The sequence below is a fragment of the Homalodisca vitripennis genome, chromosome 1, assembly GCF_021130785.1.
Source record: "Homalodisca vitripennis isolate AUS2020 chromosome 1, UT_GWSS_2.1, whole genome shotgun sequence".
Classification (NCBI taxonomy): domain Eukaryota; kingdom Metazoa; phylum Arthropoda; class Insecta; order Hemiptera; family Cicadellidae; genus Homalodisca; species Homalodisca vitripennis.
This window is the reverse complement of record NC_060207.1, coordinates 94430001-94485674: the sequence shown is the minus strand read 5'-3', so window position 1 is coordinate 94485674 and position 55674 is coordinate 94430001. Positions and strand designations below refer to the sequence as shown.

The following is a 55674-nucleotide window of genomic DNA, read 5'->3' as shown; positions in this document are numbered from 1 at the left end:
ATTCACACAAGAAATTCAAGCAAAATTGTAAAGTTTACCAACTACATTTGAATACAATCTGATACACATTGACTTGAAAGTCAGGAAAAGTACTGATCAGAAAGCCCCCGACAATCAGGTGTGCACTTGTAAATATGTCAACTAACTTTGATTTGTATAATACACATGTATCATATAGACTAATAAAAAATAGTAGACAGGGACAGAGAAGCCTCCTTCTTGCTGACATCACTTTCTTTCGAGAGAGCAGAAAACACAGAACCGCTCCTCATAATTACATGTAATTTTCACATTAACTCAAAATCGTATGTTTTTTTCTAATATGTAAGAAACTGTTAAACACGTTAGTGCGTCTCCAAATAATACAAAAACACTCTTTAAACTAATCTCTATGCAGTGAGCCGATATTCTTTTCAGGAGGATCCCACTCTGTGGAATGTGTGACAAGCAGGAGGAAACTGATGTGAACACCTGCTCTTTGACTGCATTGCAATAGCAATGGAGCGGTTATGCCAAATTTGATTATAAGTTGGATTGCGAATTTCCCCAGGAGGACCTGATCGGTTGTTTTTCTGAGGTATGTTAGAACTGCAACTGCTAAAACTGTGGGATGGGTGTGCCTCATGGTGTGCTTCGGGGTCTGCAAAAGACCCTGGAGTCTTAAATTGCATGGTAATCAGGCCCGCCCCATAAAAGAAGCCCTAATTTAAAAAATTTCCTTATACTTATTCCTCTTACTTTTTTTAAATAACTAAAGGCGTGATATTGACTATTCTGATTAATCCCCTTCACACAGTGCCTACCCCTCCCCAACCAAAAACCCCAATTCCTCCTTCAGTTTCCTAGACTGATGCGAGTATTTGAAACAAAAAATTATTGTAAAATATATGCATTGTGTCCACCTAAAAAATGAACATTTTTTAAACTATATTTTAAAAAAAATCAAAAGAAAAAGATTTTATGGATTGTGTAGCTTCTTGTAAACATTAATATAAAAACTAAAAGGGGAAAAACATTACTACTTACAATATAATTTTATACTCAGTGTTTTAGGGTTTTTTTATCGCATGTGATCGCATTTTGTGAAACGAGCCGAGAAACTTCGATGTTGGTGAGAAAAAAAGTGTGACGAAAGCAAAAAAACAAAGAACAATTAACCACAAACAGAATAAATAATAATTTTTAAAATCAGGTTTACAGGGATACATTATATTGTGATATTTTCAATGATACTAAGATCATATATTTTGCTCCGTCACAGTTTAATTTCAAATAGATGTAAATGATATTAGATTAAATTATTACTGTGCCCAGCACAGCTGGTCGACAAACCAATATTTGGTTCGGAAATGGCCTGCCTACTTCTCTGATCAAAAAGAATAAATAACCCGAGTATGAAAGTAAAAAAATTACTTAAGCTTGTATTATTTCTGCGTTCCAGAAAGACGTATAAAGCAAATTATTGACAAACGAATTAACAAAGTTTTACTGTTTGTAGCAATGAAAGAAAGAAAGTACTGGTTTCGGTGTGTTGGAGTGTTTTACTACTAAAAAGCTCATTTGAAAAAGCTGATGGTAAATAGTCACACAACAATATATAATTTACTTCAGCTACGTCTTGCACTTAGGGCATGAGTGGTCCGTACACAATTATTGCAACATAGCCCTTGACGGTTTTAATGGTTCGCATCTTCCGAGCAGACGTCAGCCGTGGCAAATGAATCAAAATCTGTTTAATTAAGTTAAAGTGGTTAAAATACAACAGAGTTTTAATTTGAGTTTGCAATAAATACTATTGCATTTTTGAAACCAAAAATAACTGAACCACGGCTGAGAGTAAAAGTTGAAATCGTTTGTAAACAACCAGTTCAACAATAACTTTATATCCATATCATTCAAAAATTATAACATCTAAGTTGGTACTATATTGTACATATCTTGTAAAAAACTTGTCTTAATACGATTACAAGTTTTCCTACTACTTATGAATGTTCAAAATTGTACACTGGTTGAAAAGCGCCAAAACAGGTACCATTTTTTCGTTCTTAAGACCGACAAAAAACTTAAATTTAATGTTTGTAAACAGTTAGATACAAAAAATAAACACAAGCAACATTTTTATTTAATTTCCTGTGACTTTTGCTCGATTAGTTTACCCTTGTGGTGTCAACGTTTAAACAAGGTTATCTGTACTTTATTTTGGCAGAGGAGTACTATCAGAAGAGCAATTGAACGCATAAGTTGTTGCTATATAACAGCGGTTCCAATACTGATACTACAATATGCATGGCTGACATTTACGAACAAAAACGCACATTGTACACTTTCTAAACATCTTGTATGTTGGAGACTAATAAATAATGGCGATTTGAGGGTTATGTTATAAGTCAGATTTTATTTTTGAAATATCAGACATTCGTTGAAATGCTAAGCCTAACCAATTTAAGCAAAATGTTAATGATATCTATTGAAGTTTCCTAATAGAAAGATCCATCTTTTAAATTAAGATTAAGCATAAGCATTTACATAACACACATGGAACGGTTACAGATTCAATGTTCGTTGGTTAGAGGCCTAATTAGGTTTTTTAGTAAAGATTAAAATGATGTTAAAAGTAACTTGGTTTATAAAAATATAACCATGCCATTTATTATTTTCATTTTGTAAATTCTAAACTGAGAAGACTTTACTTTTTGTACATTTTAAAAATAAAATTAAAAATTTTTATTTTCTAAATATACTGCTTTTAATAAAACCTCTTCCACAAAAATCGTTTATTATTGAGGTTCTAAATATATATATATATAAATATATATATATATATTTATATATATTGTAAACATTGGTTTCTGGATGCTAAAATATAATAGAACTGCATACTGTTTATTCCTATAAGTATTATTGTAATCTTCAACTGAATACCAATACTATTAAACCCTCCAACTGTTAATTCGACAAAATGTTGTCGGTCATTTTGGCCGCTTTCTGTAATTTTGGTCAGTCAAACAATTCCCTTGTATAATTACTTTTTACAATATAACTCCGGCAACGTATCCTTTTAATTCATGCACCATTGGATTCAGGAAGAAAAATGCTAGGGGACAGGATAAGTTTTATTCCTCCTTTGTATTATGGTTAATGACCGTAGCAGGCTTGTTATTTTGAACGTAAAAGAAAACGCGACGCAGTTTATTGTGACCCCGCCATGGGGCCGCTGCCGTTCAGTATCACTTTCGTCGTGCTGTAGATCTGTAGGATATTTGTAAATTTTAATAGTTTTATGTGTGTTTGATCGCAGTGTTGTATGTTAATGTGTAGTGTGTTGTTGGATGTCGTAGGTAGTGTAAAAATATATATTTTTAGAGAATAAATCAATTTCTATTTACTGAAATATGTATTGAGAAATTATTGTGCTCTGTGTAGGCTATGGAAAAATAACTTGGCTAAAATTCATTTCACATAGTTTGTTATTGTTTTCCACTTACTAAACGTTATTTATACCACTCTTTTAGCTCTAAAGTAACTATTTAGTTTTTTGGTAAATAGATAGTTTTCACAATAAAATATATATTTATCCTGTAATTTCTTTGGTTATATATAATAACTGTTTGGGTTATTCTATATTTTTTTCTATATATTTAGTTAATATTTATAGTTTTCTAAAAACTACATATAATTTTTCTATTACTTATCAAACAAATAAATTTATAAATTTTGATATATAGTACAAAGCTTTAGAAACCATTTTATATTTTGCTAGGTAAATCTTAAGATCAGCAACTACAGCTCTGATCGCCATAAATTTTTTTTGCATACTAACACAGGTTAACGTAATTTCACCGAAAAAACTAAGTCCCGATTGTCGCTAAAATATAAAAAATCCGTTTTTCAGCAGTGCCTTTCAATTACAATTCAATTTATATTTCTGATCAGCCCCTCTAGAATTTGATATTTTACTGGATAGGTACTATCTCGAGGGATGGTTTTCTTTCCTTGACATCAGCGCAGGGCACCCAGCACCAAATGAAGCCCGTGCTGATAGGCCGGAGGCACTCGTCTCAACTCGATAACAACTAATTCAACTTCACTAATTATTTCTTGTCCATGTGGGTTTGGTTTGTTGACGTCTGGCAGTCAATCAAAAGCCGTCCTATAGGTCACATGATCCGCCCCAACCAATCGGAAACTTTCCTGTTTGTTACGTGACTACTGTCAACTCATCAAAACGACCATGGATCCGGCCATTGTTTTTTAGTTTAATTAATCGAAAATCTTGTTGTTATTGATGTGTTTTGTATTGCCAACATTGTACTGCCGAAAAACAGGTTTTAATATGTTAGCGACAATCGAGACTATTTTTTTTCGCGTTGAAACAATTTACGGTTTTAACCTAAGTTAGTATGCAACAAATTACGGCGATCGGAGCGGTAGTCGCTGATCTTAATATTTACCTTTTGCTGAATGAAAATTGTTCGCAAAAAGTTTTGGAATAATGGCAAAATGTAACTTTTTTTTACTTTTCAAAAAATAATTTTATGGAAAATTATTTTCATTAGTACTGTACATTCTATTTTATTCTAAGTAAGAAAATATGCAATATAACATGTATTCACAGATAAATGTATTAGCAAAACTTGTTTTATAATGTTTATGTTTTTTCTGAAACTAGATAAAATTTGACACAGAATGGCTATCTTCGCTTTTAAATGTATCTCACTATAATTTCATTTGCTAGGTATTGTCCCCCCCAAATTTAAGAAATATTTTTCGTAAATTTTATATTTGATTAAAAAAAGTGTTTATTAAAAAATTTTGTAATGGTTAATTTTACAATTATAGTGTAAATTGTACGTTTAAATCCTGAACACAAAAATAAATAGTTTTATTTATATTGCTTTATTTTTATATTTTTAATAGGCCTAATTTTTTTTTTAAACCTTGTGCGAAGCTCCAAAACACCCCGACACTACAGGATGAAATGACCCGCCAGTTCTAGGGTTTTAAGTGCTAATAAGACAAACATTGTAGTTAAGAAGTCGCAAGAGCTTGTAGCATTTTTGCAACACAAATTTTTTTTATCTCGTTTTAAACTTTGGTTATACTTAAAATAACTTTCTTAAAAAAACCTGTTTTTACTTTATATAAATGAGCAAAAGTTACATATCATATTAAAGTACGGGCATTATCTGAATCAATAAATAAAATATAGATTTTTAAATTTCATGTTTTTCAGGAATATGAAAATTTAATTGATGTTTTGTAAACATTTACAACCCACTGGACTAGAGTCCAGAATGTTCTGTCAAACTTAGCCCTAAATAAGAATTGTTAACTAGCCTATTCAGAAGTATACACCATCTTAGACTACATAAACCTAGGCCTCAAAAGTCGTTGTAAATTAAATCTAAATATGAGACTAATTCCATATTATTCTATATATCTTAAAATTAGGAAATTAAGCAATAAAAGTGCAATAATTTGTTACTCTCTATTTTGTTACCCTAATTCTAGAAAACTTGGCATATTCATCAGGTTATTTATTGTAACACAAGCAAGGAACACATAGTTATCCGTTTGCATCCAAGTTTGTAAACATTGATATAAAACATTTCTTTGAAATAAAAGTAACGCAAAGATAGTCCTACTTTGCCAATGAACCAATATATAGCATTAAATTTAATTAATTTAATACATGCGTAATTAAAATGCTTTACCTTGTCCAGCAGTTAACAGAAGGAAGGAGCACCAGCGTGTTCCATAAGATGTAAGAAGAAGAAAATTATACCTAGTAGGAAGATGAAAAGACTTTTCGGAAATAAAAGCCTCCAAACTATCGGTATAAAGGACGCAAAAATATCGAATGGTAACATTCTGCATTTAATTTTTATTTAAATATATTTCTGTAATATAAACTAACAATATCAATTTTACGTTTTGTGTGTTGGTGTTTATTGTAGATATTGTCTGTTTGAGTTCACAAAATGCAAATCCTACTTTTTTCACTACATTTGTTAATTTTTTTAAAAACATTACATAAGGCATTGCGGGATGAAGGTTTACAACAAATATTAGTTAATAATATAAAATAGACTTAACAAAGTTCAGTTTGAAGACATTTGTCTCCTATAGAAAGTCATAGAAAAAACTACTATCAACAGTTTCAACGGAAAATTACATGTAAATAATTGCAAGATAATATTAAAAACACAAAAGATTTTACTGTATACATGGATTAGTTCTGAACATTACAAGGTTACTGTTGATATCTTTAGTACTTACTACTCATGTATAGCAAAGTGGATTTGAAAAAATTTGTTTTGTTTTTTAGATGTGTTCTACAAGCCTTGGCCCACCATATAAGTCAGAAAAACTAAAATTTTGCTACATTACTAAGGGTCATGAACAGACTGTTCCATCATTTTGTGAACACTCTGATTATTAAGTACGGCAGAATGTAAGTTTAAGACACTCTTGATGAGAGATTTGTTAAATCAGTTTCTTTGGGGTTTGTATGGTTCTCAGGATGCAAGAACAGTTATTCAAGCGTATCCTGAATATGATATAAGTTACTACAACAATTTTTCTGATATTGTTAAAGACGCTTGTTTGATTTTAATGGCGTACTCTCAACGTAATCAAACTAAATTGTTAATAGCTGATCCTCACGATATCCGTACGAGGTGAATTGAATTCTCTCGTATATTATAATGTATTTATTAAATGGTAATATATCATTTTACAGATCTGGATAATAAGATGGTAATATAAATTGTAGAAAAAACAATACAAGATTGTCCAAAAAGGAAACAAAACAATAACGTGTTTACAAGCACGCCAACCAACATATGCAACAATAAGCCAAATCAATATACAAACAATAAATTAAAACAATTATTTAATAAATAGTGGTAATACGAGGAAAATCATATAAATAATAACAATAACAGTATTAACAATAATAGCAATAGCAAACATAACAGTAAAAATAAAACAACGTCAACGTACATAAACATAAAGCAACAAGTAAGCTCATGATTAATAGACATGGATAGACTATTATTAAAGGTAATCTAATCAAATAACAATAACAAAATATAGAAGATAAGGTTTACAACACACAATAAGCAATAATAATAAAACGACCTAGAAAGTAAATTGATCAGACACAAATGCAAACGAGAAGGCTTGCGCCCTAAAGGTCTAGTAGGAAAGTCCAAAGAACTCTAGCTCAGAGGCATTTCCCAAGCGCATAAGACGAGAGAATGTGCTGTGGTAGGCATTCGCAGCATGATGGTGATGTTCTGGTAAAAGTCTGTATCAGGCGAGTTCTCTGTGGAATGTGGATGCCGATCAGCTGAAAGAGCTTGGAGCAGTCAAGTAAGCCATTGACAACCTTGAATAGGAAAATCAGATCTAAGGCAATTATTCTGGAAGGGGGGAGGTGATACTAATACTGATTAAAATTTTCATGGACGTCGTCATCAGAGTAATTAAGACCACTCCTAACACCCATCATACGAAGAAAGCGTCTCTGAACATTATGAAGTGAAACAGCAATGTCCAACATGGATGACTTGCCCAAATCACAGACCGTATACATTGAGTATGAGGCGTGGCTTAAGCTAAGGGTAGAGGTAATCTAGACACCACATAGTTTTTAAATGTTAACTGTAGTAAATTTGACATTGTGAGCAGGTTTGTTTAAAAATCTAATCTTATCAACATCGTCTAGCCAAGTGAATAATAACCCCAACAATGACAAAAACATTTATGCCCGTTTTTTCCCTCTCTTATTCTAGAGTTAATGCGCCAGACTATGTCAGAATTCATTTCAGAAAATTCCGAATAGAGTTATGTATCTCCAAATGCTCTTTTAATGTTACAACAGAAGTTAATTGGGTCGTTGGCTCAACGATCGCTGGAGTAATCGAACCAGACCCGTTTCCATACGATACAATTTTATGCATGCCTTAGAACGTCTTTCTCGTCCTTCCCCCCTTATTTTTAAGTAGTGGCAGCATGGCGTAAAGCTTTGACCTTTGGCGATGCCCAAAGAACATGTAATTATTGACGTGACAACGTCTTAAATTAGGTTGCGGCTCGGAGTCCCTCATGAAAAAGTGTAACGCCCGGTAACGTTACGATGCCCGTCCAGTGGGTCCGCCGCACGGGATCCGCACGGGATTAAAGCAGATAACTGTGGGTCCGCCGCACGGGATAAAGCAGATAACTATGTTTATTCGTGAAAATGTTGGAGTGCTTAGATTCGTCATTTACAACAACTACAACAAATAAGGTAAATAATTGTACACTGATATTTCATTATCGTAAACTATGATTGATTGATTAATTGTTAGATTGACACAAAAGTTGAGAAACTGAGTTTATAGGTTATGTCATACTATTGACAAATGTTGATAGTGTTAAGTAAATTATTAGTTTAAATCACTCTGCAATCAATCGTAATTCAGTCGATTGAGAAGAAACAGCGCGTATTGCTAGTCAAACATTTAAAATAACAAATTATAACCTCTAACCTGTCATAACAGTGCGACCCAAACAAACGAACTAAACCGACCAATCACCACGCGCGGAGTTAGAATTTAACTGTGTTTAGCAAGAATTTCAAATTCCAATTTTAGTAAATGTTTTATTCAACTTTACCATTTACAATAACAAATTTTAATTAATTTCAAATTATGTACTATTTTAGTAAACAAAATGTATTTCTATAGTTAAAATTTGTGCAATTCTTATTTTCATTCAATTCCTTGTTCCTATTGTGCAATTTAATAATATTCATATCAATAAATATTCTACCGAGAAAAAGACGTTGTCACGTAAAATCTTCGCCCGTAAAACCGACTTTACAGGCAACCATAATTTTTTTAGAAATATAAAGATTGTTTCGTTTCACCAAAAAACTGTTAATAGTTGTTTACAGTAAATTGTAATTAAATGAGTTTCGTCAATGTATTACAATATTTCTTTATTACATATTTCCCAACCTTTATTTTTTAAACTCCGATAGGTTAGGTTGACGCCTCCTACCAACCGACGCCGGGACAAGCAGCCCACTGGCCTCTAGATTCACCCCTGCTCCACCACAGACATCCATTATATGTTAATATTTCGGTATATTATTTAGAGGTAATCATGTATTATCATATTTTTAACCTTCTGGATCCGTGGGATGATTTTACATTACACATAATGGAGGAGTCCTTCGTATACACATGCAAAATAATCACATAGAGGAGTAATTAGATATTAAAGGATAAATAACAGCTGTTTATTATAATCTGTGATAGCTTCACCGAGTTAACTTCTCTTTCTGTGTCTATTGGTTGGTGATATTCTTGGGCTTGGTGACCTCTGTCGGACATTTTATAAGTTTTCATTAATTCTTACAATAATGGCTTTAATCTGTGCGCGTTCAGTTGTGCAAAATTCGTTTAGAAAATTATATACTTCTAGTTCAAGTTTAGCTAAGGGTAAGTAAATCTTCTAAATTATAATATACATGGAATCATGCATATCGTCTGTATTACTAGGACTAGGTAGCCTATAGATTCGTCCTCAACGTTCCCGAGAATATTTCCTTCAAAATGGGTAAAAAAGTTAAAGCCAACCATAAGAATATTTTGTAACTAGGCGTACATAAAGTAACCATTATAAAAGAATCCAACAATCTAAACCTTTTACAATTTCAGTGGTCTATTTAAGATTTAAATATCCAAATCAGGTTAGACCAAATCTTATCCCTAAAAGTGGCATTCATCAGATTCTCGACTATTTTTTTATGTTTGTTAGGTGACAGCCCTTGGTTTTCCAACAGTCAAGTACCGTTCTCCTTTTAAAACTACATTTAATCCAAACATAGCATATATCAATGTAAAGAAGAGATTCTGAACTTTAATTTTCATACTTAAAACATACCTGTCCTTTTTTTATTTGTCTACGAATAGTATAAAAAAAACTACAATAATTAGTAAGTCACAATTTTTGGCAGCTAACCAGTTGCATCTGCGAAATTCAGTAACTTTGTAAAATTACGTGTGCTTTATTAATTTTTGTGGAAACTTCAAAGTTAGACCAATGAAAAGCTCCAGTTCTGGAGTAACTATGGTCAATTGTGTTTGTGTGCAGGAGTTTTAACTTCCATGGGGTAGAGTTCGTTAAGCAGACTTGGTTTTTTATATTGAAATTGTCACTTATAGCACAACAACTTTGGAACATCATTATCGGGTAGGGTACAATAAGCGGACCCGGTTTTTTATATCGAAGAATGTAATCATTGATACCTAATATTCGCATCTCAAATTCTAGACTATCAATCGATATCAAAGTACCTATAGTCCTCAATAACAATTATATGTTTTTAAATTAAAATATGAATTTAATATTTACAGTTATCAAATCATTATAACCAAAATTATTTGTTATATTAAATTATATATATATATATATAAGTGGAAGTTGAAGGTAAACTTATCTGTGCCACATCCCCCTCACTATCTAATAACTCCTCATTATCTGATGGTAAGATAAAGTCAGGATCGTCATCAGTGTCATCCACATCACTTTGATTGTCATCAATAGCCCTAACACTAATATCAGAATCGTTCTCGGCATCTGAATCTGACAAATTCTGAAGGAAATTGTCACTCATTCAGTTCGTCTTGCACTTGTACACCACCATCGATTAGACTGTTAATTATTGTTCCCTCACTCACAGGAGAGTTAGATGTAACTCTTTTACTCATTTTATCCTTGATCAACAAAAGTAACACTTCAAAAAACTTTCGATAACATTGTAAACAACAACAATGAACGAAGATTTCAGTAATCTAACCCGATCATCTGGTTTTGACAGCTGTCCTAGGTAGTTCGTCAATTCTAGTCAAAGACGACGAAAATAGAAATCCAAAGTTCTTCAAATGGCTTCTTTCATTATCCTTTCCTCCTAAACAACCAAAATACCGAATATTTCGGCATTTGAACATAACAGTAGCCAGTAACAATAAAAAAAACAGACGTCCGAAATATCGGACGTTGGCGTTTTTCGGCAAAAATGCCGATGTTCCGATATGTCGGACGTCGGCAGTAAAAAGGTTAAGATATAAAAAGTTTCTAAAATTATGGAGTTTTGCTTGGTTTCAATTATATTGGAATTATATTTATAAGTTAATTTGTAATCATTTAACGTTTTTATATAGGCTACCTTGTATTCTTGTATTTCTGCAGTTTTCATAAACTTCTCATGATTTAAGTTATACAGCCGCTATCTCAAAATCTTACAATATATAAACAAACATTTAAGAACAAATACATTTTTGTCAAATAATTTAGGACTGCAGATTACTTTATTGTTTTTTTTAAGATGCCTGATAATTGGAATTCAACTATTTCTTGGGATTCAGTTAGTTGTACATAGTCACAATCATGACAAAGACACATAAAAAAGCCAATTATATGTAAACAACTTATTCAATTTTGATCCAACTGACAGTCAGAACACTATTTCTGAGAAGTAAAAAAGTCATTTAGTTTCTTAGTCCAAGTTAAGTATATAAGTCAAATTTCTTAGGCCAAACGCTGCTTTAAAAAAAGTAACCTAGAACCTGTTAACAGTTCTATACAGATTAATTTTAGAAATCTTGACTGTTATGGTTTAAACACAAAACATAATAATGGTACCTTGTATAATGAATGGTTCATGAACTCTTAATATACAACATATGCCTAGAAAACTGAAAATGGGTGAACTTAATATTGTCTTAGATTGTATTATAACCAAACCCCATATATTTTGTTTTTCAGAACACTGGCTGAATCCAAATAACCCATTTTTTTTAGAAACACTTTTAGGTTACAGTCATATTTCAAGTTATGTTCGGACAAATCTAGGTAGAAGAGGAGTGTGCATATTAGCTGATAGTTATTATGCTGTAACTATCGACCAGATGATAAAAATTGTTTCAAATCTCTCTTTTCAGTGCTATGGAGTACAGTTTAGTATATCTGGAATGCCTCCCATTGTCATAATATGTGTTTATAGAACAACTTATAATACGTTATAAGTACCTGTAACAACTTATAGGTACTTTTTTCGAATGGTTTTCAAGTACTTTTGAATAATTTAAAACTCAAAACTTCTTGATCTAAGCTTGTTGTTGGTGACATTAAAACACACATAAAATGTTGAAAACTAACTTACTACAATACGAATTCGTTAACATGTTTAACTCACATAATTTGGAAACTTTTAATACATTCACCTACTAAAGTTACGCATCATTCAGCTACTTGCTTAGATAACATTAAGGCCGCTACACACGTTCAATTCGGCTTGTCAGTTCGGTTTGTCAGTTCGGCTTGTCAAATTCTAACTGACGCAGCAATCACATACACACGTTCAGTTTGGCTTGTCAGTTCGATCTGGTTAATTAACTCCAAAATTTTGTTGTGCTTGTGTTTCGGAAATTGCAAGTTAAATAATGTTTTCGGTCGATGAGTTATTCCTAATATATGGTGCAGTGGCTTGTGTAATTGTGAAAAGAAGAAAGCGTCAACTCAAGCGGGATCAGTGGACTAAAGACTGGCTTTGAAAACAAGCCCAGTACTCCCATGTTAACCTTTTAAAAGAACTTCGGTTTCACCCCAAAGATTGGCATAATTATTTGCGGATGAACGAAGAAACATTCTTTTCCCCTAAACAACTCTATGAACTGAAGAAGGAAATCCTTACTCCAAGATCTCATTGCATTGACAACACAGTGTAATGTAAATAAAAAAAAAAAACTACTTTTTCAAAGTCTGCTGTCACTTGGAAAAGGGCTATAAATTTCACTGACTACGGACACAGCAGCAAACACGCGGGACAGTTGCTAAACAGACGCCTGTCACTGGTGCGCATGCGCAGACAGTTGATTTGAGGAACTGAACTGACGCTCCCATACACACGATCAGTTCGGCTTGCCGTCAAGCCGATGTGTCAAGCCGAAATGATGAATTTCCATCATGCCATCGGTTCAAATTTCTGGCTTGAGCTCACATCGTTTGAACAAACTTTTGCATACACACAGTCAATTCGGCTTGTCAGTTCGGCTTGTTCACATCGAATTGACAAGCCGATTTGAACGTGTGTAGGCCGCTTTAGTGAACTATGATTCTAGTCTGTGTATTTCTCTGGTGATTGAGACTGGGGCTCTCTGATCACACTGCACAATTGCTACAATTAAAACCAGATCATAAGCTAAATCTTAAAAATTGACTAACTCTTGGGTTTAAAATGACTTTAAACATAATATACATTGCTTTGCACCTCTAATAATGTCAGTAAATTGGGATCTCTGTCTCTCAAATGAACAAAAGAATAATATAGTTAGTAAGTACAAAAAATGTATAGACATAATAGAAATTAATTTTGAAACAGCTTTCCCAAAAGTGCACTAAAAAAGAAAAGCAAATCAAAACAAGAAGCTACGGTTTTCACTAATGGTCTAAAACTTTTGATAGAGAGAGATGAAAAAAAGCTGTACAAATTGAGTAAAATTTCTATTGATCCCCTTCTTCATGACTATGTCTATAAATAAAAAAGTATTAAGAAATATGTAGCAGTTGCAAAAATTGTGTACAACAGCAAAGTTATAAAAAACTCAAATAGAAAAGTAAAAAAGCTTTGAATATTGTCAAGCAAGAGATAGGAGGACAAACTAAGCCTAATGTAATATCAGAAATAAACTATGAAGCTACAACTCAGATCAATCCAGGGTCAATCCATTTCAAATCACCCAATAAAAATAAAATTTGTTGCTCAACATTTTTAATTTGCCTAATTTTTTTATTATGAGTTCCCTATGGGTAGACAATCACAAAACACTATTTGCAACATCAGAAGCAACGAAGTTGATATCACAACTTTTTTTCACTTTTCTGACATTTTGAAATAATATACGGCACAAATAAAAGAAAACCAGAAACAGCGGGGTAATAACCTCAGCTAGACAAGTTGAATCTTGCAATCAGATAAGACAGGATGTCCGTAGATAAGAGGTCTGGAGTCATCAGCGATCTGATAACAATTGACAATTTCTGACTTTAAAATGTTTAAAACCTGCTGGATGGGGCGAAATCTCACCTAACCTTCTTAAGGCTATTTCAAGAACCATAACTGCTCCCCTAACATGTTTATTAAATACTTCTTTTGATAAGGGAGTCTTTCCTGAGTTTTTTAAAGTATAATTTACAATTTTAATAGTCTAGTGTATGTACATTACTTGGTGATTCATTATATTAATTGATTTTATATGATCATATGTATATTATTTTTATCTAAATTTTATTTTAAGTCAAAATACACCTGTTTGCATACTATAAAAACAATATTATGTCAAACGTTTTGTGCATGAAGAATTTCTGTTCCAAACGTTCCCAATTGCACAATGTAGGGCCATTCCACACCAAGTCATCCAGGGGTCGACACCCACCCGTCACAGATTTTAATGAAATTTTGTACACATAATGTAGGCATTTAGATAGGATAAAATCCAAAATTTCAGTTGGTTCTGACAAATGGTTCCAGACATATGAATTTTTAAATTTATTAGCTAATTCAGTTCCCGAGACCCATTTTGCTGCCAAGTGAGCGTACACGTATTCTCGTATTTCTATGTGGAATGGACAATTTTTAAGCTACAGGCTTCAAATTTTTACTCATATGTTCAAAACTTAATGCAGAATCATAATATACTATTAAAATGAGATTTGTTATCTACTATCACCATAAAAATAATTCCGAAACACAAATAATTTGATTTTTCTGAAATCGTACATTTTCATGTTAAAAAAAATAAAAATCATTTATACTGAATTGATTATGTTGGTCCATCAAAACTACATTTTTCTTTCTCACACACACACATTGCACTCTAATTACAAACTGAAAATATTCCACGCTTTGTCTATTTCTTTCCGAGAATCAGAATCAATTTTGTACGAACGTCCAAGAGAGGTTGTTTCAGGTGGATTAACAATGCAATAACAGATGAGCTGCTGGAACAGGGCACTGATCTTCTTTTTGGGGCCAAAAAAAGTTTCACTAGGTCCATGAGGGTGCATAAATTTTACATCATAATCTCCTTCAACTTCATTGAAACACTGGATCATTCCTATCCACCAATTATTTTCATAGACACATGCTACAAAAGAATGAATATTAGGCTCTAGAGTTGGCAAAAGTGTTCTTGAATATGTTTTGTTTTAAACAGACATCAGTGTCTGAGCTTAGTCGCTTCGCTGTAATTACTTCACTAGTTGCTGGCTGAAAGAAGTGAAAACTTCTTGTTCCCTTAATAGTTTCACAATATTCAAAACGGGTTTCAAGAGACTTTCTTTTGTTTTCAATATCGTTCTCTTTCAAAAAGAAAAAACTAATTTTCGAGAACTGATTTGCACAAAATGAGTACATTTCTTCAGCATTTATGATTTGGTCTGAATCTCTGGCACTTTGTAAGTTTTTCTTTGTTACAGTCCTCTTAACTGTTCCTCCGATCCCATCACAAACAGTTTTTCCGTGACTTGTTGCATGGAATGACCAACTTGCTTCTAGCCCAAAATCTTCTTTATGGTAACACAAATTTACCATTGACTTGTAATTTTTATATTGGGCACTGCAACCATCTGTTAGGTATTCAATTTTGGGTTACGTTAGGAAAGTTGGACTTAATGTACTCAACGGTTTTTTCTTGAACGGAATAGACGAATGGTACATCATGTTTCAAATCATCGGAAATAAAACACAAAGAGGATTCTTTTGTTGTTTCACCCTCGCTTCTTGAGTAAACAACAACAGGATGAATTGAACAACTTAAATGACTCCAATGATAGGATTGCACTTCATTTTGTAGGACAAAATTGTAATTTTCAGCGAAGTCCATTAGGACTAAGGCTACATCATATTGTAAATTCTCCTTCCTTTCCCTCATATAGGTGTTTTTGTGATTTAGTTATGAAAGAATGTGGAATGAGTGATTCAATTTTATCAATTACAAAGCCAATAAACTCTTGGCGTGGAAGAAGCATTGTCTGCAGCTTCATGTGACCATCACTTATCCACTGTGAGAATTTGATTTCTTCCTCATCATCAAAATCTTCTAAAATATCCTCCAAGTATTGTCTTAATGGCTCGTTTGTTTTTTGGACATTCATCACAACGTTTCAGCATACAATTTCTGGACTGTCTGTTGCAGACTAATTTTTCCATCATAATATGTATGGCTTCTTTATCATGCTGATTTATGGCATTAGCCAAAAGCTCGACATTTTGATGGTATAGGCATACACAAACGCAATGCGTGCCTGGAGAACCAGCCAGTACACACCATTTTGGCCTCAGAGAGCAAAATTTTGAAAATCCTATTTTTAAATTTGGATGTTTTTCTTTGAATGCAATAAACAGTTCTTCTAAATTACATAAAAGTAGTCTTTTTTGCATGTAGGTATTTTTTTGTACATTAACTCTGTCTTTCGCTCCTGGAAATATATAAGAAAATTCATCATCTTCATAGAACTGTTTTACTGCTTCAATTGTCTCTTCAGGTAGTTTTCTACCTTCTTTTGGTTCTGGCATCGCCAAAATGCCCTTTTCATTACAAACAGCCCTAGCTTTTCGTACTAAGTATTCTGAAACATTCAGTTTTTCAGCTACTTTTCTGCGGGACCGTGACTTAGGAGCAATTGTTAGTAATTGTATTTTTTCCCTTCTGGTTATATTGGTCCTCAGCTTTTGCTTAATAGCATCCATTAAATAATCAAGATCTTCAGATTTTTTCTTTTCCTCATCATGAAATTTTTCTTCGCCATCACTCGAAGACTCATTTAAAGAATCATCATTTACTTGTAGGACAAAAAGATAGTTTCTTCTTGACTTGTAATTTTGCCTGCTTTAACTTTTTCCTGGCATATTTTTTTTTTGAATGAGTAGATAAGGACTGGAGTTTCAGAGGTGTCACATCTAAACCTAACAGAGACTCATTTAGAACTTCTTTTTCCACTACTCTTTTGGCAGTCGTAAGATCTTTGCCAATATCTTCATCACTCTCATGAAATGCAGTTTCATCATTATTTAAACCTTTGTTTTCTACATTCAATAACTTTCTACAATTACTGCACAAAAGCTTTCCTGGGACTAAAATTATGTCTTTATGTTCTCTAACATCTTTCGCCTTTTCTAAGGTAATTACTCTTAAATCTTTTTTCTTTGTCAAAGGTACAGCATGTTTTTGAAAAGGGTCACATGATTTTTGGCTTTTTTCAAAATATTTCAAAAAATAACAAAAATGATGAGAACAAATTGTGTCATTTTCACGATACTGATTATTTGTCCGCCAACTCAATGTTTCTACTTCTTCACTTGAAAGCTTTTGAAAAATTAAATGTACACTTTTATCTTTTGTCCGAGTAAAGTTTTCACAAGAAGAGTCTGAAAGTTTACCTACTGTACAAATTAAATTTGGTCTCACTTGACTTGGTCCAGCAATTTCTTCCATGATAAAAATAAACACTTCACAATTAATTACATATTTATAATAAATAAATTAATTCATTCATTTAAAATAGACAATTCACAAAAATATGTAGTACACAGCACCAATGTTAACTGAACCACAGATCCTCACATACTGACAATAGCTTGCAGTGTGACTTACTGAGTCATGTTGAGACTTGTGTGTTTCATGTCTCCACAAGAGTAAGTTTCTTTCATGTTGAGACTTGAATGAATGTTTCATGTCTCCACAAGAGTAATTTCAAACACTGGTTTGAACTGGTCTAGATGTCACCCATTGTGGTTTGTGTTTATAAAATATTAGTAGTAATTAGCATAAAATGTAATATTGATGTTTTGACCTTTAATAGTTAATAAAGTGTTGTTTTTTTTTTTTTTATTCAGAATGTTAAACTTTTAAATATTGTATAAAATATTATTTTAATGCTTGTAAAGTTATAATTAGCCATGTTTTAGGTAAAAGTATTGTAGGCCAATTTAGTTAGGCCAATAATTATTTGTGTAAAATAATACTTTAATTCATTGACTTACTAAATTTTTTAAAGAAACTTAATTTTCTTTTTTATTTATACACACTTAAAAACTTAGAACACAATATTTTATTTCACCTTCATATATTTTCAGATATTTTTCAAACAAATATAATACATTTTTACACCTTAGAATTTATTTTTTCTTCATCACATAAATATTTTGTATACAATCACATTTTAGTGTCTTAAAATTTAATTGTTGACTTTGATATATGATAAAAATGTTAATACTCAAAACCCCACTCATATTATTATACCATTTGAAAGATGATTCTATCCTCTTTCCAGTGATATATACTTTTATAAGGGTAGGTGGAGAGAGATTTTTGCTACAACACTTTTTGTAACTTAATGTTCCGATTTCAGAAAAATCAAATTATTTTGTGTTTATGAATTATTTTTATGGTGATAGAAGATAATAAATCCCATTTTAATAGTATTATATGATTCTGCATTAAGTTTTGAACATATGAGTAAAATTTGAAGCCTCTAGCTTCATAATTGTCCATTCTACATGGAAAGACGAGAATACGTGTACGCTCATTTGGCGGCAAAATGGGCCTTGGAAACTGAATTAGCATAAAACTTCAAATGGCCGTATCTCTGAAACCCTTTGTTAGAATAAGCTACAATTTTGGATTTCTTCTTATTTATATGTATATATTATCTATGTAAACTTTTATTGAAATCAGAGAACCTTGGAATTCTACTTTTGGCTGGATGATTTGGCGTGGAATGGGAATGGCCCTGTAGTGAGTACAACGGTTATCACAAGATAACCAGATCAAGCAACATCAAGCATGGATGCTGCTTGGATGGGTGACCGCTGAGTGATAATGCCGTTTGCATGCAGCCTGCCTGCCTGGCCATTGGTGGTGGTTTAGAAGTTACCCTTAAGCCATTGGTTTTCAGGTTATATGTTAGATAGGGCTTCTTAGCTCTAACTTCACCTGTTAAAATAAGACATCTTTACTTTACTTTTAATTTGAATATCCATACATGCTTAATAAGGTTCTACATTTATTTACCCTACCAATAAATTTCTAAAAGAAAACCCGGTTATATGTGTTTTACCCTCTTACATCGTACTTCCAAGTTAGAGCCAGCATTAAAAGACTGGTAACTACTCAACATAGGAACTCTTTACACACAGGTCATCGTCTCTCTTACAGACGATATCAGATTTTCTCCAGTGTAAAACAACTGCTTAGTCAACCAACAAGACATTACAGTCCTAGTTGTGACATTATTATGATATAAAGTATGTATGTTAGACCCCAGCCTGAATTAATATGAGTTTATCTTTTCAGTGCTTGACGAACCTATAAATATTGCAACAGGCATAGAGAAGAGAGAAATGTTGGCTAAAGCTGCTGGAAATGAGGTTAGTATAATTAATTTTGGAAATGCAATACAATTTAAAGACATAAGTTTCCTAATTCAGAAGCTCAATTTGAATTGTTAACTGGTTTTGGTCTAGACTGGGTTTGAACATTTTGTAGAAGATGCCAGTAAATTTAAATTATCCACAAACAAAAATAAATAAGAGTGTTTAAAGTAATGCTATTTATTATGTTTCTCAATATGAGAAAATGTAAAATTTGTATGTGTAATAAGTAGTAAGATATCTTTTATAAAAAATAATTATATATAATTTAATTATGACGTATATAGGAAAGATTTTTGTGTTGACTAATAAAAACATGAATATTGATTGAATAATTAAAGCAAATGTTGTTAAATTGGTTATAATACTGTATGCAATACAGTACATAATGGTAATAAGCATGTGGAGGTCAGAACATTATAAAAAACCTTCCTCAGCATTCAAGAATTAAATGTAGAAAGACTGCATTCGACTAGATTCTAGTCGATGGACAAATAGGAGGGTTAACTTAGATTATAGTTACGTTAGATATTCACCTGAGGACAAGATCAAATTACAGATTCCTATTTGTAGCATTACTAGTTTGTTTATCACAGAATAATGACAGATGTCCTAAAAATTCCTGCTACCCTCACAATTATTACATCATCAATAATGGGCTAAAAAGATGAAAGATAAGTTACATTGGTTTTTATTAATAATTAATATTTCCTATTAATATTTTTTAAGACGTCTGAAAAATCAGAGTTTAGCAATTTTTTTAGTGGATACAAATGAAACATCATTATCGTCAGCATAAAACAAACTATTATCTTTACTAGCATTTTTTAGAAACATTACTTCAATTTCAGTATTTTGTTCACAATTCTATGTGATACCCAGAAACTGATGAATATTTGGTTTTTTCTCTTCTTGTCCTCATTCTTGAGCTCAAATCATACCAGGACATAGCTTCCAAGTTCAATAATGTCCTGAGAACGAATATTGAAGCCCTAAAACAAGGTTATAATTATAGGTAATTTATTGTTATTGGGTCTTTTTAAATGTAGTCTAGAATTTTACTTTTTACCATAAGTATGGATTTATACATGCCTTTATTCCGTTTATGAGATGTAAGGCCATTAATGTTAGGTTCATTTAGCATTTTCCTTTGGCGTAGTGCTAAAAGAGGTTTCATTATGTTCAGTCTTCTCCCTTGTAGAAGTGGGGACATTGATTGTTCTTTGCACTGAAAACCTCTAAAGCTTAATGTCGGAATAGCTGAATTGATGTTAATTTGATGTGGTTTTAATGTTCCTGAGAAAGCTTTCACCTCCTCACTTCCTTTGGCCAAGTCTTCCTTATAATGAATGTCTTCGCCTTTGATTTCAAACATTTGCACCCCAGAGCAATGATTTTTCAGCACATTAAAGAATTTTAAAATTCTTAACATCTTTGCCTTGGGCAACAGTGCAGGAATGATGAGCTGAAAATACACTCTCCACAGACATTGAAAATTTGTGAAGATTCACTGTTGATTGTGAAAGGTTTAGCTCTTTCCTCGCCACAAAAAAAAAAAAAAAAAAAAATAGTTGTTCCTTCTCAGTTGTAGTGAATTTTGAGAGAACTCTTTTGGCCAGAAAAATAACTAACATATTTAAATGTGAGAGAATGAGGAAGTAGGGTAAAGGCAACTTATTTGTATAACATCAAAATTAAAATTAGTAAATAATTTAAATAAACTCTTTAAGACTGACATCATTTTAATTATAAATTAAATTTTATTCAGTAAGATATATTAATAATTGCAATAAAAAAGTATTATGAACTGTTAAGATAGGGATAGTTAAAGGAATGACATTTCTTAAACAAATTAGTTGGTATAAAACATATTAAAATTTGTTTTTTTAAATTGTAAGTTTATGTTTTTAAAGTACTACTTATGAGTCACTGTTCTTGAGGATTTTTTTTTTGTTTTTCATACTACTGTAAAATTTGAAAAGGGGATTTGGAAATTTCCGTATTGTATGGAATCACCCATTTATTATGTGTTTGTGTTCCTAATGAATTCCTGTGCTGTTAAAAAGCAAGTAGTTATAATTCAGAGAAATTATGCTGGTCAATTATAATAAAACAAAAATGTTAATTCATAGCTTGTATGGACTGCCATGTTGAAATTGAGCTCTCAACCTGTCAATTTCCAACTACGATTTATTTAACTCTAGAACTGGCAATGGTGTCACTCTGTACTGACGGCTCTATTTTAACAGCCTCGCAGATGTTTTTTATAATGTATCACATTTCATACCTGTTGATCCAAATATAAACTATTATATGTCAATGTATTCACAACTATATGGAGAGCATTATAATAACAATAACTTATTGTTTCCATGTAAACATTTTTTTTTTTTTTTTTTTTTTTTTTTTTTACAAAATGTAAGAAAAATGTTTTATGGATTAGCAATAAGCTTTACATCAAAACTGTAAATGTATAACTTATTCAGATTTTTTTCCTGATTCCAAAAATATATAATTATTGTAACTTTTACCTCAAAACGTATGTGTTTACACGGCTTTGTATGAAAAAGCGTGCATATTTATTTATTTACAAAAATGTGTAATTTCTAAATAAATATTATTGTTCGTGGGTAAACATAACTCAACTAAAACTAAAACTAAGAAAGCTAAACAACAATAATAACAACACTAAAACACTATAAAATACAATTTACAAAAATACTATTGGATTCGTAACCTCAAACACAAAACCTGACACTTGTTTACAGTTTCACAACAACGTGGTTGACTCGTACTACGTTCACGTCAGCTGTCCATAGAGAATGATGTTTTTACGGTAACAAAGAAGACAATAATCAAAGTAAGAACAGTAACTCGGTACTATAGTTAATGCTCTTCCAGAATATATCAAATAAAAATCATTTATATGACCTTAATTGCATAAAATTTCAATAACTGTAAATGTCTACTTTGGCGACGAATATTCGTCCTTACCAAATCGGACGGGCCTTTGGCGACGAAAATTCGTTTCATAACAGTTAGAGGGTTAAAAATAAACAGTGTAATATAGTTCAAGATTTGAGAGTCTTTTGGCTATGTTACATACAACAAAACAATGTTTTAGACTAAAACTGTTGTTTAGTAACAAGCGGTTTTGTGACGTATTGTTGGCAAGTAATTGATTGTTTTACATTTTGTATTTTTATTAGAATATCGTATTCCAATAGTGTTTATTTCCTTAACGTTTTTATCTGCCATTTTCAAATTGTTAAATATTTAGTAATTTTTTTGTATTTATTTTCATAGAATCCATTCGACTTAAGAGTACTAAAGAGGGGCAAGGGAACCAAAGACTGCCCAAATGAAATTCCATCAGCCACAGACGCCAGGATCGTTGGCTGCATCTGTGAAGAGGATGCGACGGCTGTCTCGTGGATGTGGCTGCATCAGGGCCAGCCTCGACGTTGCAACTGCGGCTACTGGTTTAAATTAGTCTACAAGCCTCCTGTATAATAGCCACTTGAAATATTGTATCACCAGTAGTCAATACAGTATAGACTATGTTTAAACTAAGCTGCCTGAACACCTAGGTAATCCAATTACAAATGGTCTGCAAATGATTTCATCAATAATACAATGTGTTTAAAAAAATGATTTTGATGTTTTACAACTTTGTTTCCTCTTTCCTGTGTATGTGGCTGTATTGTTGATTTGTAAATAATTATGAAATAAAAATTTATTTGAATTTTACGTTTTTTTGCCTGATGCCAATAAATGTTGTAATATTTATCCTCTAATGTTAGTATCGCGAATAAATCTTGAAGAAAAAAACGACCTACAAGGTTGCTTGATCACCTATGAATATGATCACCATCGAATAATGGTGTACTCTCGGATCGAAAAGTATACATACTCGAGTTTAAAAGTTAACCACAAACTAATTAGCAGAGCTACAATAACAGGAGTTATATTAAAATTGAGTTTTTTGTCTGCATTTGGATATATACTGTAAAGCAAATAGTTTACAGACAATAACTTCCAGTTTTATGTTGAATCAACAAAAAAAGGGTCATAGGTTTTGGTGCTTTTCAATCAAACTGCAACTTTAAAAATTCATAATTTTGTAACTTGTAGCCTGCATAAGACAAAATTTGTATGCAAGTGCACTATTAATGAGTATGTAATTTTACAATTATATGAAAAAAAGTTGTATCAAACAAGCTATAGAGCTCTTAAATTCACTATTTTGGGCATTTAATTTTCTAAACCACTATTTCAAATATTTATTTTAATAGCAATTTAATGGAGTAGGTTTTGTAGAAACAAAGAAGTTAAATTGTAATAAAACTGCTGTTATTGTAGCTATATTTGTTAATTTGTGGTTACTTTTGAAACTTTGGTATTTATAATTTTGGTAGGTGCGACAATAGGACCCATTGCTGGTAATCATAACCTATTTTAATTATTTCCTTTCTCAATAACTTGTGTGCATCAGTTTTCACTTACAGCTTCCAAGATTATGTAACTTTGATAATATAAGCATATACTCGTATATTCGCTACCGTGGCTAAAAAAACTGCAGACTATATACATCTAAATAAATTTTTGTTTCATATTCTTTATAACTTATATAATTATTATAAATAATTCTTTACTTATGTCATCAAGCCAATTTTTTTTGTGAACAGGCCAATTCCTCTTTGAACTTAACCCTCTCCCGGGCAAACGCCTCGGCAGGGCGCCTGGCGCTAAAGTCCAAACGCCTCCAACTGCTTTATCAACGCCCTCTGCTTTGTGCTGCTGTCATACGATTGTTTGGGTAACTAATACTGGAAATATCTATTGGCAGTATCATTGTTGCCTTGCTTATTCATAGTTTTATGACTAGGGACGCTATCTAGGATTAATAATTTGAAACGATTCATTCATTACTTCATTGACGGTGATCTTGTTGTTTAGTAGTACAATTCTTTCTGACTTGTGCTGCTATTTTACATAATTTGATGAACTATTTGGGACTTTTTATAACCACTTATTTACTGAAATCATTTCGTTAATTGTTTTCGCAGTCTTTACACTTGGTTCTGTACTTCATAAATGGCAGGTTCAAGATGTTTGCGTGATAGCGAAATTGATCGCATATTTGACAATGAAGTGGATGATGAAGTTGATGGTTTCAGTGACGATGAAAGTTCCATGAATAGCGATGTATTTAGTGATGAGGAAATTCACCATTCTAACCAAGAAGATAGGGACACTGATGACTCGCCACGTGATCCGGCGCTGCCTCGCGCCGACGGCACCGCGACCCGTGTCCCACCATTGCCTCGCGCCTCTGGTACCGCCACTCGGGTCCCGCCTGTCTGGTCTAGACAAAGATAACACTAGACAAAGTCTTAGTGTTATCTTAATTTTTATATTTATAACCCTTTATATACAATAATTTATACAACGATTAAAACAAGATTTTTCATGTAAGTTTGACTTTTTGTTTAATTTTAAGTTACCTCATAATGTTGATATTTTTTTAAATAAATAAAACGTTATTATAGAGGATTTAATCATCTTTGTAACTATGTACCATAAATAATAGTTTTATTAAAATAAAGTTCTTAACGTAGTAAAAACGCGAATAAGTGTGCCCTCGCGGCAGAGCGGGGCGATTTAATTCAGCCCAGTAGCGCCAAAAGCGCGTCGCGGTAATTCGACCGGGAGAGGGTTAATAATAAAAACAGAGTTTTTTTTCTTTTAAGTATTGGGTATTGTTTTAAGAGTATGTACAGTTATTGTAGACCAACATACAATTAATAAACCACTGAAGTTCTACTATATTGTAGAATCTTCACACTTGGATGCACAGCAATGCTGTAGGATAAACTGTAATCCCAACTTTTGCCTTACAATCAATGAGGATTAAAGCTTCAAGATTTATGGCCCACCAATATCTTCTGGGTCAAGCAAGACACAGATCTATGGAATGTGGAGAGCATGTGTTTCCAGTAAAGAAGATGACCATGAACCTTTAAGAGTGATAGTACAGTTGCCTGCAGTATCCGAGGAACAAAAGCTTAAGAGATACTGATGCTCCCAACCAAGAATACAAAATTGTTCTAGATACTACAAGGCATTTATGCCCCAATAGTAAAATTCGTTGTTACATTTTTACTTGTAAATAGTTTTGTCAGGCCAATGTACAGTTCGAGGACTTCAGCTGTGCGCGTGACCTTAAGTGTGTGGTGATAGGCTGGAGGGGTGGCGGGGTAGTATTATGCGCTGCGTCCCGAAAACATTTCCTGTGACACGTAGGTAAAACCCTCCTTTCAGGAATCGTATTGGCCCAAATAACTCATCAGACTCGCTAAAATCAGTATGTTTTGTGACAGTGTTTTATTGTGATGGAATTAAAAAATAAGAGAATACTAAATAATAGCAATAATAGGACTAATCCTTGTTTTTCAGTTGTTATAGTGTTGTTTAATGTGTTTTGAAAATAACGTATTTGTCAATACTAATCTGCAAATCGAAATCGTGAGTTTAAAGTCGTTAAAGAGATTGTCGCACCTTCATCTCAGCAGCTAGCACGTAAACGCAACCCGCCACACAGATAGCGTTTATTTGTTGAAAGGGTAGTATTAGGGCCCAACGAGCAGAGCTAAATTCCTCCAACTGTACATGAGTCTAAAAATGTACTGATGTCAAATAAACCATCATATCATGGAGTTAGTAATGTCCAGTGATGAGAAAGAACCGTACAGTTAAGATAATATGTTTGCAATCTAACACTAAAACAGTTTTATGGGATTGACAGAAGTGTTTAAAATACTGTATACGGTTGTAGGAATAATAAATAAAATTAGTTGTGATAAATATACAGACTCGAGATCCTACTGTTGGGATTTTATAACTTTATAATTTTCTTAAAAATTTAGTTTTAAAAATATTTAAATATTCAATACAATAATACAGCAATTATTTCTAAATATATGGTTTTATTTTTGTTAAATTACATTAGAAGTTTTGAAAATATTGGTTGAAAGAGGGGTTTAAAACAAATTTATTTTCACAAAATGTGGCTTTCTGGAGGAATTTGGACCTATTTTAATATGGCTCCTAAGTGTTTTAACATAGTAGTAAATGAGATTGATTGATACAAATGAAAGTACCAACAAGTCTTAAAATCAATTTATTAATAAATAGCATGAAGTACAATTTTTTAATATAGAAAAGTTTAGGTATTCTGATAAATGTAAAATATGTGAGTATTAATCACTTAATAAGTAATCATATGTGTATATAAAATTCCTAATTTCCACAAACACATTATCACCATTTGAGATCAAAATCAATTTTTACTTGGGGCTACTTAATTAAAACATTATATTCTAGTAGTTTTGACCATCTATTTCTATAATACATTAACCCTTAGCGAGCCACAAATAAATAACCATAACTACTCCTAAGAGCCATACACCTTAAAAATAAAAAAATTCCCACATACCAAAACCAATTTTTTTTATAATTCTTATAACATAAGAGATAAAAAAAAACGACAAAATATATTTTTTTCACTCTTTATTGCTAGTTTACAGCCAAAAAATGGTAAAATAATAATTTCACTGAAAAATGTAATTTTTACATTCTATGTGTTCATATATAAAATTAACAATAGTTGAACACAATTATTGTAATATTTTACAAAAAACAAGCATACAGTAATTTTTATTTAGAGAAAATATAAAGAATATAGTAAAAATGTATATATACAAATGAAATAAAAGCAATGAAACTAAAAAAAAACTTGACAATAAAGCCCTACATCACGATAATAATACATAAACTACACTGTACATTGCTTAAAAATATTGATTAACATCAAAATTGAAAAGATAAATACGCGGATCGAAAATGGAAAGGGCGAATAAACATCTAACCTCACGGAGGCTACAGGCAGACTGAGCGCGCGCGTCAGTAGACGTCGTTGGGTCTGCGGGAGACTATGAACATCCGGTCGCCCGCTATTTTGGCAATCGAACAAGAGTCGTGACCTTCAAAATAGACACGAACGGTTGTCCCTTCTTTAAATAAACCTTGTTTAACAGTTTTTACTAAGTTTGATACCCAGAAATGCTTTTAAATAATATTTTTAAAAACAAACTTATTTTGCGTCAGTAGACGTCGTTGGCTTTTAGCGCTAGTTTAGGCATGACGTCTAGTAACGTCATTGGCTCGGAAAGGGTTTAAGGATATATTTGTAAACAGAACTCTTCATTATTTGGGAACTGATTTAAACAGTTGGCATCAAAAAATTACTTTGGTTCATAATTATGCAAAATGGTTTTCAATTTTCTTTATCACAATTTTGAAGAACACACACCTTCAAGGTTTAGTTTTTTGCTCACAAGGATAGCATGGAGATTCATTTAAGTCTAAACAGCTGTTTATTCAGGTAAGCAACCAAATTAATTAATTTTCAGCCATTCTTTTCACACATACATCTCACAATATAAATATACTTTTTTTAATAAAAACTACATAAAACATCCAAAATAAACAAATTGAGGGTATATTTCTTCTGGTTTCTTATTTTTAAGTTTACAGTTGGCAACTCATCGTTGCTTGTGGCTAAGCAAATATTTATGTTTTTTTTACAGATGATTTTGATAATTGTTGGTTTTCCCCTCAAGTAAATTGAGTTTAAGTTCAAGAAGTTTGAAGATTTCTGCATAAGCATGTATGTTAACGTAAATAATTTAAGATAAAACAAGTTCATAAAAAACAAACGAAACCAATTTCAGTGTCACATCCATGACAAAAAAAATCTCAAAGTTTTAAAAATAGTTGTATAAATTATAATTTAGCGTTGAAATTACAAAAAGGAAATAATCCGTCTGTGAAGAGGTTTCTTTTATTTCACATCCATAACAGCAGTTTAAAGTGATATTACTTTGAAACTAGGATCATAAGAATGATTTAAACTGTATACAGTTAAACATCATTTGAATGCTACTACATACATTTTAATCAGTTACATCTTAGCATATACATTTTTTTATTCTCATGAGAATGTGTATATCTTTTACATTTGTAACGAAAGAAAGGCTGTTTTGCTTTGGTAAAGTTGCATTCTAAAATAGCTGTGCATTAATAAAGATAAACAATAATCAAACATTGTGTTACAGTGCCATAGTGCTCAGCTTGTAGGGAGGTAGTGCAAGGGAGATTGTGAATATCCTCCACAATAATTCCCCTACCTAAATTTTGTACAATATGTTCAATATCTTCTTTCCTATTCACTTTCGTCTTATTTTGACCACATACCTGTAAAAATGTAAATGATATAAAAATCATCAAAACATATGTTTTAGACGAAAACAAATACACAGATTTTGTTTGATACAAGAAGTTGATTCCATAAAATGACTACTATGCTGTTAAGGGAAAAGTGATCAGGTGCCAAGCACTGTGGCAGAGCCAGATTAAGAATAGCAGATTTCACTCAGAAACAGATCTGCACTGAAGGTGTTAACTACATTTATTACTGCTAGACAGTTATTGTACAGGAGTTTAACACGTTGAATGCAGTACAGTTTTAATAAAAAAATTTTGTTACCACAATAATTATTTTGCAATTAGACCCCTTTGGTTTTGGTGAAAAACCAAATCCTGACAGGTTGATTTTTTCATTCAGCTTCAGCAGAGGCTCTAAAGCATTTGAGATAAAACAAAATGTGAAAGTTTGTATTTTCTGTTTAGCCTTGGCAGAAGATCTCAAACATTTGAGATAAACCAAATGTGCACTATTATATTTTCCGTTCAGCCGTAGCAGAAGCTCTCAAACATTTGAGATAAACCAAATGTACACTATTATATTTTCCGTTCAGCCATAGCAGAAGCTCTCAAGCATTCAAGATAAACCAAAATGTGAAAGATTGTATTTTCCGTTTAGCCTTGGCAGGGTCCCTCCATCTTTATTTACATGAATAGGTATTATTTCATTTGCTTTTTTCAAGCTTTTGGAGTATTGAGCGATACTTTATAATAATTTTTATTTTACTTTTCAATTTAGTAGCATATCAATCAGAGACACAACACCCAATTTCCTAGAGTAACCCGTTGCTGTCATGAATCTGAAGTCACCAGTTATTTGTCAGAGTGTAATGGTATTATTACGATTTTGGATCTTATTGTAAGAAGTGGGAAAATGGAGATGCAATTTAGATTGGCGACTGAAACTCACTACCTTCTTAACAACATCTCTCGATGCTATCCCTTTTTCTGAGGCGATGATAACTTACTAAACTCACAGTCAGTTGGCAATAGTGGTCTAAGCATTCCATTAAAAACCAAAACTCTTTCAAAATCTCGTTTAGAAAATTACATTTTTTTAATGAACACAGTAGGGGAGTCCCAAGTGGGAATTTCGTGTTACTCGAGTGCATCAGAAACTCATCTGGGGAGAAACTGTACCCTGTAATGTACCCCTACTATGTATGAACCCTTAATAGAGGCGTGCGTTGAGGGCAGTCTATCAAATTAGTAAAAAAAAACTCGAGCATGTCATATTAAGACAAGGTAAGTTAAAAACATGAAGAACAGTGTATATTTAAATAATCTGACGATTTGAGGGTGTAAATGGGCAAGTCGCAAAGTTGTAAAAAAATGTCATTTTGAAATACTCAAGCGTGGTTGAATTTTTTTTTTATTTTGAAGGATTATGGAAAAAATATAATCTGATGATTTTTATGGGGCGATGTAGCTTAAACCATAAAATAAAGCGTGGAGCATACAAGTGCTGAGAACTGTATTTCCCACTCTCTCGCGTCTCTATCTCTCACGCCATCCCAACACTAAAGTCTACTGCCATGATGCCATCTCAGCTGATCACAATTATAACCTGTTTGCTGTTGTAGACTTTAGAATGTGGCAACTTTTGAAATGATGCTTTGATTTTTTTGTTGTATTTTAATACAATTTTGTGAATTTAATGCAATAAGTTTTATATGCATTATAATAATGAGTAATGTAAATGTGAAATGTGTATTTTGTGGAGAAGAAAGGTATGAAAAAAATTAAAAATTTTACACCGGAAACTTAAAAAAAGTATAACTATTTTGGAGTATCATAAAGTGAAACCGGTTTTGAAGAAAATCTAGCAACACCTTATACGGTTGAAATATATAATGAAACATTTTGAAACGATGGCTATTATGCTGAGTGTTACAAACTTTTTACAGCTAAAAAATACCATCCGATTTCCAATAGCAAAATGGAATTATATCGAAAATTGCACAGAAATGTAATGATGCAACAGAAACTTGCTCAAGAGAGCCCAAATTATCTAGTCCTAGCACTTCCACAATGCAGACTGCTGGTACAAGAGTATGCGAGAAGGTATTAATGTAATAGATTAACAAATAAAAATAGTCCATTAAAAAGTCACATTCGGGTTTGCATTTTTGAGAGGACACAATTTTATTTTTTTTTAAACTCAATTAGTTAGTAATTAGGGTTAGTAAAAGCTTAATTCCAAGTTTTTGGGGTCACCTCTCGTCTCTCTCAGCCACCATCTTGAAAAAAGGAGAGCAAACGGTTTTTTATTTATCTTCCAAAAAACTGTTTAAACATTTTTTGGTGCTAATAAAATCTCCTATAACTTTACTTGTGTAACTTTTTGTCGTAAAATGAAATTTAACAGTACATTATACATGTACCCCATTTAAATTGTTTTATTACATCCAGTAATTAAAAAAATAAAATCTAATTGTCAGATTACTAATGTTTTTCTATATGATTGTCAGATTATCATTTAGAACGACTAGTACATCAAGTAGGACCGTCTGTATTGAAGTCAGACATGCTCGAGTATTTCAAGGTCACATTTTTTAACATCTTCAAAAATTTGTCATGACTTTTGGGTCGAGTCCAAATTGTCAGACGGGACTAAATGTCACTGAATAGGAACACTTTTTTGAGTTTACTTAACATTTTCTTTTTACAAGAATGTTCGCCTCACTATCTATCAGATTGTATCTCTCGGTTATCAAAAAGACATAGCGTGTATACACTCGCTGAATGCCTGATATGCTCAAATATTTCCATGTGACTGATTTTTCTTACATTTTTGAAAATATGTACATGCTTACATCCCCACTAAAATGGCAAACTTGAAATAAGCTGTATTTGTTTTAGGACCTAATCTTCACAATCTAATAGGTCCCCATGACGCTTTAAAGCGGCCCATACACTAGACGTGCCAAAAATTAGACGAAACGTGCCAGTGTGTGGAGGTCTCCGTGCTAAGCACGCCGTGCATTGCATGGCACGATGGCAATCAAGATCGGTTTGATTTTCGGCGTGCCGTGCCAACCTGCCGCCGTGTCATCCTGCAAGTGTGTGGACCAGTCCCGCGCCACGTGCTGAGAGTGGAGTGTCTTTTGAGGTTATTTTTCGTTCTCTCTCGCGGCAAATACTCTCCTATATTTATCACGTCGACTGCTGACACAAAAATTTTTCGTGGCAACTAACCGTTTGTTCCGCCGTTATAGCTTTTCTCAGATTAGTGTCTTGTCTTTCGATGCGTGGCCTAACCTTTTCAACACGTAACTAAATGTTTCGTCATCCATTCGCAAGTAGATCCTGTTATCATTTTTATGATTTTCACGTAAGTCTTTCAGTAGTCTCATATCAGAATACATTTCTCTCTCTTTTAACCAATTTTTCGTCCATAATTGTCTTCTTCTCTTGTTCACTTTGCTATCGTCATGAATCGCACCAATCAACAATACTGTTAACGCTTTATGTTTAGTAGTAAAATATCACAGCACGATAATACTACACAATATCACAATACCACAACCAACTTCTAGCACGTCACGGGACTGACTAAAACTGTCAGTGTGTGGGGCACAAAAGTGCCATGCCAAGCAACGGCGTGCCAGTATAAAAAACTGCACGGCGTGCAATGCAAATTTAGTACCCCAGACTGTAGTATGATGGGCCGCTTAATAACTGCAAATTTAGTACCCCAGACTCCCCAGTTTTAAAGGATGATATGCTATAAAAAAAGTTAGTCGATACAAATTCAGCCAACAGTAGGCTGAGTTTTTTTTTTTTTTTTCAAAAAGACTAATTTGAACAGAACAGTATTGGCTGATACAATATATTAACAGTCTGAATACTATTAGAATTTTTTGTTTTTTTTTAAACACCCTTTGATGGCTGTTTATAACCTTGATTTTCTAATCTGAGTGAATTGCATGTTACTGATACACACAACCACCTGTAAAAACTTCAACTTTTCTAGTTTAATACATCTAATCATTAATTCTAATCATTAACTCTGTGTAAATGGATGTAGTTGATATTAATGAATGATATTAAAAACAAATCAGAATGAAAAATTAAATTTTTAACAAACACAAAAATACCTATTTAAGTGTTTAAAACTGTGTTTTCATATTTTGAAAACTATACAGGAGCAGTGGTATAAATAATTAATGTTAACAACAGTTACATATCTAAAGGAAAGTCTAGAAAATTTCACCAATACAAATAAATTTTATTGTAATAAATAGTATACACCTCATAATATATTAATTACAAGAAAATAATATAATATACAAATTGGATATTTGTAAATATATATTACAAGATACCAATACCATTATACTGTACAGCAACACAACTAGAAACATATATCAATAACAGTGATAGAAGTTTAAATGAGTTTAAAACAATGGAAGACTAAGAGTATTATTGGTTAGCAAATGATTTTTTTAAATAGCTCATTTATTGTTGGTGGTAGAAATCCAACATCTTTGCTGTAATAGGAATCCTTCTAAATATCACTGTACACTTCGGCCACCAAGTGGCAGTGTCAAAAATGTGAGCCATCAGGTTCTACTTGTATAAACTTAGGTATCCAACGTGCTAAAACCCTACTATTTCATAAAAATTTGCTATATAAATTCCTTCGATTGAAAAAATATTAGAATAGCTTCATATTATAATCTATGTAACAATGCCAGATTACCAGTGGAAACTCAAATCCACTACAAATATCCTCCCCACACTAAAACTCACAATACCAAAACATGTATCTAAATTGACACCTAGGCAACTGCTTCAAAATTCATTCAATAAGGCACTTATTCATATTAACAGTGCGAAGACTTCTTGTTGGTGAAAGGTTATTAACCATGTTTAACAGAAAACTTGATATATCACAGCAAAATATCATGGACGGACAGTTGAGCAGTGTTGCAAGTCCAAGGTCACTCCTCCAACAAGTGATTGAGAGCCTCTGTGTCCACATCTAACTCCACTTCCTCCAGTGAAGGGCCACTAGTCAGGGCTGGTCCTGGTACAGACAAAACTTGATATATCACAGCAAAATATCATGGACGGACAGTTGAGCAGTGTTGCAAGTCCAGAGGTCACTCCTCCCAACAAGTGATTGAGAGCCTCTGTGTCCACATCTAACTCCACCTCCTCCAGTGAAGGGCCACTAGTCAGGGCTGGTCCTGGTACAGACAAAACTTGATACATCACAGCAAAATATCATGGACGGACAGTTGAAGCAGTGTTGCAAGTCCAGAGGTCACTCCTCCAACAAGTGATTGAGAGCCTCTGTGTCCACATCTAACTCCACCTCCTCCAGTGAAGGGCCACTAGTCAGGGCTGGTCCTGGTACAGACAAAACTTGATATATCACAGCAAAATATCATGGACGGACATTTAAGCAGTGTTTGCAAGTCCAGAGGTCACTCCTCCAAGTGATTGAGGGGCCTCTGTATTCACATCTAACTCCACCTCCTCCAGTGAAGGGCCACTAGTCAGGGCTGGTCCTGGTACAGACAAAACTTGATACATCACAGCAAAATATCATGGACAGACAGTTGAGCAGTGTTGCAAGTCCAGAGGTCACTCCTCCAACAAGTGATTGAGAGCCTCTGTGTCCACATCTAACTCCACCTCCTCCAGTGAAGGGCCACTAGTCAGGGCTGGTCCTGGTACAGACAAAAACTTGATATATCACAGCAAAATATCATGGACGGACATTTAAGCAGTGTTGCAAGTCCAGAGGTCACTCCTCCAAGTGATTGAGGGCCTCTGTATTCACATCTAACTCCCACCTCCTCCAGTGAAGGGCCACTAGTCAGGGCTGGTCCTGGTACAGACAAAATTTGATATATCACAGCAAAATATCATGGACGGACATTTAAGCAGTGTTGCAAGTCCAGAGGTTACTCCCTCCAACAAGTGATTGAGGGCCTCTGTATTCACATGTAACTCCACCTCCTCCAGTGAAGGGCCACTAGTTAGGGCAGGTCCTGGTACAGATAAAACTTGATATATCACAGCAAAATATCATGGACGGACAGTTAGCAGTATTGCAAGTCCAGAAGCCGGAAAATTCAGTTAAACAATTAAAATAAAGTGAACAAAGTATTGTTTGTTTAACCATGAGTCTAAAATATTCCTGAATAAAACTGGGAGGAAAACGACATATGCCTAATACGACATAACCCTCTACACTAATGAATTGTAAGGGTACATGTGTGCGAGGCAACTACTTGACCCTTCAGTTTGCACTCCCTATTTGCTAATACTATAGATGTTAACCTCAAGAACTAACATAACCTAGAAAAAATAAAATATTTAAAGAAAGGCTGTAAAAGATCAATACTGCGACACATGGTGACCAACAAGTGAGGCTAAATAATTTAACACAGAATCCACACTGACACAACAAGGGGCAATTTAACAAAGAATTATAAAACGGATTTTCTTCAAGGCTGTGGTAACTGCTTGTTCACCAGATTGCAGTCACGTACTCTGAAACACCACAACGTGATGTGACACAGGGGTAGGACTAATCATCAATAAACTTAACTACAATATTGGATTCCATCTACGAGATGAGATTTACAACACACACTGCTAATCACACCACACATTATAGCAACCAAGCATTGTAGACACATATAGTAAACAACTCTGCAACATCATCGTCTGCACGTTGTCGATCTTCATTCACAGTTAAACGGATCAAAAAGGCATAAACCACAATGTAGTTTAATTCTTGATTTCATACTCTTTGAGGGCGAAAAATGATTTTTAGACTCTCATGCTTCCATGAGATTCCTGATTTATTACAGGTTTTTCACCTGTGCGTTAAATTCCCAGCTTATTCTTTGGTTTTCCCCCGAACATAGTTGTCACGATGTTACGAGAAGGTGGTGGTTGCCCCTCTACCCCCTACCCCCCCCCCCACCCCAGAAAAGAGGTGCAAAATTCTGCATTGAGCTTGCTTCAGGGCAATTTACATGAGACTCTAGAAATGTACGTTATCTATCTTGAAGGACTGTCTGATTATCAATCCAATAAGGTGTCAAATGTGAGTTTAAATATTGACACTGTTATTTATTTTTTTAAAGTAGAAGAACACTAGAACTCATGTAGCATAGTAGTTATCGCTAGTTTCGCACAAAATAAAAAAAAATCTACAGCTCATTTTTTCTCAAAATGTTGAGAAAATTGAATAGACAAAATTCTCAAATTGAATAGACAATCAGAAGGGAAATTCTGGTCAACTCCCAGACAGAAATGCAAATAGACATGAGAAAAAATATACCAGCCCACTGAATGTTAGGCTCACTATCCCTCAACCAATTCTCAATTAAATTGAAATATAAAACTAAATTGTACAGGGTGTATATTATGTCTGGAAACACCCAAATATATCCTTTAATAATTTAAATATAAATTTGAAACCTCTTACAATCGTGATAGAGATTGGGCATCTACTTTTTGGAACAATGTTTTGTTATGTCACACCAACGGGGGACGTCCTGCCGAGGGTATCGTGAATATTCTTAATGGAAGCCTATACCTTGTGATACATAATTTTAAAGGTAATAGCTTACTGAATTGAATGCCACAAACCGCATCTCACGGGAATTATTCTATCAGAAAATAGAGCATTTTTAGTATTGAAAATTTACTGATGTTCAACAATGTAATTTTAACATGGTTCTTGCCACAAAATGTGTTACACTAATTTTTTAGCATTTTTTTAAATGTTCAATTAAATAAAACAAAAATTTCATTTTTAAGCTGGTTCTATTAGCACAAATTTTGCCAGTTTTTATTACAGTACAATTATGGAAATACTTTATGTTATTGATTTCTTATTACAAATAAAAAATAATGTATGCTGTTAGAAAAGTCTTACAACAAACGTTTTACCTGCATTTTGGTGTCAAAGCAATTGTTCGAAACTGTGTTCCTTCTACGGTTTGACAATGAGCCAATCTTGTGTAAAATGATTCGACAGAGTTGGCCTAACATTTCTTCAATTATCAAAGCAATCTCCTCTATAATCCTGTTTCTTAGGTCTTCCAAATTATGAGGCTTTCTTCTATAAAACATTGGATTTTAAATGACCCCATAGGAAATAATCGATTGGTGACAAATCCGGAGATCTTGGAGGCCATTCGATTTCTCCTCTTCGGCCAATCCATTTATGAGGAAACCTTAAATCCAAATACTCTCTTACCTGTCTCCCATAATGGGGTGGAGCACCATCCTGCTGAAACCATACATTATCAAAGTATTCTCCTGATGCAATTTGAATAGCTGGGATTATTTCATTTTGGAGCATATTGTAGTAAAGTTTCGGCATTTAAATTTCCATTGATGAAAAAGGGTCCAACAATTTTGTTACCTAAAATTCCACACCATACGTTCAGTTTTTGTGGTTGCTGTGAATGGGACTCAGTAATCCAATGTGGGTTTTCACTAGCCCAGTAACGGCAATTGTGCCTGTTAACATTGCCATTTAGGAAAAAAGTTGCCTCATCAGAAAATAGTATGTTGGTCAGAAAATCTCTATTGTCATCACATTTACGCATCACAAGTTCACAAAACTCAACTCTTCTGTCGTAATCATCCTCACTTAACTGTTGGACTAAATGAACTTTAAATGGTTTGTATTTATTAATTTTCAAAATTTACTCACAGACATAGGGGTGCATATCATGTTGCTGTGCAGCTTTTTCTGAGCGATGTATGTGGGTCTTCAATAAATGTTTGCAAAACATCTAGTGCATGTTCTTCATCTGTTGCAGATTGTATCCTACCTGACTTTGGCCGATTACGTACACTCCCTGTCATTTCAAAACGCTCAATAGTTTTTGATATTGTTGAAACACTTATGGGATTCCTTTTCTGGGAAAGTGTCATTAAACAAATTACAAACTTCCCGATAAGATCTTTGACGATCGCCATATCCTCGCATCATCAACAGAGTAATTCGTTCTCTTTCAGACAATTCCATTAAAATGCCAAATAAAAACTGAACTACTGTAATTAGATAACTTGTTGACAGCAATGCTTCAGAGACACTGATTAACTCGACAGGAATGATATGACCTTTGTCCATTTGTAATTCCCAAGCTTAGACCTGTCTAGTGAAAGCTCCATGCTCAACAAACTGAAACCTGTAGACCAGATGATTAATAACACAATAATGTTTCTCATAGGCTAGTGACCTTTGTCTCTTTAAACCTTCCTGCTGACTGGAAAACACCAAGTACAGATTCATAAGTAATCAGAGAAAGTGACTCATAAGTTTTATTCATTGTAATAAAAACTGGTAAATTTGTACTAATGAAACCGGCTTAAAAATAAATTGTTTATTTTATTTTAATTGAACATTTAAAACATGCTAAAAAATTAGTGTAACACATTTTGTGGCAAGAACCACGTTAAAATTACATTGTTTGAACATCAGTAAATTTTCAATACTAAAAATGCTCTATTTTTTCTGATAGAATAATTCCCGTGAGATGCGGTTTGTGGCATTCAATTCAGTAAGCTATTACCTTTAAAATTATGTATCACAAGGTATAGGCTTCCATTAAGAATATTCACGATACCCTCGGCAGGACGTCCCCCGTTGTGTGTGACATAACAAAACATTGTTCCAAAAAGTAGATGCCCAATCTCTATCACGATTGTAAGAGGTTTCAAATTTATATTTAAATTATTAAAGGATATATTTGGGTGTTTCCAGACATAATATACACCCTGTATAAAGCCATTAAGTGAAACAATACTCACTGATTGTGGGCACTATACCAGTCTGCTTATAAGTTGCCAAGTCTTCTTCAAATGCTTTACTAAATGTTTCTTGTCTTTCCTTCTGTTTTTTCTCAAACTGTTTTTCGTATTCTGCTACTTTTAATCTGTGTTCTTCTGACAGTTTTGCTAAAACAATATAAAAGTCAATCAATTTAAATACATTATAAACTACTGTTCTTATTTACATAATATATTAGAATAACCTATTATTGTTACTTTCAAAACATTAAAAAGGATTATTCGGAGAGTAAGCTCCAATTCTGATAAAAAAATAAACTATGATGGATTAAAAAATCTTCTAAAATTTAATTCTTTTAATTTTCTTAAATTTTTCTACATAATTTACATTTTTGGCCAAACATATATCATAATGTTCTAGAACCTTGTATGATGAAATCATAGACATCTGGTCCACATGAGAATACCAGCCTTAATCATTATCTGTGGTGAAGCACTTGTTACTGAGAAACTTCTTTCCTACTTAAATCGGACAAAGAAGACTCTATCTATCACAACACATGGTTGCTACAACGCTGCTGATTGATATTGTCTGCTTGATCTTAACTTTTTCTGGTGATTTTTTTCTTTATGCAGCAAGGGATTTAAATAACTGCTGTCAAGTAAACAGGAGTAAAAGTTTTAAAGTAAAAGATTTAAAGATTATCTGAAGCAGATTTGATGAAACTGACTTAATGATTGTCATATAAGATTTCTAGTTCACACTGTATCAAAACATTTAAAACACAATTAAAATCATGAGATATTTTGGCCTAGCTATGGAGAGCCATCATTCAAAAAATGGTTAACTGAAATTGGCAGTCAGTGATGCACTTCTGCTTATGAAGGTGAGTAGAACAATGTTGAAAAATCAATCACAATACAATTTTACAAAACCAAAGTACATGTAAATTTCTTTGAAATTTTCTAATGATAATAAGAGAAACAATGAAAATAATAAAGAATAAAAATAATTTCAACAAAGAAAACTGAATCAGATTATCATAAAGCTGACAGTCTCTGAGTAATAGTCATACTGATGACTTAGTGGTATTAATGGCCAATTGGTTTTATTGATTACTGATTGGTACACACCTTCAACCAATCATGATACAGCCTGTACTCTTACCCACATTTATAGGTGGATTTGAACTAAAGTTGTTTTTTGTCGATATGAGTTACTAGCTTTGCCAGTTTCAGTTTAACATCATTTGGCTGAAGAAATGGCGAGGCCGAAATATTCACCTCCTCGTTCAATTTAAAGGACAAAGAAAAAATTATTCAATAGTGATAAATAACCAACAATATTGAGCAAATTTATAAACTTTAAAAAATACACTAAAAATAACAATTTAAGGTATTAAGAATCTTATATTGGTACCTAATTCTCTATTTAATTAAAAATATAATTCTTATTTGTAATTCTGATTCTACTTTAAAATTGTACCTCTGAGAATGTCCAGCTGAGCAAGCCTCTTCTCGCTGTGTAAAGCCAGTTGGAACCTGCTCTCAAGTTGTCTTTCCTGCAGCTCTTTCTTCTCCACTGTATCAGCTAATTCTATCAGAGAGCTCTCCACCTCAACGACAAGATTCCGTAGCTCTTCTAAAATCATACAAACATTGTGCAAGTTTATGTAATAGTTTTACAAAATTACCAACTTAAATGGTTTATGTGATAAAAAATCTCTGCCTTTTAATGTAGCCTCATTATCGTAATAGAGTAACTATTGAATTTTTCAGTTATATGTTTTATACAGAAGAGTCCATCCAGCTTGCTCTTTATTCTTTGATTAAAACCTATTGATGCTGGATGACTTGAAAAAGTAACAGAATCTCTGGCATTTGTCATCATTATAAGTTATCAAAACTGAAACATGACATTTTGATATATGGTATCAGCCCTCTTCTTCAGGTGGTTAAACCTATAATATGAGCATACATAAAAATTAAAATTTTAAAACACATGGCAATGGACACTCTATTATTAAGTATTATGAACTTGTATGTTCATCATCGTTTGTTATTTGTTATTTTTTAATCTTTTATCTTAAGTTTTGACACCTGAAGAAGAGGCATATACTAGCTCTTCAAACACCATGTTTCAGATTTTTGTAACATGTAACAATGGAAAATATCCACAATCATCTTATCCTTGCTCAACACATTATTATAGTGGTCCATAATAAGTTAGCATTTAATCCGTCAGGTCCAAGGGAAACTGGTTGCTGTTTTGTTATTATCGTTATAACAATATTAAAAAGTTTGATACAAAGCTATCAATTGGCAAAATAACAGTTCATTATTTAATACAATTATAATAACAGATTTGGGAGCAAAATAAAGAAATAATGAGTTAAATCTAAGCAATTTAGATTAATTAAATGTTTAAAAGCACATGAGATCAAAAATAAAATATTTCAGAAAATATTATTAGTCACAACATAATTTAAAAATATACAGCACTGAAAGGGATTTGATGTTATCCACACAAAAAGTCCATAAGATTAGGCATTTGACATATTGATTGTGTCTAATGTTATGTACTTCAAAGGGTTTATTATTATACATCTCATGACATGGTTGAAATAGAGAGATTTCTTGAAAGATATATATAAAAGGAAAATATCTAACCTCTTAAGTTAGCTGGCTTATTTTAGACTTTAAACCTGCCCTGGCTGACATTTTTTGTCAAAAACATCCTCATGTACTAGCTAATTTGAAAGATCATATAACATTTTTAACTTTTGTTAGAGGCATTATCTATATATAATAAAAATGAAACTGTTCGTGTGTAACAGCATCACTCACAAACGGCTGGACGGATTCGCCTAATTTTTTTTTTAATTTGTTCGTCTTGATCTGTAGAAGGTTATAGGATACTTTTTATCCCTTTCCCGATTCAGGATTCCGCCCCACTGGTTACAGAAATACCCGTAAGAAATGCATTGCAGCAAACATATGTTATTAAGTGAAAGAGTCTTTTCAAATTTTTAATCAGCTGTTCTTTGTAAACATATATAATGCGACAAAAAATATATTTATATATAATTTAATTACTACACTTATAGTTTTAAAGCATAGAGTAAGCTTAAGAGAAACGACAAATTTTGTTTAAACTGTTTCTTCTGCAATCACTGTTAAACATAGACTTTACTATCCAGATAATACAATTCAAATTTGACGTAAAAATTCACCTTTAACTGCAATATTTATTTAATATAAAACCATGCTCATGCTTGATCAGAAGAGCAATGCAGATATCATAATTACTATCTTACGTTGGCTACAAATATAAAGAATGTTATAAAATCAACCTTAGTTGTTTTTTTTTGACAGAAGTATCAGGAATGTGGTACATACCTTCATAATGCGCCCAAGAAGCTCACGAAAGGAACGACTATCAATTATCTCAGCAATGTTTAGAATGTGATAGAAAATGAATAAGTGAATATAGTGTACTGTTTTTCAACGGGAAATTGCGTGCGAAGCCGCGGGAAAACTTATTGAAATGCGCAGCGAAGCGCGCGCCGGTGTCCGCTAGTATAATTATAAAATTAATTGTCATAACATTTAATATTAACAGTTTCTGACAATGTAAGTTTCTGCCCAGTTTATAAGAGAAAAATTCTTTAAAAAATAACAAGAGCATAGAGCATGGAGACGTCTAAGAAATGAAAAAAAACACTTCTTTGTACTTGTACAATACTCCACTCACATTGACCTATAAATTCCATAAATATTGCTGTTATACTCATGTATGCATTTTAGTTTCTTTACAGATCCCTTCTTGTGATGAACTTTCTTGTTTTCAACACTTTTATACCTATGTGCTCAGATGATAAAAGAATTACCTGCCTTTAGTTCTCCTATCTTACCAGTATGCTTAACCCTATACACTAGAAGGCAGTATTTTGAATTTGTCCTTGAAGCTTGTATGGCCAGCTCTACTGGCCACTGCCATTTTTTCGATTAACGCGGATTAATTTTTGGCGTAATGTTATCTCAACGTGTATGTCCAATCGTACTGGCCAAGATATAATACATTCATAGCTTGTAAGTTTCTATTGTTTTATAATGAATGGTGAGTTCAGGGTAACTTCAGGTAATGAAAAGTTAGTCACATTTGAGGTTTACTTCATTTTTAATTTAAAGGCATTTATCATTTCAAAGAAGACTTACATATCAAGTCTGAAACAAATTAAATTACCGATCTGTGAGATGATTTTGTCAGTCTGGGCTGCTAGCTTGGGCAGTGTCGCCAATCCCGTAGTCAGTTGTGAGGTTGCGTTCCACTGCCGCATCACTTCTTCATGGAGAGCTCCAATACGTACATCTACTTTCTAAGTAAAGGGAGAGCACAAGTAAGTTTGTCAGTAAGTAGAGCCTTATATTATTATACTTTTACTTTTTTGTTTTAATGCACTTTTTGAAAGGCAAAATTTTAAATCTTTACTATAAGATAAATAAGAATAAAATAATTATAAAAAAGATATGATTTAGTATAAAAACTAGTAAAGATTAAAGGATCATTACTTCATAATTGACAAGAGAAAATAAGGAACTTACAGTTTAACTAGACAGATGTTGTCCAAATTTAAGTGTGCGCTACTAAATAATCCAAATCTTGTGAGAATACATCATGCTTGCTTGTTAATATATCAAACCCAAGAATAAGTATTGCACTGTTTTTGGTACTGATTAGAAGAGTATATCTCAGTGAATGATAATCAGTATGTTTTATTTATCTTGGGGTTTTGAGAATAATGATAGTAAACTCAATGAAAATATAACACTTTTTTCATTTGCATTCTACTGAATTTTAATAACGTAAAGAAAGCAAGTTTGTAAATGATTTGTTTTTCAAGCTCTGACGAGTACAATTAATTGAACTATCAAAAACTATTACTCATAAACAGAAATTCCTGTAAACAAATCCAAAATTGCATAATTATTATTTTTAATAGTACATTTTGTAAACCATTACAAATACAAATTTTCAGCCTGTTTTGGAAAAAATGGATATAGTATTTAAAAAATATAAAATAGACAACATTATTAAACACCAGAAATATTCCCAATAAGCTGGTACATCCAATAAAACAGTAAATTCATTAATATATAAACTTAATTACTAAAAAAGTAGATTCAAAGGCTCTCAATAATGCTTAGAGCATGAGGTCTCAAGAGAGTACTTTTATGTATTTCTTAGGTAGAGGAAAAAGTTTTCAATGCATATAAAAGTCTCATTTTTCAGGGATATGTACCAGAATGCTGTCTGACATCACATGAAGCACTATAATCATATATACATGTACAAGTATACTAATCTTCAGAATAAAAAATAAAAAGATATTAATTAACAATATTACACACATTATAACAAATATTAATAAACAAGTTCTATATTTTGGTCTAAACCGTCGGCACGAAATCAAATAAAATATTATAAATAGGGCTATTACAACTAATAAACATAAACATCAGCTCAGTGAGCAGCATGAGTGACGTAATTAGAAAATGAAATATCGCTGTCAAGACACCTAGTTTTCACTTTATAACTGGCAGCAGGTTATCGCCTCCAAGCTCAGCCCTTTCACAGTTTATAACTTATAGTAAAGAAATATCAACATTTTATACAAACTTACTCATAAAATACAATAAGTAAATTGTACAGTATAACGAACATGTACAAAACAAAAAGTTAATTCAAACACTTTCCAAGTAAAAAACCTAATTTTACTATCTCTATGATGAATAAAAAAAAACACAGGAGGACCTGTGTTATCATAATCTCTATTGATCTGAAGCTAATTGGGATCAGGGTAAATCTTACAGGTAATCTACTCTATAACAGTGAGCAAAACAGGACTAAACAAGTCTAGTTTTAATTGTTCTGGATATCAGTTGTTGTTTAATTTTTCCTTGTATGTTATTTGATGTAACAAAATACTCAATAACTAACAAAGTAAAATAATATTTATAAGCACTATTATAAATGGTGCAAAATAGAAAAAAATTTTCAAATACCAAAAAATGTTTGTCTTTGAGAGGATTTTAAAATGGTTTACATTGTAACATACTAGATTGTTATTTAATCTAACATTTTTGACATCACATTTCTTATGTATTATCATGATTTTTGTTATTAGAAAAAGAAGTAAAAAGTTATGCAATTCAATATTTCCTGATAGGGTATGAAACAAACCATTCCAAAACGATTTGTCCACCTAAGACTTGAGGGGGGCTGACAGCAGATTTTACTGTTGAAACCTAAATTAAAGACATTTTATCACACTCTGTACATACGAATAAACATAATATTGAGTTTTTGGTGCCAAAAATGCTCAGGGTACATAGATCTTTAAAATGAGATATCACATGACCTACATTCCCATTTAAAACATTTTCCGAAAAAGACCTCTACTCTCCAAAAATGGCCTTTTGAGCAATTTTTCCGGGTTAAAAATACTTTTACTGTTCTTTGGGGTAAAAATGGAGGATATCTGTTGAAAATAATTATGCAGTTTGGTATGTTTGGCTGCTATAGGTACTGCACAGATGGTCTCAAATTTATTATAAATGTACTCAAATTAGCCTTATGTTTTTTTCAATTATATTATTATATTACACAAATGTACATTAGCATATTTGGCTAAATTTAAAATGTATAAATACTACTTTAAAAATACTATTTCAATTGATACAATTCAAATCAAAGTTGTACATTGATTTGATATTTTATATAAACTAAATAAAAAATGAGAAAATATTGCCTGGGCTGCTACAGCGTTTTCCTCAGCCAACTGGTGTAGCTCTTGCCATTCTGTCTGATACTTGTGAAGGAGATCGGCTCCAGCATTCAGGTCTACTGGATGTTTCTCCGGGCCCCGAATCTGAGGAGGTATCAGCAACTTTCAATCCTCGGAAACTGCCAACATCAATACTATTTTAAAAGATACCCCAAAGGTAAATAAATATTTTCCTAATTAGATAAGGTTAGGTTAGGGTTGGACTACATTTGATTTTATTACACAATGTCAAATACATTATGCCAAACATTCTTTTTACTACAGCAATTTTAACAAGTATAAACCATGATTGAAAATAAGCGGATATTAACTTGGCTAGTAAATATTATAACTAATGAGCTGATATTAAGTTGGTTACTGGATTGAAAATAACTGGCTGAGCAACTTATCTGTATTTAATATTCAGCTGCTCTAAACAAAACAAAAGTACTCTCATAAGATTAACAATGGAACGTCATAAGAAGTTTGGCAGCGTCTTATAGTTGTTTATGTTTCAAATTCACAAAAGGCATTGAGTTTAAGAGCTTATGATTCTTTTAGATACCTAAAGAGCATAATTTCTAATAGCTTACCTAAACTCCCTGTACAAAAATTAAGAATAACATAGATAAATTAGGTTCTAAGCCTGATCTTTAATATACATTAAGATTACCTTTATTTGGCATGGTCTACAATGTACATTTATTTTAAAATCACAGTGTTTAATGTTAATTACTTGTTTTAAATGTTATTGCACTTGTTAAAGTGTTGGACTAAGAAATTTACTAACTTTGCTACATTTCAGCATGAATTCCTACTTATATATGCATTGTCCCATAAAAAACGTTGTTTTTAACAAGTGACAAGGAAATGGTTTGCAGATATTGTAGCTAATACACTTATAATGGCAGCACAGTGAGTTCATCGAAAATGCGGTAGTAAAAATGATCAAATCAAGATAAATTCTGGATTATCTGCATTAAATTCTGCATTATCTAATGACAATTCTTAAAATTAGATTATGAATTTCCAAGGCTTCAATCTCTCTGGATAAACATTAATATTATGAGCTGAATGGAATATTCCACTATATTCCTTCGGTACTGCTCCGTGCTGATAGCCGAATTTATTACAATTGTCAGCCCGTTCGGGTAGGGTACGATAAGCGGACCCGGTTTTTTATATCGAAATTGACAACCGATATTAGATATTACTTAATCATAACCATCGATATAATCAATCGATACTGATTAATTATTTTGAACAATTAACTTACATAATCTATATCAACAGCTGTAAACACTTTCAAATAATACATGTTCAATTTTAAATAAGTAACATTTGATTATTAAAAATGGCAGTCAATTTTAGAAAACTACACGACGTTGCTTTAAAAGATAAGACATGTGTTTCATGACTTCAACATGTTGGACTCGTACCGAAAAACCCATTATGTGAAATTGTGTGGGAAAGAAACAACTGTAACTGTGAGAGGAGTAAATATGGTCGTCTTCAGTTTTCCCTAATTTTGGTTATAATAATTTGTTTGAATACTGTAAATATTAAATTCATATTTAAATTTAAAACATATGATTGCTATTGAGGACTATAGATACTTTTATATCGATTTATAGTCTAGGATTTGAGATGCAAATATTAGGTATCGATGATTTGGTTCTTCGATATAAATAACCAGTCTGTTTATCGTACCCTACCCGCCCGTTCAAATACTAGTTCCCTTTTTTGAGGTTTTTCTTATAATTTATGCAGTATATAATTTACCTATTACATATTAGCCTCACCATGATAGATAAGATCGCACAATTTTTAATATTTTTTTTTGCTGCAGTATTAAAAGCGCCCACCACAACAATTGAATCTTCGATATGTCTAACTATCAAAACTACCAATATATCTAGAAAGTAATAATTTAATTATGAGTTAAAAACCATATAGGTATGTATATTTTTTATTGAATGTAACTAACAAAGCGGTGCAAATCTTACTTCTTATTATTTTGAAGAGTAGCTTATGATACAAATAACATATTTATCACCATTTTAGTTGTGGCCATCATTCAAATATCATACAGATGATTTTACATTGTTGAAATTAATTTTAAACAATATTGATACAATACACTAAAAACACGTAGATTTACTTGATTGTAAATAAGAATTATTTTGTAGCTTAGGTATTTCTAATTGATAATTTGTTTTCTAAGTCAATTGTCAAGTAACTTTATTATACAGCGCGCCCTACATAAATTTTGTATTCACTTGCTGAGTATTTTCCTTTTGAAAATAAAGCACTGTAATTAGTGTGAATTGGTAAAGTAAATATTTAGCTATGCTAAAACTTTCTTAAATGAAAAAATTTTTTCAACAATATATCTACTAGCCTATTATAAACCTACCTAGTTGTCAAGTTATCTTGAACAGATTGTAGTTTATCTTTTATTATTGAAAACATTGTTCATGCAGGATTACGATTTTGATTTATTTCACTTAGGCCTAGATTTGGAGCATTAACAAAAATAAGAGAAAAGTTTTATTGAAAATAATAACTTAACAGAAAGGTTATGTTTTTACTAGTGACAACAAATTAGGTAGAGTACAATAATAAGCTAGTGATGGGAGGATCGAATACAGAATCGAACAGTATTCGAATACAGCCAGGATATTCACATATTCGAACACCTCAAAATAAATTCGAATACTTTTGAAATGAATACAATTTCTCTGAAAGAATCTGTTTCAAACCTACAGAATTCAATTGTTTGGACTGATAGTATTTAAATAAAATATTCAAGAACTGTACTCTTATTCATAGACAAGTATTCACTGGAGGGATGTAGATGAATATATATATATAATGTATGTATACTGGTCTATGAAAAGAAAAATGAAGGGGAGATTCATAGTTTGGAATAAGTATTAACGAATTTTCAAATTTGTCTATATGTATAAATTGTACAATTAATTCGATTAATAAACGTATTTATAAACAATAAAGACAAAAATGAATGTTCATTTCATGTTGTTGTGTAAAAACAAAATATGATTGAGGTTTTTGGCTTCAATCTATTTCTACGATCACAAAACCTGCAGTATACAAAAACATTTCAGACGGGAATAGAATAGAAACACTTTTTTATTCAAGCAAAATTAAAAGTGGCATCATATATGGTCCTGTCTTACATTTAACATCTTAAACTAAAATCAATCTTAATAGTACAAAATAAGGCTTATCTAACTAAAACTTAATTAACACAATATTCTATTCACTCTTCCATTCACACAGTCACGATACAAAGAGTAGCCCCGCCGCCCGCCGCAATCATCCGGTCCAGGGTTTTTCGTCTCAGCTCCGCCACAAACCGATCCCGCTACCTCAATTAATTTGTTTGACAAAATCTGATAAGAAGTTCCATAATCTAAATGCAGTAACGGTGAAGGATCGGTTATTGGTTATGATTCTGTGTATTGGAATTCTGAGACTTGTGCACCAGACCAACTTTTTCTTACGCCACTCTCTGCCAAAAACTGAAAGTTTTCAGATAAATATTATTATTAATAGAGTACAACAATGACAAACTGTGAATCGATCTTGAATCGACTGATTTTAGAATTGATGACTGAATAAAATATGGCGTAACATGTTTTCTTCTACATAAATCAAACAGAAAGCGAATGCAGTAACTTTGTGCTCTTTACAGTTTTGTGCTAAGGGCTACAGTCATGCCATTGACTACAAAATTGCAGTAGTTAAAGTAAGGATTTAATCAAAAGAAGTTTAATGTGAAATGGTAGAAGTCCTTGCATTTGTTTCAGTGTGTGCACAACAGCGAATACCCTGTTACAGGTGTACACCACTGCATCGGTCCATCTAAGTGTTTATGATAGTCCTACACTTTTCACATTTTCAACGTATAGTAAGGGGTTTTCCGTCTAAAGTTATTTTCGATTTATTCTGTAGGTTAATGGAGTTGAAAAGTTTGTAGATGACAGACAATCATCATTGGTTGGGTTTTTGTCCGGGTTAATCTTAAGTTCATTTTTAAATCTCATTGAATAAGTTGTTGTAGGTTATGTCTTCATTCGTCCACTTCACAATTTGTGTTGATATTGTTAAAGTGTGAGTATATTTGTAAGTCATCAACATAGCAGGGAAATTTGCAATATCGCAATACAGTGTTAATGCCATTTATGTACATGGTAAAAAGTAGTGGGCTAAGAACTGACACATGCGGAACTCCGTAGGTCACAGTTCTGAAATCAGACATTGAGTTGTAATTGCACACACACTGCTATCTGTTCCTTAGATATGATTTTATCCATTCTGAAGTTTTGTCAGAGAATCCTAAATCTGTAAGTTTTTAAATAGAATTTTATGAATGATTATATTGAAAGCCTTCATCGAAACCTGAAATCGAACAGAACTAGTACGGTATAAAGACCTCGATCCATGGCTAATCGCATATCGATCGCATGTCAGAACTGAAGTAGCAAGTAAACAAATGTATTTTTTTTCTGAAGTTCATAAATTATGGGTATGAAATGTTTGTAGGAGGCACAAAAAGGCAAACGATTTCCACATATTTTTAGCAAGGTAATTCCAAATAACTAAGAAACAATAGATTAAAGGAAGGAAGTAAGACAAGTATTAACTTGTCTGTTAGAAATAATTAAAGTAGGTCAATAAATCGATAAGCCCTTGGATAAATTCAAGCCTTTTATCAAAAAAAGATCGAAGGAAACGGTTGTATAATATTCTTAAAAGGAGACTGTATGACAGAAATTTTGTAAAATTTTTATCATAGTTATGATGAAATCAGTAAAGTAAAAAATTCATACTGCTCAAATCAAATTTCGAATTGCCAAGGTGATACGAAACTTCAGTGGAAAATTATAAATAATTTTAACCGAAAAATCCGCAGAGAAAAAAGTTGAACGGGTTAAGCTAAACAATGTATAGTCATTACGGAACCTCATATTGTTGCGGAAGAAGTAAATAAACATCTTATCGCAGTACAGTCAGGTCAGGACAGCGGTGTTCCGAACTTAGGTCCACTCAGTTTGCGCAACAGAAACACGTCATTTTTCATATTACCCACAGACAATGTAGAAGTTTTAAAAACAATAAAAAAGTTTAAAAAAACAAGAAATCTTTTGGTATCGATGGTTTAAGTTCAGCTGTTATAAAACACATTGCAGAAGTAATATCACCCATATTGTCACACATCATTAATTTAAGTTTTATTTCAGGCGTTTTTCCCGACAAGTTAAAAATCAGTGTGGTAGTTCCTATACTTAAAAAGGGGTTCTCTTCGATTGAATTAGAAAATCTAAGACCTATCAGCTTGTTAACAGTTTTTTCTAAAATATTTGAAAGGTTAATGAATGTAAGACTTACTGCATATTTGAATAACATAGGGGTTTTCAATGGCAATCAGTACGGTTTCAGAAAGGGAAAATCTACCGAAGATGCGCTTCTAATTCTAATATGATTTACGAAAGTTTAAACTCAGGGAATAAATCAATAGGACTGTTTATTGACTTTAAATCCGCCTTCGATTTAGTAAACCATGAGATTTTGCTACACAAGATGGAATTGTTAGGAGTGAGAGGACCTGCTCTCAGCTGGTTTCGCAGTTTTCCTCTTGGGCCGTGAACAGCGGGTGCGGATTGGCGAGTTCCTGAGCGGACCGCTCCTAGTCAGGGCTGGTGTGCCTCAGGGCTCCGTCATATCTGCAACCCTGTTTTTGATATTCATAAACGATCTCCTGGAAATGAACCTAAAGGGCATGCCAAATGCGTTTGCTAAATGACGTAGCATTTTTTTACTCACACAAAAATATAATGACTGTTAAATTACATACTAGAAGATTTGCGAACTCTAAGAAAGTGGTGTCATTTAAATAAAATGCAATTAAATGTAAAAAAAAAACGCAATATGTCAATTTTTTATTTCAAAAATTTTAAACATTGAAAAAGAAATTAAATATCACATTTTTATTTGTAATGAAATTAACTGCAACTGTGAAACTATCAGTAAAGTCTCACACTTCAAATATCTTGGGGTAATTTTGGACAGTAAACTTACTTGGAGTAAACACATAACAACTTTACAGACTAAACTTAAATCTTCAATTAGGAAATTTTATTTTTTACGAAATTTTTGTTCTAAAGATTTGTTGAGAAGTTTATATTTTGCATTAATTGACTTCAAATTACAATACGGATTAGTTTGCTGGGGCGGGACATTTAAATACCTAATTCAAAGGATAAGAGTTACTCAAAACTACTTTTTAAGAATAATTTTCAAAAAAATAGAAGGCATAGCTCTTTCCCTATATTTTATGAGTTAAGAATTTTGCCCCTTCAGCATCTTTTTGTGTTCAAAGTTTTAAGACTCTTTTATTCAAGATGTGGTAACCACGGAACAATTGATTTGATATACGCTACAAGAAATATTTACCGTAGAATTTTCAGAATGCCTAAAGTTAACAAATCATTTTTTTAAACACTCTTTTTGTTATCTCGGACCACATATATTTAATAAGTTGCCTTTGGAAATAAAAAGTCTAAGCAATATTAGTAAATTTTGTAACAGATTAGAAGTATGGTTGTTTACTCAGCAGAATTTGATTTATTTTTAAATTGTAGTCTCCCTGGTTTATGTGTACAGTTGATAAGTGAGAAAATCTTTTTCCTTTTCTTAAATTGTGTAGTATTAGTAAATGTGTAATAAAAATAAACAGTAAATGCTTTAGTGAATTGATTTAATTTGTATAATATGTATTGTGCAGTGTAAGTTGGTCAGCTGTGTCTGACAGACGTCACAGAGAACCGGCTCAGGTGTTTTATAATTTTGAACTATGGACTGTAGCTGATAATAATATTCTATTATCACCGGCCACACTACTTTTTTTTTTTTTTTTTTACTTTAATTTATTTACAATCTGTTTATATACAACAAACAATAAGTAAATTTGATGATAAATCTTAAGGACATGGTTAATCAAAGTTCATTAACCTTAATTAACATAAACATTTAAGAGATTGTTCATCTTTAAAATCGATCAGCTAAGTTTAAGAAATCATGTCTTTTTAGCCGAAATTGATGGTCACTGTTGTCCAGCAGATTAATAGCCAAGTAGTTAGGATGAGAGTTTAATTTGTTTTGATACTTGATGCAGAACTTTGGAATTTCTTCAGTAACAAAAGGGATATTCGTGTCTCTGTGAATGACTTCATTACGAACATACCATGGGGCCTGTAATATCTTTCGGAGAACTTTAGATTGGAAACGCTGTATAATTTCAATATTTGATGTAGAAGCAACTCCCCACAGTTGAATTCCGTACGTCCAGATGGGCTTTAGAACAGTCTTGTACAACAACAGTTTGCTTTCTATTGATAAATGGGATTTGTTCCCAAAAAGCCAATTTAGTTTTGAAAATTTTGAATTTAATTGGAGCCTTTTGTTCCATATGTGTGGTTTCCAAGTCAGCTTCCTATCGAGATGTACACCCAGATACTTAGCTTCATTTCTTTGAGGAATTTGAATGTTGTTTAAAAACACTGGTGGACAGGTGTCATGTTTCAACGTAAATGTGACGTGAACAGATTTAGTTTCATTCACTTTAATTCTCCAAGTTTTAAGCCAAACTGTGATAGAATTTAAGTTAGTTTGTAGAATTTGTGATGCTACAACATGGTTGGAGTGGGATGCCAGTACGGCAGTGTCATCGGCGAATGTTGCTGTCAAAGAATTTTGATTAGTTGGAATGTCTGCAGTGAAAATTAAGTACAGCACTGGTCCTAGTACACTTCCCTGAGGTACACCAGAGTTTATTTCATTCAGATCTGAAAGACAATCATCAAACTTGATTTGAAAATACCTTCGTTCTAAATAAGATTTTATAATGTTGTAAACAGTGTGAGGTAGATGACTTTTTTATTTTAAATAGAAGCCCTTCATGCCACACTTTGTCAAAGGCTTGACTCACATCGAGAAATGCTGCAGAACAAAATTTTCTTGATTCCAAATCTTGCCTTATTATATTAGCTACTCTATGGACTTGTTCGATAGTGGAGTGGTGCACTCTGAAACCAAACTGATGATTGGGAATTAAATTGCATTCAGTTATAAAAACCTGAAGTCGTTTTAAAAATAACTTTTCGAATAATTTAGAAGGTATAGGTAGTAGACTGATTGGCCTGTAGGACATTACTTCGTTTTGAGGTTTTTCCTGGCTTAGGAACAACAATAACTTGAGCCACCTTCCATTGTGATGGGAAGTATTCAAGCCTCAAAATAGCATTAAATACGAAGGTAAGAAAGAGTATGGCTTTCATAGGAAGCTCTTGTAGTATCTTACCTGTTATTAACTCATAACCAGGGGCCTTTTTGGGATTAAGATTTTTAATCTCATCATATATTTCAGATGGTTTAAAGGAGCCAATAGGTAGTGAGAGTTTGGTTAGGTGAATCAAGAAACTCCTTTACAACATGTCTATTATCAAAGTTGTTATCTACAGGGTATGGTTTGAAAACATTACTAAAATATGCAGCAAACAAATCAGTTTTCTCTCTGTTACTTTTCGCCCAAGAACCATCTGGTTTAGATATTGGAGGAATGGGCACTTGCGGTTTCTTTGTGCTTTTTGTTACTTTCCATAAAGAATAGTCTGTTGCTTCAGTTGGGGAGAGATTTGAAGTGAATTCTTGAAACCATATGTTTTTTAAGTTTTTAAAGCAAAATCTTTAACTGTCTTGATGCTCTGTTAAACATTGTTTTATCTCTTACATTTCTAGAATTTTGCCATATTCTTCGTAAGCGACGTTTTTGAGCAATGTGCTGCTTAATATATATTGGGTAATTGATATTGCCACACGTTGTATTATTAAGTTCAGGCGTTGCACTCCAAGCAGATTTCTGAAACAGTATAATTAAAAATTTCCACAGCGTTGTCTATTTCCTCTCTTGTTTTAAGTGATATATTAAGACTTAAACTGTCATTTAACGTTTCACGAAACTTCACCCAGTTTTGTGCCTTTATTCGATAAGGACGCTGCCTTTTCTTTCAATACAAATGATGAACTTATTGATAGGATGACCGGAGAGTGATCGGACGACAAATCAAGAGATGAAACAGCCTCCATATAGTTAGGAGAAATACCTCCCGTAACAAAGAAATCAAGAAGATCTGGAATTTTGTTGGGATCTGAAGGCCAATAGGTTGGTTCCCCCTGTAGATACGTAACTCAAGTGATTGTCATTCATGCAATTTAACAAATTTCTTTCTACCTCTAGGGTTAATCAACCTTAAACCCCACATGACATGTTTGGCATTAAAGTCACCACCTGCTACAAAACGAGGCCCTAAAGTTTCGAAAAATTCGTTGAATTGAAGTTTGGTAATATTGTGCCTCGGGGGGCAGTAAACACCAGAAAATGTAAGTGGTCCCATCCAGTCCTCAACCACTATGCTTGTAGCTTGAATATGATCTTCTTGAAATCTAGGTAATTCATAATGTTTTATTTGTTTTCTGATTAGCACAGCGCTACCTCCATGCGCCGTATTGTCAGGGTGGTTTGTTGAATAAAAAGTAAAATTTGGGATTTTGAAAAAATTTAAGTTTGTAAAGTGGGTCTCAGAAATTAACATAATATCTATTTTGTGTATTGAAATAAAAAGTTGAATATCTTGGCCATGTCGGGCCAAGCCATTGGCATTCCAGAGTCCAATCCTATAAAATCTATTCATTTTAGTTTTGATATGACAGTTGTCAATAGGTTAATTAATGTACCTATTTGCTGGGCTTTGTTGAGACATCATCATTTCGAACTTATTTAAAAATCCATCAATTATTTGATTCAGATTGTGATTTGCTTCTATATTTGATTGACCTGATGCCACTCTAGCATAAGATAAGGTTGGTGATACTGGTTGAGACTGATTACCTGTTTGAATTTTGAGTACGAACAGATATAGGTCTATCTACTTCTCGATCTTGCACCGGAGGAGGAGTGTCTTTTTTTAACGCTGGTCTTAGAGGTGGAAAAGCCTTTTTCTTAATATCTTTGTAAATAGAGCAACCTTTATAGTTGGCTGGGTGCTCACCACCACATAATACACATTTGGGAGGAACATTTACAGATTTATTACAGCTGCTAGTATCATGATCTGAGCCGCATTTTACACAGCGGTTTTGGTACCAGCAGTAAGCCTTTGTGTGCCCATA

The 55674-nt window shown here is 32.6% G+C and overlaps 2 protein-coding genes across 2 annotated transcripts; one reads left to right on the top strand and one right to left on the bottom strand.

Moving 5' to 3' along the window:
- The first annotated feature begins 9324 nt into the window (after positions 1–9324).
- Positions 9325–23234, top strand: LOC124366848 (cytochrome c oxidase subunit 5B, mitochondrial-like). The gene is made up of 3 exons (XM_046823449.1): positions 9325–9494; positions 19413–19486; positions 22796–23234. The coding sequence occupies exons 1-3, from the start codon at positions 9416–9418 to the stop codon at positions 23000–23002; spliced, it is 360 nt and encodes a 119-aa protein (XP_046679405.1). The 5' UTR covers positions 9325–9415; the 3' UTR covers positions 23003–23234.
- An 11147-nt stretch (positions 23235–34381) lies between these two features.
- On the bottom strand, positions 34382–47971 carry LOC124366839. The gene is made up of 6 exons (XM_046823441.1): positions 47837–47971; positions 45406–45560; positions 42840–42972; positions 40080–40235; positions 38615–38761; positions 34382–34497 (listed from the first exon to the last, which is right to left on the bottom strand). The coding sequence occupies exons 3-6, from the start codon at positions 42931–42933 to the stop codon at positions 34412–34414; spliced, it is 483 nt and encodes a 160-aa protein (XP_046679397.1). The 5' UTR covers positions 42934–42972; positions 45406–45560; positions 47837–47971; the 3' UTR covers positions 34382–34411.
- Between the last annotated feature and the right edge of the window lie 7703 nt (positions 47972–55674).

What these genes read in the sequence shown, in the direction of transcription:
- LOC124366839 (XM_046823441.1), bottom strand. Translation starts at nt 42,933, where the DNA reads ATGCGGCAGTGGAACGCAACCTCACAACTGACTACGGGATTGGCGACA. An exon ending in CAAAATCATCTCACAGATCG is followed by an intron (nt 40,236 to 42,839) that starts GTAATTTAATTT and finishes GTATGATTTTAG; the next exon opens with AAGAGCTACGGAATCTTGTC. An exon ending in TGGTATAGTGCCCACAATCA is followed by an intron (nt 34,498 to 38,614) that starts GTGAGTATTGTT and finishes TGTCTGTACCAG; the next exon opens with GACCAGCCCTGACTAGTGGC.
- LOC124366848 (XM_046823449.1), top strand. Translation starts at nt 9,416, where the DNA reads ATGGCTTTAATCTGTGCGCGTTCAGTTGTGCAAAATTCGTTTAGAAAA. An exon ending in TAGTTCAAGTTTAGCTAAGG is followed by an intron (nt 9,495 to 19,412) that starts GTAAGTAAATCT and finishes TTATCTTTTCAG; the next exon opens with TGCTTGACGAACCTATAAAT. An exon ending in CTAAAGCTGCTGGAAATGAG is followed by an intron (nt 19,487 to 22,795) that starts GTTAGTATAATT and finishes TTATTTTCATAG; the next exon opens with AATCCATTCGACTTAAGAGT.